Raw genomic sequence first — 57,809 nt, 5'->3', positions numbered from 1 at the left:
TGTTTTCGTTGTTTTTTTTTCAATTTTCTACTATTGTTCAAACTATTATCATAAATATTATTATGCAAAAGAAAAAGTATTACAGTTTTAACTCTTACCTTAGTCTAGATCCAAACTATACCAAACATTGAAAAGTCTTGCTTTTTAATCCATGCTTTGATTATGACCGAAGGGACAACTTATCTAATCCCACTCAAAATTAAGGCAAAAGAATAGTTAATAAAAATTAAGTACAATGCAAACTTCACTAACAAATGAGGTTTCATGCAACACTTAGAATTCTCTATCACTATGTTTTGAGTTTGTGATAATTTGCACCCAATAATCGATTCTTAATTCATTTATTTGGAGCAAACAAGTGTTCATATGCTCAGATATGCTTCTGTGCTTCGTCATATGTTATTTATTTGTGCACATGCGTGCGTTGTTGAAGCAGGAAGGTGAAGAGGTGAAGGAGTTAAATAGGAAGAAACTATAATTCAATGTGAAAACCCTAAAATAAATAAAAGAAGAGGTCTCTATCAACTTTAAAACAAGTTGCACTGGTGAAAAAGACACGAGGGGTCCTTGTGAAGGAAACGCAAGTGGGCAGTGTTCATGAATTCATGGCAACAAGGGAGACGAGGACAGAGGTTAGGGACCCCCTCCCGGCAATGCATGCCTCTATGGACGTGGCCTTTTCAAAAATGCAACACAAAACCATCTCCATTGGGTAAAATCCGCCCGTGAGCCGTAAGAGGTCTAAATTCACGGGCAACTTAGGCCATGCATATGAGATTATTATGTGTCCAAATATCATTGGCTAACTAACTATTCCTTTTTGACACATATTCAAGCTCAAATGGGACTGAGCCCATCTGATCACAGTCGTAATTGAAAATCATGGGGCTCGTTTGCCTTGCCTCGGCCTCCTCCCTTAAAAAATACTCAAAAGACTTCGTTGTGTATCTTGCTTGGAAGTCCTGCCAGTGCGGAACCTTCATGCTTAAACAATATTCATGTCTTTCTGTCACCGGACAAATATATACAAAAACAAATAGCGAGGGAGAGAGAGAGAGAGAGGGGGGAGAGGAACGAGGAAAGGAAAGGCTCATGCTCATGCCTAAACATAAAGGTCAGCAAGAAAATATATACTCGAATATTATATTACATAATTCTATATGGTCCTATTTAATAACTCCACCCTTCAATGATTTGCGCTTTATTAATTGTTTTTTACTTACACAACCTGGAAGGCAGTTCATATATTGTAATATGATTGGAAAGGAATAAATCACCTCTTCTGTTCATGGAGAACAACTGTAGAATGTGGGAATTGGGAGTATTAATTAATTTTCAATTCTTTTTTCCTAATTAAATGGTGGCTTTTGTCCATGCATTGTCATTTCTTTTAGCACACATGATTTATTTATTTTTTTGAATGGTACATTTTCATTTGTTGAGATAATGTTTGATAATTTTACTAATTAATTGGTTCCCATATACAATTACTCGGCTTCTTAACTAAGTAGTGGCAAAAGGTTGATGTGGCAATTATCAATCTCCTCCCCCTGGAGATCGAGACATTTTATCTAGAAAAGTATTCGGGATACGTTCTTTAATGTCGCAATTCTTGTTTAATCTATCCCTTTCCACATAATAAGAATAATAATTAATTATTATTATTATTATTACTATGAGAAAAAAAAAAAAGAAATTAGATTATTGAGCTGCGAAAACAAGTAATAAAAAAATGTTAATATCTATACCGGTATTTGCATTCGAATTCAAAGAAAAAGGTTTCAAAAAGAGAAGAAAAAACTATCCTAATTTAAAGTTCAAAATATAAATCTATCTAAAACCTTTCAATGAACACCTTAATTTTTTTTTTAAAAAAATAGTTTTTATTTAATCATCTATCTTAAGATATTACGGTAGTAATTTATTTTTTAAAATATTTTTTATTTAAAAATATATTAAAATAATTTTTATTTATTTTTTAAAATTTATTTTTTACATTTAAATATCAAAACAATTCAAAAACATAATAAAATAATTTTTTAAAAAAAATCAAAAACATGGTTTGACTGCCACCGCATGCACCTACCTGACATTTTCACGAGAAGATATGAAATTAGTATCGTCAAACTATCAAATCTTAGAAGCTAGCATCAGGAAATAATCAAGTTAATAAACGTGATTATTGGCGCAAACACCGGATATGGGCCCTCGCGGTTCTTATAGGGAATGTGTATGCTTACAAAGCTGACTTTGGTCTAATCTAGTTTATGTTCAAGCTTCTCTGTTTTCCAACAACACCCAAAATAAAATAACATTTTCCTCCCTCAAAAGTCAAAACTATTCCTGAAAGAAATTAATCTTAAATATTAAATATTATTTTGCAAATATGAAAACGCTGATAAAATGCAATGTGCAAACTATTTAATGTTTGTTATTCCATTTTGAAATTATCTTGAAACAATATTCTTCCAAGAACTTGCACATAATTATCATGATGGATGGATTCTAATTTTATGGGCAGAAAATAATGTTTATATTGATTTTTTTTTTTTTGATTTCTAATAGTATCTCTTGCTTGTTAGCAAGATTATGAAGCTGCTCCTCGATGGTCTTTATTAATTAGAATGGTTTTCATCACAACATTTATTTTATGATATGTTTTGCTCATATCCAAAATCTTTAAAAATTACTTTTCTCCAGAGGAAACTGATGTAAAGAAAAAAAAACTTGGAGCAAATATGTACCAGGTGACATTGTTTACATGATAACTAGTTATGTAACTCGTGCTTCATCGCGAATTAGATATTTTTATATTTTATAAAAATATTATTTATGTAGATTCAACGCATTTCTGTAATTTAAAAAAGCATTATAAAAAAAATATGTAGCAGGTGACATTCTTTACATAATAACTAGCGTCGCGAATTAGATATTTTTATTTTAAAAAAAATTATATATACAAGTTTTTCTGACGCATTTCTATAATTTTAAAAAAAATCTAAGATCAAATAAAATTTTTTATACATATATGCAATCAAATAAATCAAGAACTATGTGTGCGAATAAATAGATTAAAAATCATTAACGATACTTGAAAATAAAACTTGAAAAATCAAGAAACAGTTGTAGATCAAGATATTTAATCTCAAAAGATGAGATATTTACCTTATTGTATTTGCTAAATTTATTTATTAAAAAAAATTTAATTTAAGTAAGCAATAATAGAAATAGAAACACAAATTAAATTAATCGAATAAAATAAAAGGAGGGAAAATCATGCAATGCTACACATATTAGAAATACTATCTAATTTTTTTTTCAAAAATAAAATTCATCCATGCAAAAGATAAAAAAGAAATTATAGATGAATCAGAAAAATTCTTTAAATTTCATTGCATAACTAAAAAATAATTATCATTTAAAAAATACTCTCGAAACAAAATGAAAGAGAAAATTAATACTAATTTAAATATAAATTTAAAAAATAGAGAAAAAACCAAAAATAATAATCATTAATTTATTTTTTTTATTAGAGCCCAGGTGCGGACCTGCCCTAGCAGGCTTGCGTGATTGAGCCCTTAATTTTTTTTTGTTTGCAATAAGGGCAGACAACATGTTGTCCAGCCCAAATTTTTTTGAAAGAAAAAATCAGACAACGCCTCATTTGATTTGCCTAAATTCTAGTTACGGTGGTCAGAAAATCGAGGTTTATATTTTTTTACCTAAAAACCTATTTTTCAACTCGTTTTTTACTCGAAACACCTATAAAAACATCGTAAGAATCGTGACAAACCATTTATGGTCTCAAAAAACCCAAAAACCTAAATCAACCCAAGCTCATATCTATTTTTTCATGAACTTAAAGGTAAAACACTTCTATTATGAACTCCTCTCATCAAATTGAATCATTTGATACAAATATTGTTTGTTTGGGTGGTCTAAATCGATGTCAACGATACTTTTCTCTTTCTACCACCGGGATCCGTTGACCTCTCTTTCTCTTTTCTCAACTAGGGACTAAAAAAATAACAAAAATAAACTTTTGTTCCAAAATTTAATTGGAAAAATATTGAGATACTAAAATTATATAATTTGCATGATTTTTAAAACTCAAGGATCAAAGTACACTTTTTACGAAACTTATAGTTGCTATCCATGTTTGTCATCCTTTTCATTTCATTCTTTTTTTTTTTCAGTCCTACATTTTTATTAGAAATTAAAATCAATTAATCTTTGGTTATGACTAAATCGTCAAAAAAAAATTTAAAAATTAAATTGAAAAAATATAAAATTTTACACAACTCATCAATGATAATATATGAAAAATTTAACAATAAAACCTCGAAAAAAAAAAAGTCTTTACTTAATAATAGCAGGTGGGATTCTTGAACCAAGATTCAAAAGCAACAGATAAAAAATATAAATCCAGCGTACCAAGGAACATTGAAAAAACACGCAAGTTGCTTTATATATATATATATATATATATATATAATAATCGAGTGATTCGCAAGTTGGTTTTTAGAATCTAAACAATTTTCCCTTTGAAACATAATGGCAATAATTCTGTTTTTTCGAGAACACGTTGTAGCCACAACATCATAAACAATAGTTAAAGAGTTGTTCGGGCTCATAGAAATTTTACGACGATAATAGAATAATTAGGTAATTAATGGTATTTTATTAATTAATTTTTGAATTCATTTTAAAAAAATATAATTCTAAATAAAGATATTTTTATCATTTTTTATGGTCACGAGTTTTATTTTTTTTAATTGTTTTTTTAGATATACCCAGAAAAAAACTAATATAATACTACTGATTACTTCATGATTACCGTTTTATGATACATAATGTATTTAATTTTTTTATTTTTGAAAAAAATGTTTTCATTTTCAATAAATGAACACCCTTTTCAGTTTTTCATTAAAAATAGAAAAGGAAAATGGAAATGGAAAAGGCTAAACAGTCCTAAAATTCTCCAGTTCTCACTTCATCAGAGCCGTTGATCAGTAATAGTCCGTGGTTTTACACATCAATAAACTCTCCAAAGCTTCAATTTATCATCTGACGAACGAGAAATCATATTCATTTCCACAAATCACCCCGCTAATGCAATTATTAACACTAATGGCATCAGAACTTCCACTAACATTTTTTATAAAATGGGGCCCACAGCTCAGTTCATAAATTAAGAAAATTTAAATTTAAATCCCCTCCATCATTACCTACCGCTTCTTGATTATGAACCGTTGGATTTTTATCCAGCAACCGGGAATTTAGATCACAAAGTGCCGTGAGAGTACACATAAAAAATTACAGAATAAAAGACCGCCATTTAATTTTAATTTTAATTTTAAAGACAAAACAACATTCATTCTCTTTATTAAAAAAAAATCAAAACTTTCTCTTGGTTTCTTTTAATTTATCTACAGTTAACAGGATAAAAAGTTCTATTTGATTTATGTTTTTCAAAAATTTTAAGTTTTTTTTTAATTGTTTTAATTATAATTATATCAAAAATAAATTTTAAAAAATAAAATAAAATATTATTTTAAATAAAAAACACTTTAAAAATTAATATTTACCAAATATAACCATAACCTCTCTTTCAATCTAAGTTTCCATCTTCTTCTTTTTTGTCCGCCTCCTCTGTCTAACTTTAAACATTCATAGCTGAAGTAATTTTGCTATCATGGCCAGTTTCCAAATCTTATTAAACTGAGTGCTGGTTGTAGGAGTTGTTTCCTTAAACAAAGCTTTCACTGTATTTTAGTAGTGCATTACTGTGTCAAAGACTTTAACTTTCTTCTCTTTTGTAGTTTCTTAATAAAAAAACTCACATCTCCAATCAACTTGCTTCCTTTTCTTTTTCTTTTTTTCTTTTTTTGCTCTTTCTTGGTCACTGGGTTCATGAGTTCTTCTGGGTCTTTGTTTTTTTCTTCCAACAAAGAGAGAGGAGTAGAGATTTCTTGCAGAGTACAAATGAGATCATATGCTTCCCTTCAGCTTCTTTCTTTTGTTTCTCTAGTTCTTGTCGTAACCTGTGACTCCTTTGTCAGAGAAGAAGGTATGCATTTATCACTTTACTTCTTTTTTATAAATGCATTGTTTTTGCTGATAAAAAGAATATAAACTTGAATTATTATGGTTCCAAGAGTTGAGCTAGCTAGTTTCACATGGCTGAATTGAGTGGTGTTAGTTATTATGCAATCAATGCGAAAACTTCAAGTCTCAAACTTGGCCTCTTTCTGCTATCCTTTCTACATTTACTTTGTGACTTAATACCATCAGTGGCATTGGAAGTTATGTGATCTGAAATTAATGTACTGTGCGTAAATTTTGGTTTTCGGTAATCCTATAGTCTAGTACTTTTCACTAAATGGAATTTATGGACTTCTGGGCAGTTTGGGCACTTACAACATTCAAGGAAGCTATATACGAAGACCCACATATGGTTTTGTCCAATTGGAATGCCTTAGATGCAGATCCTTGTGGTTGGTCTGGCATTTCCTGCTCTTCTGCTCGAGACCATGTTGTAAAGATGTAAGATATGATCCATCAATTTTTATTTTTTTGGTTCAGGGTTAGATGCGTTATAGTTTCTTCTGAAGTTAGATCCTGATGTGTGGTATATGTGTAGGTGCCTTTTATCGTTGAATGAAGTTTTACCATTTTTCTGTTGGAATTCTGGTTTTGCAGAAACATAACTGGGTACTCTTTAAGGGGATTTCTTGCCCCAGAATTGGGTCGGATCAAATTTTTGCAACAACTGTATGTTTCTTTCTTCTTCGTCTTCATCTTTTTTCATCATACTGAAATAAATGCTTTTAGTTTATTTTATGCATTGTATTTAAGGCTTCTTTCTCTTTTGGTGCTTGTTTGATATTTTGTAGAATCTTGCACGGTAATAATCTGATTGGGGTTATACCAAAAGAATTGGGAATGTTGAAATACCTCCAGGTCTTGGATTTGGGAGCAAATCAATTAACGGGTCCTATTCCTCCAGAGATTGCAAATCTAACCAGTGTCAGGAAAATGTAAAAGAATCTTGTTATTGGGTTTTAACGATTGGACTGTAATGATTGGCAATATTGAGTTCTCTCTTACTTTCTCATTTTATGTTGTGATAGAAACCTTCAGTCCAATGGGTTAACAGGAAGCTTGCCTCCTGAACTTGGCAATTTGAAGTACCTTCAAGAACTTTGGTTGGATAGGAATAGGCTTCAAGGATCTGTTCCTGCTAGCAGTGGCTCAGATTTCACGTCTAGTGTGTATGGAATGTAAGTACAATTCTGAATGCACATCAGTTTTTGGTGCATTTTGCAAATTAACGGGTAGAATGAACAATACTATTCTTACTTAAGTAGGTTGTGCTAGAATGCTTGTGATTGTATAAGTTGAGAACAGTCACTAGGATGGGACGTAAACTCATCTTTGATCAGTTGAAACTCAGTTTTGATTCTTTAAATCTTTTACTTGAATTATTCTCTCCTGTTTTTGGGTACAATTATATAATTCACTCCTGCTTCAGCTATGCTTCAAACACAAACTTAACTGGCCTGTGTCGAGCATCTGGATTAAAAGTGGCTGATTTCTCATACAATTTCTTTACTGGGAGCATTCCCAAGTGCTTGGGGTATCTTCCAAGGTACACTCTTAGCCTTTCTACTACTGGCATTTGGATGTCACATAAACTTACATTATGCACAACATATGCTATGCAGCACGAGCTTCCAAGGGAACTGCCTTCAGAACAAAGATCCAAGACAGCGTTCTTCTTCTCTTTGTGGTACGTGTGACATGGTTATCTTTCAGCCTTCAGGCTTCCGTTGCTGTATTTGTGGACTGTTGTATTGTTGCAACATGTCTATGGACAATAATGTCTTGAAATGAAGAGCAATCCCCATGGATACGCAAAGTATGAGCATGTGGTTGTCTGTTTCAATGTGAATTGTTAATGATAGATACCTTGCCATGCTAAAATTGGGATGAGTTTGGTTTCTTGCAGTCCTCTTTCAGTCTGCTCCAAAATGAGCTTGATGCGTGACATTCGAATCTTTAAGAGATTTTTTTAACAATATTGCCCCTCTCAAAGGCCCCATCTTCCACAATTCTATTCTTTTTTTAAAAAAATAAAATCGAGGGGAGACCTTGAAGACCTAACCCAAATGTATGAGCTCTTAAGCTCTCCTTAGTAACTGTCATTTCTTACATAAGGCTTAAATTGGGATGGAGAGGGTATTGCTTTTGCCGTGTAATATGATTTACCAACCTATCATCCAACTGAACTTCGTAGTAACAGGTGTGCCTTTGGACAGTAATAAATTATGGTGATTATACTGACTGATTAATTCCTTGTACAGATCGTGCTCCACATGCCAGAACCCATCAAACAAGAAGCCCCAAGCACCAGCCTGCTGAAGATGTATCCAAGCAGCACCAGAGGGCATCAAAACCTGCCTGGCTTTTGGCTCTGGAAATAGTGACAGGAACCATGGTGGGCTGTCTCTTTCTAATTGCCTTCCTAACTGCTCTTCAGAGATGCAATAACAAATCTTCTCTCATAATCCCTTTGAAGAAATTATCGAGTCAGAAGGACCATGTGACTGTATACATAGGTTTGCTTCCATATTTCCAGACCTTTAGTTTATTCAGTGTTGTTTAACAGTGTTTTAATAAGTTATTTGTGTTATCTTACTGTGTATATTTTTGCACAGATTCTGAGATGTTGAAAGATGTAGTGAGATTCAGCAGGCAGGAGCTTGAAGTGGCCTGTGAAGACTTCAGTAACATCATTGGCTCTTCTCCAGATAGTTTGGTTTACAAGGGCATCATGAAAGGTGGGCCTGAGATTGCAGTCATATCTCTCTGCATCAAAGAACAACAATGGACAGGCTATCTTGAACTCTATTTCCAAAGAGAGGTGAAGACTTGTTCCTTCTCACTGCAAATTTTATTGAAACAGACACTGAACAACTACAAATGTAGAAGCTGAGGATTTTGGGATAGCCTTTCTGAGATCTTTCTTTATTAAATTTTAATCCAATTTAGGTGGCAGATTTGGCAAGATTAAATAACGAGAATGCAGGAAAGTTACTGGGCTATTGTAAAGAGAGCACTCCGTTTACAAGGATGTTAGTTATTGAATATGCATCGAATGGGACCCTGTATGAGCACCTTCACTGTAAGTCGAGTTTCTTGCTTGGGATAATCAAACATTTTTAAGACGTTATATACTTGCTCAGGGCTGATCAAACAACCTGTATCAATGCAGATGGAGATGGATGCCAATTATCTTGGACACGCCGGATGAAAATTGTCACAGGCGTTGCTCGTGGATTGAAGTACCTTCATACTGAACTTGAGCCACCATTTACTATATCCGAGTTAAATTCCAGTTCCGTATATCTCACAGAGGAATTTTCCCCAAAGGTACTCACTGATGCCTTTCTCTATTCTTCTAAAGAAATGTTAAAAACTTACACTCTTGACACAATAAAAAAAAAAGAGTTCCTAAGTCTGTCAGCACTTCCTTTTTTGTATCATAGAAAAAATAGAATTCTTCATGAGGTTGAATTCACCTCAGATTAAATAAATTGTTTTAGCTATGGTCACTGCTAGCTTATGCAACCCAAAAGAATCATATCAAACATTCTATCAATGTACTGTTAACTGAGAGGACTGGAAGATTTAAAGTAGCTCTGGTAGCTTGGAAATCTGTGAACAGGATCAGTGACCTTAGCCACACTTCATTCCGGTGTTTATTCATTGTTTTAAGCTTGTAAAATCTTTCAATATGTGTCTGAAACTGTCTTCTGTAACCTGATATCTAGTAAATGCCATTCGTGATTCTCTTTCTAGTTAATTTTGGTTCTCAAAACCAGTAACAAGTAACAATTTGTTATGATGGATGTCAAACCCCTATAAAATTGTGGTCCTCAGAATTTCTTTTTGATTGTCCCTGCAGTTGGTTGATTTTGAAAGTTGGAAGAGTATTCTTGCAAGATCAGAGAAGAACTCAGGCTCCATAGGCAGCCAAGGTGCTATCTGTGTGCTTCCACATTCTCTGGAGGGACGCCATCTTGATGTCCAAGGGAACATTTATGCTTTTGGTGTTCTTTTACTGGAAATAATCAGTGGAAGACCTCCATACTGCAAGGACAAGGGGCGCTTGGTAGATTGGGTAAGAAATCTCTTGTAGTTTTAACATTTGCAAATTTACGTTCTGGGTAATCTCAAAGAAACAGTTATCTGGAAAAATCTTTGCCCATATAAGTGATAAAAAAAACTTGATAACTTCTGTGTTCTATAGGCCAAGGACTTCTTAGAACTGCCAGAAGCAATGGCTTATGTGGTGGATCCCGAGTTGAAGCATTTCAGATTCGAAGACCTCAAAGTTATATGTGAAGTGGTAAAACTTTGCATCCATCCAGACCCCACCAAGCAGCCTTCCATGCAGGAGTTAAGTGCCATTCTAGAGAGCGGAATTGATACAACTATATCTGCTGACCTCAAGGCATCTTCTTTGGCATGGGCAGAGCTTGCGCTGGCATCATAATTGGGTTGAAGGCTTGAAGCTAACACACAGTAAATCAGATTCATACAATTGCAATAGTCTTTTCTTTCCTTTACTTTTTTCTCACTTCATTTTCATCTGAGGTCCTTGTAAATGTGTGCGTGCTAAAAAAACAAAGAGCTTCCTTTATGACAATAGCCTCATTGTATACCATTGGATGATGAGTAAAGTTGACCATAGCAAACTTTTAGTTCAAGCTGCATCGACCATTTCTTTTCACCTGATTGTGTTCTCTGGTTATCATTTATTTTCATAAAACTCTGAAAATGAGTCAGATATGACTATCGAAGGAATGTTTCAATATACAAATGCACATATTAATGTGTAACATGCTGTATGTAGCATGATCAAAAGCAATTCCCAGAGAAAAACCATTTATATGGTATGTTCTGTAGTGCAAGATTCCTAAGCAATAAGGTGCTGGAGCCATAGGAAATGGCTCCTAGCCCTACTCATTGTTTTGTATCCTTTTCAGAGATTTGGAGACAATAAGAGGCAAATACAGGGATGCTTGTTTGTTTAACATCAATGACTCCAGGTATGAAAAGGATATGCATTTGCCTTCCACTATTCTTATTAAATTTTCCCAGCAACTCAGATAAATGGTTGATTATGATTACTTTAGACATGGCAAACAAGTTGTTTCACTTGATCTTGCTGTCTTAAAACCTTGTTACAGACATCAAGCAAATGACAAACATCGGCATGCATTGAAATAAAAGAAATATATTGGCAATTGACTTTAATGAAGGATTTATATAAAAAAAAAGATGAAACAGAAATTTTACCTGGCGAAAGATTCGATTGACCAGGCTGAAGAATTTATTAGCTGATCAATATAAATTTCTTTGAAGACCTAGAGTTCTTGCAAATCTATCTAATTCTTTGCTTCTTCGTGGGTCAACTTGGGTTCCAACCTTCTTGCCCTTTCAGAAATCAATTTTAATTTACAGTTACATGAACAAGAGAGGAACGACTCAACCATTCAAGCAATGTCTTTTAGGCAATTCTGAAAGCAAAACAGGTTGTCATCTTGGGTTGGTGAGGAAGATCGTTGTAGATGGGAAGCTATTGAATGTGATACCATAATTGGGCATGCTATCATGCTTGACCTCCAAAATCTGGCGTTTTGAAACACTTTATGTATATATATAAATTATGAGAATATATTATAGCTGGTGACCTAAATCCTTCTGTCGAGTTGAAGCATCTGGATTGCTTGGATCTTAGCTGGAATAACCATACAAGTGTCCCATATTTTTTTGGTTTAGTGAGAAGTTCAAGATACCATATCCTTCCTAGCTCGAGAGTTGCAGAATGGATCCTCATCGGCTTGGAAACCTCACAAACTTGCCTATCAATGAACTATCTGTGCATGACTGATCTACAGTGGCTTTATAGCATTTCTTCCTTGAAATATATCGATACGAGGTCAAGCATGATAGAGCTTTCCTCTTAAGGTCCAGAGCTTGCCAAACTCAGCTACACAGGCAACTCTGAACTTTGTGGCACTATACTTTTAAAAGCTCGCGGAGAGAATGGCATGTCACGTATGATTAATATTGGAATTGCATCTGGATTTGTCACAGGTTTCTCCGGAGTTTGGGGCGTTTGGTGTGCAAGAAATGTTGGCACTATTTAAATACATGGATTTTTAGCTAACTTGTCTTCTATAATAATAACAAACCAGGTACAAATCCAAGGTTAAAAGAAACAGGTTACTAATTTCATCAGTAGAAGCAATACACCAGATATTGCTGGAACAAATGCAGCTCGAGTATCATTTCAATCGCACAAAACTACCAAAACCGTGCTCTTTCGGAGCACAAACTTTCAGTACATGACAATTATTAACTTCTCACTAGACTCAAACATAAATGTTGATAATCATTTCGCAAGCAGCAACTTTAAATAAACCAGAGTAGACAACAATTCCAAGTCAAATTAAAAAAAAAAAGACAATCAAAAGCTAACATCAGTGCTTAGGACGAGCATAGTGATTGTCATTTGGATTCCTTTTCCCACTAAAAACTGCTAATGCTTGCCTTATGGGAGGCCGGAAAGGAGTTTTTTTATCATTATGGTGGCCAAAGATGTCATCCCGAACCGAGAAGATGTCATCTCCCTACATGGTTAGATTTATATAAATTAGTCTGGAATTAATTAAACACAAGCAAGAAGATATATGCAAACAACAAAGAAGCCAACCTCCTTATTCACTTTCTTCTTCGTCTTAGGGTAGAGGAACTTTTGTGGTAGCTGATCCTCGCGCAGAATGAGATTCTTAGTGATGGCATCCCTCCCACCTTGTGGTGAAGGCAGTGAAAACTGCAAGGGGCAAAATGTCAGAGCATATATGGGCAGAAGGACTTCAAACAAATTAGTGGCAAAAAAGAACATCCAACATGTCCAGTCCATGTACTTCTTACACACACACAACAGACACTGAACAACATAAGGCATAATGGGCGGCTCTCATGCAAGCTTTCTAAGGTTCATGAAAAATCAATTAACACTCCTTGCACTATCACTGGAGAAGAATGTTGTGTGTGTGTCAGTGTTGTGGGGAAGGAGCATGGATGCTAGCATGGTACAGATTTTCCAACATGATGTAAAGGATAAGAAGCCTTCCATGCATGGCCATGGAAAACCATCCCCAAGTAGAAATCACAGTCAGCTAAGTAATAGAACCCACAGGACAAGAAAGTACTATAAACCAATGGTCAGAAGCACAGACCAGAATAAGCTAAGCAATAAATGCAAGATGGAAACAACTGCATAAATGTATTATACATGTCTCCCCAGAATTAAACCACGGTACGAAGAGAATCTAAGATTTTCTGCTGGTTGCTTGAATAGATTTCTTTATTTCCTTCCCTAGGAATATACTTACTTTTGTACCACGCAGAGTAATCCGTGGCCTATGATCAGCCAAAACAATTCCATTCTCACCAACTGTTACAGCAACCTTTCTTAAAGTGCCGCCATTTCCACACTTAGGACAAAATATCCTCCCAATTTCAGCTGTGACAGTATAGCAGGCATGGCATTTCAGTATCCACCTGCAAGTGCAGATGTCTTTAAAGATAGGAATATAACCACAATGATCCAGTCAAGAAAGTAAAAGATAATTGGGAAACCAATACAAACATGAACAACAATTGCATACCTATGCAGCTGGCGGATTTGATTTCCTCCAGGTGCCAGCAGTCGTAAGCCCATTTGCAGAAGTACATTCTGCATTGCAAAGTCACTAGTTACACAAGCTACACTAGACTCAGATAAGGATCTGACCATCCAGCTTTGCTCGCTATCATTACCATCTGAATATGATGCATCAACACTTTCGTGAATCTGGCTTGAGATCTCCAAGTGATCTGATTCTGCACTGGCAATATCAACTCTTCTCGTCTCAACATCAATGTTTTCAATGTGATCTAAGGAAGCTTCCATGTCCCTAGAATCGTTAATCTCTGTCTCTGCAGAGGTACTGTTCTCTCCTTTCTCACCTTGAGCAGCCTCCAGTGAACCTTCTTCCAGTCTCATTTGTTTTAAAATCAAGGAAACATCACCATCACAGTTCTTCACCTCTGTCAACATACTCTCCTCAGATATCAAACTTTGATGTAACACTTGATCTGGGACACTAGCTACCTCAATAGTGCTGTCATCCATACTTTTCTCTAGATCTTGCTGGCTATCTTTCTCTAATAATGCTTCATTAAATTCACGCCTACCTTTTCTTCTAAGATATCTTCTATGAGTACTTCGACTAACAGCAGGCATCCAATCACCAGCATTATCATCAAATTGTCCCTGCGATGCATCAATTCCGCCAGCAACCATCTTTTTCCCTTCAAGATTTATGTCTTTTTTCTTGGGTGGAAATCTCCTGGGCTTCCTCGAACCATGTTCAACATCTTCAAAATTCTCAGAATTTGCTTCCCCTCCAATCCCCGTCGAACCATCTTCAGATTGGTCATCAGCAGGCATAACGTTCAAGCTTATGTCTTTTAAAGGAAGAATTTTCGAGCTGGGATCTATCCCATCTCCAGTTTCTTGTTCCAAAGCTTCCCATTCTTCCAAATTAGGAACATTAGAACCCCACCCTGGCATGTCCTTTTCGGGCAGCCTCTTCACATTGACTGTATGGACAGGGGGTGGCGCATCCCTAATATGTTTAGTCCCGTGAAGTTGTGTCTCCAATGTATATGTCAATGCAATGAGTTTAAGATCAACATCAGATAGGGTCTGTAAATCTCCTGTTGCTCTCGCAAACTTGATAACTGTCAAAAGCATATAAAACACATGAGACTAAACCCCAAGTTCGCTCCGTGACATATTTTCTTATAATTCAGCTACTCCCCTTTTCATTGCAAATTAATAGCAAATAACTGCAGAAGCAATCTAAACAGAAATCGATCTAATCATCCACTACTTTTCAAAATTGAAGGGGTTTTTTTTTACCTTTATTGAGGGAATCAGGGGAGGGTTCCCTGCAATCAATTGAGAAAGGAATGAAAGCAAGTCGATGGCGAGAAACAGGATCGCGAATCTCAGCGAGGACTTCAGGGACGGTGACGAACTTGTCGGCGAAGTTGTTGAGCTTCTCTCCGCCCTGTATGATGGCGTTTGCATCAATAACCGCCACTGATATGCCGTGTGTCGACTTGCAACTCTCCACATACAACTGGTCTTGCTGTTGCTGTGATGGTGCTGGCGGTGGTGATGGTTGGTGGTTCTTTACTATGTTACTCCAGCATTGAGTAGTTGATGGAGGTGCGGGTGAGGGATTCTCCATGGTTACAGAGCTGAGGGAGGGAGAAGGGGATGCGATAAACCCTAGTAAGAGAGATTTTCAAGAATTTATAGAGAGGCAAACTACATCTTAGTTCTTCAAATATTATAATGGTTAAATCAGCTCCCTAATCTAATAGAAGTTTCAATTAAACCATTAATTCGTTTTTTTTATATTATTATTTTATTCGCAGCTAAGGATGTGATATTTAATGAAATTTCTGGTAATTATAAAAGGAGAGTAGAAGCAGGCCTAAAAATAGCGGTGGATTTTTTAAGTTAATATAATACAAGTACAATGTACAGGTCTGGGTCTACTAGAGCAATACTCCCCTTATAAATTTATAAAATGGAATTTTTTTTTTATTCATTTAGTTTTTGTTTTTTAAGTTGTTAAAGGGTGATTTGAGGTTGAAAATAGGTTTTTATAATATTTGTTAGGTATTTTTAAATAAAAATAAGATAAAAATAAGTTTTTAAAACCTAAAAACAAGGATTTTAATTTTAATTTTTTTTTAATCAGGTACCGAACAGCAAATCATATATTACAGTGGATGACGTGTAGCTCCCTTTTTTCAAAATTTAAAAAAAAAAAAAAGAACTAGGCGCTTGGGCCTGATGTTCTAGCCCAGACGTGCTTAAGCTTTCTCATTCTACATCCTAATAGAAACTGGAACAAGTTCTCTCAATCTTTTAGTTATTTTTTGCAGGTTTGATTTTGCATTTTAAAAAGTTTTTTAAAAAAAATTATTTTATTTTTTAAAATTAATATATTTTTAAATTATTTTAATATACCATATCAAAAATAATTTAAAAAATAAAAAAATTCATTTCAAATACAACCGCACTAACACAATTATTACAAAAGGCAAGCATTTCCAGCGTAACAGGAACAACAGTGATCACCAAGGGAGCAATGAAAAGAATATATTAATGAACAAACGTCACAACAACATGACAAGCTTTCAGAAAATTACAAAAAAGAACAAAATCATCTGGACACCTAATTAAAAATGGCTTCCCTACACTCGGGATTTTTTTGTACTTTCGTATTACTTTGTACAGATTGATTATTCATTCTTCCAAAGGAAACAACACTACATTCTCCTTGCAGCACATCCCACTGCACAACTATACACAGTATATATAGGTTCTGTATAAGATAATATCAAGAAAAAAATATTAGCTCTTTCTGGCATTCTTAAGATTCCGTAGTGTCATCACAAGCTGTTGTCTTTCTCCTTCTACCTCTGCAAACTTGAGACTTATTTCCGAATATCTCTCTTGCATCTCCTTCAGTTCATTTTCCATCGTTTTGTTTCTCTCCTTCAATGTCACTAGTTCACTCAACAACTTATCAGCATTGTGGTCTGTGTTATTGATACAGGAGGCTTTTGGTTCTTGCTCTGATGCAGTGGAATGATCGCTGGAATGAAACAGGAAAAGAATTCAATCACAATGTAGAAGAACAAGCTAGGAGCAAAGCTAGAGCACAGAACCATCTCAAATAGAACTACTGCTTCTTCCAAATCATACCTCTTGATTAACAATCTCGAATTCCCATTTTCTTTGCACGTCCCATATGAACTGCTTGGATTTTCATCCGTGTTTCTATAATCTTCAGCTACATCACCATTTGAATTAACTCCAATGTCGTCTTCAGATAACTGCATTGAAGGATAAACATTTAAGATTAAGAAACAGTATTACGTTGCACATTTAATGAATTTAAAAGAAAAATATAGCAGTACCGTCTAGATGGACAACTGGTTAAAAAAAGATCATACATCACAAAAGGAACTTCATCTATCTCTTATGTGGTTTAGAACTCATGTATGCCTAGATGTTTGAGTAACACAAACAGAACACAAAAACATATAATTCCCGATGCACATTATATTGACATATAATTGCTAACCTTTTGAGGTTGGTTATAGCAGAAAATTGCACTATTCTGGTTGAGTTCTTCCAATCTGCTAACCAACTCTTCAATTTTGTTTTGAAGATCCCTTTCCTTCTCTGCAAACGAGCTTGCAGAGGCTTCTAAAGCAGTCTCCTTTAACTTAATTTGTCCCTGTCATACAAAATCAAGAAAGGGAGTATTCTCAAGTCTACCGCAATTGAACCAAATGAAGGACAAAATCATAAATCAGAGTGAACTTGAAATTGCCAAACCAAAAACTACGAGGGGAAGATCATAAACGAGCTTGTCCATCTTGACACACCAGCGCCCGTTGTTGTTATCACCAATACTTAATAATTTGGCCTTGCATATTCTTGTTAAGACTATAAATTTACTGGAAAACTCCGAAACGAACATTTACCTCAAGCAATTTTATTTTCTCCCTCAGATTTGCCACCTCTTTAGAGCCATAAGGAACTGGAGCAGACTTGTTGTTTCTCAGATTAGTCTTTGTTCCTTCAGAAACTGCTGAGCGTTTGCTGCTTTCCTTGATTTTCTTCTCCATGCTGTTCAAAGCATCTTCCTTCTTCTTCAGCTCACTTTTTAATTGGACTAACTGCTTTCTAAGTTTTTCCTTTTCCAACTCATCCTCAAACACAGAATGTTTCAAGTTATCACACTGAGCTTTAAGCATTCCCACCTCTGATTGCAAGACATTCATTGCTGCTTCCTTCTCATCCTTGAGACATCTCATCCTATTTAACTCCACCAGCGACTTCTCCGCTTCCTTCTTCAACAAAGAAATTGTACCCACCAGTTCATCCCGTTCCATATCTCCCTTTTGTACCAGTGCTTCAGTGTGCTTAATTGATGTCTTTATTTGTTCCAGCTCTAAACTCATACTTTCTTTATGTTCTGCTTGCTTCAAAAGGTTATTGTTTTCTATTGTGAGCATTTCAAGCTCAGTTTTTAAGCCTTGGATTTCCTGGGATGAAGCCCCGCCATGTTCTTCATCCAGCTTCTTTAGCTGTTCAAGCAGTCTGGATTTATCATCAATTTCCATCATCATCTGTTCTATCTGATGCATTTTCAATTTCAGTTGGTTGGAAAGATCATGCAGTTTTGACTCATAACCATCCGTAATTGATTGGAGCTCCTCATTAGCTTTCTGAAGCATTTCTTCCAGTTGAACTTTCTGCATACGATGTTCACTAGCTTCTGCAAGAGCTTTCATAGCTACCTTCTCGTTTGCGTCAAAAGTCGATGCCATTTGCATGGACAGCCTTCTAAATTCTTCCTGCAGCTTCTCAGCTGCAGTAGCATTTTTCAATCTTGTCTTTCGCAAGGCTTCCTCTGCTTGAATGGCTCTCTGCTCCTGCTCAACTCTTGCACGTGTTACAGCCTCCAGATCAGCTTCAAACTCTTGGGCCTGCTTTTCCAATTCTTCCTCCAAGCTCTTGATATGGGTTTCTAGTTCCTTTATGGTGGCCAAAGAATCAAAGTTTTCCTCTGACTGCATCTTCAGTTCATTTTCTAAGCTCTCAATCTGAGCTTCTTGTTCGTTAATGTTGGGAAAGAAAGGGGAGCATTCATACTGCATCTTCAGCTGTTCTTGCAGCTGACTTTGTTCTAATTTATATGACATGTCATGGTTCTCCTGCTTCAATATCTCATAATCAAGTGCAAGCTGCTCCATTTGCATCTCCAGCTCATCTCTATCTCTCCTGTAGATTTCTATTTCACTGCAGAGGTCCATAATCTTTTGCTCCAACAGATAAGTTTCTTTAGCATCCTTATGCTCCTTAACAAGTACTTCCAGTGCCTTTTGCTCTTCATCATCATCAGTCTCACTTCTTGAGATAGCATTCTCATAGGATCTTGCTTTGTTGGAAAGGTCAGATGTTCCCTTACTTTTCTGCTCTAACATTTCATCAAGGTCTTTCACAGCAAGTATCAACTCAGCATTTGATTCCTGCGTTTTCTGCAGCTGTAGCCGGAGGTTGGAATTTAGGTCCTTCTCATAATTTAGTTCTTGTCGAACTTCTTCAAGAAGAACCCATGGATCGCCACCTTCAAACTGCGATTTGTTTTTGCTTCTTGCCTCCTCCATGCGTTTCTGAAATGCCTTGAGTTTCTCACACTCTGACTTGAGCATGTCTCGCTCCCCTTTTAATCCCAAGATTTCTCTAGAGAGATCCTGCCCCCTTTTGCTCTCTTTTACAATTTGCTTTCGCAGAGTTTGTATTTCCATCTCTGACACATCTGCCTGTCTTGACAACATAACGAGTTCAGCCTTCAGCTTTTCCATATCCATATCTGACACCTGTTGAGATCTCTCTCTTATAAGGTTGCCTTGAGAACTGTTTGTCGAGTCATCAGTACTTGTCCCATGATCAGAATCTGCTGATAACTCCCATTGCTGTTGCCGATGCTCTCCATAGTTTGCTGCAGAAGCATTTGCTTTTGACAGGTGAGATGCTGAAGTCTGGGTTTGAGACGAAAGAAAGCTAATAGGGTCCTGTAGCATGTTGTTTCTCAATCCAAGTTCTCGTGGGGTATTGAGCCCAGAGCTACTTTCAGAACTTGACAATGTAATGTCAGATCCACTAGAAGTTCTGTCATTGACATTTAAATCAGCAGTGTGGGCACCATTAATAAGTGGTCCATCCTGTAGAACAATGAAAAGTGAACCCATCATATTTTCATCAACCATCTATAAAATTAGAGAAGTAGAAAACTAAAAAGGGGTTCAAAAGTTGCTATTAAAACTTAAAACTAAAATTTAGTGATGCGCTTTCTAATTAAAAATTGTAAGAACTACAGAGATGATTTCTGGCACTAAACTTAAAACTTACTTCGCTGGAATGACTATCAATACCCTCATCTATGTTACTATTGCTTAATAGGGTGTTCAATGTTCTGCTCTGGGATTTTACATTTGCATCTTCACCTTCCATCACCTCACTGCAAAAGATTTTAGAAAAGAAAGAAAAATCAAAATTCATTAACCCTTCAAAGAAAAATAAAGAAATTTGAAATATTTAATAATAACAAGTGATATTTCTTCTTTACCTTTGCTCAACATTTTCTTGCAGCCTCTGAATTGAAACCTATTGAAAACCAACAACTGAAGTTAAATTCTGAACTTCAATTACAACGTGAAAGTTCTCATCAATCCTATTGGCAAGGAAGGACTTATCACTTGTGGGAACTAAGAATTATATTGGTGACAGATATAAACAAACAAGACAGAGAGACAAGAGAACTCACATGCAATACCCCATTAGATTTTGAATTCTTGAAAGGAAGAGAAACTGTGGAAGCTTTAGTCGCCTCTGCATAATCGGCAAAATCTATTGAAACCTCCCCTACCAGACTATTTTTTGACGATCCCTACAAATATCCAAAAAGTCCGATCACATTGCAAACATTGAATAAGAAGTTGATCAATAAAAGTAAAATTTTTTTGTAAAATTCCTTACAGTGGAGACCACAAAATGGTATATTCTCTCATTGATCTTCCCTGTTTTCACATCACGAATGTATTTCACTGTTTCGTGAACCGGATAGTCCCATCGACAACTTCCTTGTCTGAGTATACCCTTCTCTAAACTCACTGTTGGCTTCCCCGCATCTCCAGGAACCACAGATACAACCAATGCATTCACATTCAGTTGCGGCAGCTGCATTCACAGATCACCCACAAATTAAGAATCCTTACTTCATCCAATTAATCAATCATATTTGACAGCAATATTTCAGGACTCAAATTCTCCAATTAACTCAACATTGAATGAACTAAAATACATAAGGCTCAACTTGTTGAAATTTTCTGGTTTCTATATCAGGTTTTTCTTGATGCAGACTCTACCTTTCAAATTTCTCATTTTTTCTTTCTCGAACTGAACCCATCACCAACATTTCATTATAAAAAAAAAAAAAGCTCAAATCTTTCACCAGAACAGCAGTTATCTATAAAGTTAGAACTGAAACAGTAAAAATATGAGCTTCAATTCAAAATATTATGTGTCGGAGATTGAAAAACAAAAGACAGTTACAAGTACAAAGTTAAACAAAAGTAGTATGTTTGCCGGCGGAAGTACCTGAGTTGCATGAAACTGCAACTTGAAGACAGTTTTGATCTTGTTCTTCTCGCCCCTCCATCTCGCCGACCTGAACATTTTCTCCACCGGAAAATCCAGTCACTCAACGGGATTCCGGCCAAACTCGCCGGCACATCACCAATGCGACCAAAATTTATAATATAATATGCAGAGTCACGGTCAGTCAGTGTGAGCGTATAGGTGGGTAATGGTGCTGGTTTGTGAGTCCAATTCGAGACGGAAACGGAGCCCAAAGAGATCGGGTTGAGAAGCAAATGCAGAGAGAGTGGAGTTGGAAAACAGGGGAGACAGATAAAGAGGAAGAGAAAGAGGTGGCAGATCTACGAAGGAGGAGGCATGTGAGGTTTCTCTTTTTCTTTCAAGGATCCCTCTCTTTTGTAAGAACTGACAGTCTTTTAGAAAGTCTTGACACTTGTTTTTTTTTATCTTTAAAGTGCCAGAAAAAATAAATAAATTAAATTAAAAATTGAAAGAGAAGCTTCTTGTAATTGGTTAATTACAGTATTAATTATCGTAGCTGGTGAAGCTATGTTTTGGGGTGAGGGAACAGTACACATAGTCAAAGCAGCTTTAAGTTTTTCAAATGTAAGAAATAATAACATGCATGTCGTTGTACTTAAAATAATAATAATAATAATAATAGTAGTATTAATAATAAATTCTTGCATGGAATTACACCATGGTTTTGATTTAGCTGGTCAAGCTTTAGCTTTTAATGCGTGAGTATTTCATTATAGGAGAACTTAATGCAAGATTTTCATAAAAGGGCTGATCGAGGGCAGGAAAGAACACATGTCGATGGGTAAAAAAGGGGGGAGCTGTAGGCTGTAATTGCCGCAAATACAGTAGCAAAGAGGCCTTTTCATGGAGAAAATGACAACATGGTTTTGATTTCAGACTTGTAATCTAACATTCTTGCTTTGCTTCTGTGGGTTTGCCTTTGCTGATGAATTATTGATTAATGCAGCTAACGTATTAATACTGTCAATTGTTCACCTAATTTACCTAGTGGACTTCACATTATTGTCATTGCGCTTTATCGTCGATGCGGTCAAAAAAATATTTTTGAATTTTTTATTTTAAGTTGATTTTTTTATGTTTTTAGATCGTTTTAACTTATTAATATCAAAAATTAATTTTAAAAACTAAAAAATAATTTTTTAATACATTTCCGATGAAAAAACCACAATTGTTACATCAAATCTAAAAAAGGGATAATAAAAAAACAGTATTTTGTTGAGTGTGAATGAGGTGGTGCGATATAATCTTGCATAATGGATTCTCTTGGATTGATTTGGTGGTGTCATCGTCAATGGGATGGAATGTCCTAATGCCAGCACACGCAATGCAAGAAAGGAAAAAAGCCCTTGATTTTGAACTAAATTATCTGACCTCAAGGATTGGCCATCTTGGACCGGCATGCTATTTATAATTTTCCAAGAATTAAATTAATCTTGTTCTGGTATGGAATGACATAAACACCCCCCAGCTAGGACCTTTACAGCGTAGATATTTCTCTCCACCCCTGATGTCGAGGACCACTACATGATAACATGTAAGCATGAGCAGGATCACATGGTTTTTGTTGGCATTTTTATACATGACAAGAATCAAGATCACCAAGGTTCATGGAGCCATAGATTTTTATTTTTATTTTTATTTTTATTTTTCATGTTTTTTAACAATAGAGCATTAAACTTCTGGCACGCAAGTAGATGGGTATGTTGTTATCCTTGATATTGCCATGGTGTTTAAGGGTATTGCAGTAATCTTGTTACAGCCTTTTCTGATCCGCTTTGGATTCGGAGTGTAGGTGCGGCCGAGTGAGAGTAGAAAGAGGAGCGATGTGGGAAGCAACGCCAACGGTCAACTCTGACTGATTAACGTTCGTTTTACAATTAATATTTTTTAATAATTAATTTTAATCCTAAGAAAATGACTTATTAACCCTAAAAAAATAAAAAACAAAAACTTTCTCCTTGGCGTACAGGAGGAGTAACTTTGTTTTCCGAATAACGTAACCTTCAATTACGGCCATCTTCTTGTTTTTTGAGTATGTCACTGTCAAACCACCACCGATTGTCCTTCGGTAGGCCACCAGGCGCAGGGATGCTGAGCTTCTGATTGATTTTATGAAAATGTTTTTTAAGAGGTTTCTTGGTAACGTTTTCGGAACAGCATTTTTTAAAGATTTGTAAATTTTTTTAAAAAAAATAATATTTTTATGTTCTTTTGAATCTTTACAGTGTGTTAATTTTAAAAATAAAAAATATTATTATTTTAATATATTTTTTAACAAAAATAAATTTAAAAAAACGATCACGCTCAGTAATTAATAATAACTATCAATATTTATTCTTTCTGCCTGGCAAAATGAGGCCATAAAGATTTCTTAATTTCAGTAAGAGCATCATGGAATCCAAGGAACCTCCATGATTGAAAGTTCTTAATTTCAGTAAGAGCATCATGGATTCGAGGAGCCTCCATGATTAAGATTTCTTTGATTAAAAATGGATGAAAATGAGATGCATGCTCATGGCAGCGTTAATTAGGTTTATCTGGGGATTAATTTTCTTCCGTTAAATTATATGAAGTTTTTTTTCTCATAGCCTCCAGCTTCTAGATTTAACTCAAATGATAAGCATGGAAGTGTATGAATAAGCACTTTATCAATTCACCTGAGATTTACCTACACAGTTTTCCCTTTTTTTTAAAAAAAAGAAAAAGATATCAAGTATTGCAACTGGTGTCGGTGTTCGTGATAAGGATCTAAGCAGTTTCTTTACTCATAAATTACAGGTGTTATATATATATATAGACCCATAAAACACAAATATACCTGCCGTTTGGTAACGCCCGCAAGGTTGAATTGGAAATTAATAAATTATAAGCGAGACAGGTGTTTATTATTAATAAATGGAAATTAAGACACGTCGTTTTTGCTCGGTATCATCTTGACTTGGAATACGAAACTGAAAGATATTCTCGCTTGTATTGAATAATAGCTCCCGGAATGGAAAGCTGGAAAGGAAAATTGAAGAAGAAAGAAAGAACAGGCAGAGTAGTTCTTGTTATGGTGTCTCAGGCCTTACGTGGCAAGTAAAGGAAGGGAAGCCCATGCGAGAAAATGAATGGAAGTTGTTGCTTTCCGTCTCTTGCTGCCTCCATTTATTTTCCAGCCTTACTTGGCTTTAAAGATGCTCATGGGTTGGACGTGAGTCTGCTTTTAACCCCCCGCACTTCCGCCAACAAGAGCCCACGTGAGTCAAAGCGTGCGTGAGCAGCCTCGTTACAATTTAATCCGAACCATATATATCAACCCGCACCTACTTTAAGAGGTAGTTATTTTTTAGATAATTAATTTACAAGGAACGAATATTATCAAAATTAAGCTAAACTTTACCTGAAATATAATATAAATATATATTTAAAATATTTAAATTTATTTCAATACAATATGATGTATACAAATCTTTTTTTTTAGTTTAACGTGAGTGTCCGGATCAGCTTACGCGCACCTCGACTAATTATTATATATACATAATATTAACATAAAACACACATATATGTACATAATATTTATCATTCTATCATTTAATATGCATATACTTCATATATATACTAATTATTATGCTTTTTATTTAATAGTAAATAATAACATATAATGATACCCATTAAATATTTAAAATCTGATGAATAATTTTTAAAATTTTTATTCAATAAATACAAAGACACCTATAGTCTTCCCTGATTATTATCCTCTCCGGTCACCACCATCACCATCAAACTGTGCCGTATCCGCACCAGTATACTATTTATTTCCATTTCCTAACGTCCGTAAGCAGCATTTATCTAAATTATTAGAGGAGAGTCACAAGAATTCACAACTGCCGCCTCAGCTACCCTTTCCCCATGAGGTCCACATCATGTACTAACCATATATATATATATATATATATATGCATGCGTGGCTACATTTGGTGTTTTCTTTTTTTAAGGATCCAGTCCCTTTATCTTAATGGATAGTTGTTAAAAAAGCAAAGAAAACCAGTGATTATAGTTCCACTATGGAGTGTGATTCTCCCCTCTTTTTTTCCATTTATTTTTTTTATTTTTAATCTTATCCTTTATTTTTTTAATTATGATTTAAAGTTGATAATTTATTTTGGTTTTTATATTTTAATTTGAATTTAAAATTCATAATTTATTTTTGTTTTTTTTTTATTGGTTACTGTGATACCAAAAAAACATCTTAGTATCAAGTTTGTGCTTAACTTTATAAAAAAGAAATTGATTTTATTGTTTGTAGGAAATTTAAAATGAGAGTACTAGAATTGAAACAAAGAAAAAAGTATATGCTTTTCTTAAAAAATGTGATGGCCACTCTAGTCCTCTTTTTTATTTTGTTTTTTTTCTTTAATTATCATTTTTTTTCAATTTGATCCTTTAATGTTGTGCTGATTGAGATTTGAGATTTGTTAGTTTGTTTCAATTTATTTTTTATATAGTTATCTCAATTTCAAGAAAATATTGCGCCTTTGGGTTGGTGTTTCATGAAGAAAAAAAAATTTATTGTTTGAGAAAGATTGAAATGAAGGGACCAAAATTAAAACAAATATAAAAAATAAGAGGCCTTATATAAAAAAAATTATGTCAACGCTTTTTTGCTTATTTTTGTCTTTGATTTTTATTAAATTTCCTTTTTGGTCCTTTTAGTTTGGAAATTTAACCGTTTGGTTTAAAATTTATTTTGATTATATTTTAATCTTTAATTTTGTTGGAGAGAGAAAGAGAGATTAAAAAACAAAAAAATAAAAGAGAAAGTTGATGAATGACCACTTTTCAACAACGAAACTCATTGTTTTTAGTGTTAATAAGTTTCATTTAACGAGGAAAGTTCTCTTTAGATCTTTTTTTCCCTTTATCTTGCCAAAAAAAATCTATTTGGGCTCATAATGTTTTTTGAATTCAAGTTGATTTTTTATTTTTCAAACTATTAAATACCAAAAAATGAGTTTATTGAGTATCTAGGATATTTCTTGCGTGTTTTTAGCTTGAAAAAAAGAGCAACAATAGCAATTCTAAACTAATCAAATATTAAATGATGAAATTAAAAAAATAATTTTAACTATACAAAAGGATCCAAAACAAAAAAAATAGCAATTAAAAAAATAAGGATAAAAAAATAAAAAATAAAATCGATTTTTTTATGGAAAAGTGAAATTGAAGTGAAAAGTCAATTTAACAAAAGGACCTAAAAGAAAATAAAAAAAAATTAAAAGAATAAGGATCAAATTAAAAAAATAATATATCACATATTGAGATTGAAAAATAAAATTGAAAGCAAATCAAAACTTCATATAAGAGCCAAGAATAAAAATAAAAAATCAAAAGAATAAAGACTGAAATTGAAATCTCCATAAATAAAAGAAAAACTCTGAAATTTCTCATGATCAGCGTGAATTTCAAAGGAACGAGAGAGAGAAGATGGAAAAAAATAAGAAAGTATTGCCGACAACAAATCGCATCAGCATCGACCATACGCACCACTCCAAAAACAGAGGAAGTCGCGAAGATTCTGGCAACATGATAAAATGACATTTCTGACAGTTAGAAAGTGTCGCTCGAAGAATACAGACTCCTATCACGTGCCATCTATCTTTTATTTTTAATTATATTTTATATTTATAAAAATACAAAATTAATCACCCTTATCCAACATATGATTACAACATTATTATGCTATTAGTCCCAATAGCAGGTTCAAAGATTTTTGCTGGGAATGATAAAACTATTATTACGCTGTTTCAGGGAATAGTAAACACGAGTCTAGGTTAACAGTGTTTTCCATGGGGATTTAGCTTTTGTTAATTAATAATTAATTTCTGCACTTCTATGTGAAAGTAAGTCCATGCGATGTGCATTAACATCTGCCTACGTTATCCGATGAAATAAAGGACCAATTCCTATTCCTCAGATGTCAGATCAAATCAAGTATAACAAATTTACTATGCTACTGTATAAGAAATTAATATTTTCTATAACTTCAATTTTTTTTTTGTTGCAATAATATTGTCACTTGATGTTTCACTGTCTACCCCACCTGAAATTAAGATCTTCCACTGTCTGTCCTCCTTGTCACCTGTACGAGGAGGTGAGAATTTTAGATGCAGTGATCATGAATTAATTAATTGAAATTGTATTTTTGGCTAGGAAGTCTAATCATACCATGCTTGGTTATCGTGTCCACAAGATTTCTGGCCCTTCCGGCCCGTGTGGAAGTTCCAAAGCTCTAATCAAAGAATTAAAGTACAATCTTTATTATTATCGATGTTTTTTTTAAAAAAAAATCCATAGAGTGAAAATGATCTCTTCTCGGAAGAGGGAAAAAAAGAGTCGGAGACAGGCATCCATCTCGAGAGAAGTTTAAGTGGGAACTACAGAGACGTCGATGCCCGTGACAATACGTGTAGGGAAGATGGTGATAATCAATAGATGGTCACCTTCAACCTTTCCACCATACATTGTCTTGAGAAGGACCATTAACCCTCTTCTTCTTCATCATTGCTTCCCACTTTCATGTTTTCCCTAAGTTACATAGCCTTGCGATTTATGGGTCCAAATCCTTAGTACATTTAATTATAAACATCATGTTGTAAGCAACAAAGACCTTTCTTAGGCTATCATCAACAGAATCTCACATGAAAGTTAATTTGTGCCATTAAGAACCTAAAAGGACGTAAAAGGAAAGATTATCCATCAAATCAAGCACGAGAAGTATAGTCCTCCTAACTATCGTGGAGCGATGGACACAATCAAGTTTGTGATCGCATAGTCCCGCCTACCCCCCCATTTTACTTTGCTTTTTGTGGTGTTAAGAGCTCAGCATAATTTCTTTTTTGTTGCTTTCGAGTAAGCCATTATTTCTTAATCTGTGTTACCTTGGATTCGGAAATGAAGAGGAACAAACACAACTGGCGTTTAATCCTCTCGATATTTTGAGAAAACAGGATTCATGTTCACAAAAGGTAGGCTGAAGGAGACAAAAGCAGGGATCAAAAGCTGACTCACGAGGCATGCAGTTGCAGGCCCTGTATTGTTCATTTAGGAAATGACGCGGTACCAGAATCTTATTCCAAGCAAACCTGCAAAACGAAACAGTTCTATTCCAGAGAAAAATGTTAAGGCTATTCTACTAATTGCTCCATTTAAAAGATATAAGAAACGACCAAATGTCGATGAAGTTCAAATCTTATCGCACATAATTTCTTTGATGGACAGACCTAAGTAACATAAATGAAAAACTATATATATGAGCTAGATATGTGAAGAACTTCACACAAAGAATTGAGTATTTCAGGGCTACGTACTTTCTTATCTTAGGCTGGTAGGTGAGTTTTTTAACAAAACAAGTCTCATATGGGTACATTGAATACAATGGGGTTTGAATTAAGAAAATGTAGGAGAAAAAAATATGCACGGTAAATAAAAAATAGTAAGGAAATGTAAGAGAAATTGTATGTTGTAAGAATTTTTTGCTTGATTGTTTATGGTCCTAAGACTTGTTGGGTGGTTGTTTGTGGTTTTAGGAGTTGGTGAATTGTTGTTGGTGATTCAAGTAATTATTGGATGGTAAATATTGGTGGTTTATGGAATTATTGGTTATATATTAGATTGCATGGCCTAGCCTTTAATGGCTATATATTGAGTCAAAGACCTATCTTCTCTTTTCTTACATTTAGGTGGATATATTTAGACACTTGGTTTCTTTAACTTATATTACGGAGAAGAAAATTAATTTTCTGGAAAATTAAATCATTAGGTGTGAAGTCAGGAAATGTTGGTGACAATATTGTCCTATAAAATTAAGGATTTTTGTACCATGGGTGTTATCGGTAGAAATATTGATCAATTACAGTATTATAAATAATCAATGGTTAATAAAATAGTGTTTTTACTTCATAGAAAAGATATTGCATGCATAGAACAAGATATGTGGAAAGCTTGTGCGTGATTTATGAGAACTTAAAAAAAATATATTGAGGTGTGTGTAAGGGTAAGATTTGACAAACCAAACTAGTGACTCGGGATTGAATATCAATGTAGATTTCTAACCATTTAAGCATGACCCCAAACAACTAAAAAACCGCTTGATCTAGGGATGCTTAGTCATTTTATGCATGCAATACACGAACCAAATTTATTTATTTTTACACTTGTACCATCAATATCAATATGTATAATTAAGGTTATTTTAGGAAACATTCATTCATGAAAACTTATCAAAATAATTTATTTAACAAGGAGGATTTAGTTCAATGGATATGTAAGTTCACTTTACTTAATTTATCAACCTGAACCTCTCATTTGTTAAAGAACAAAAAACAAACAAAGAGAGGGATCGAAGCGTGAAAAAGATCAAATAGAATGTGATTATGGTATTAAAGTTACTTGAGATTTTTCACTTTAGCTTTTTAACACGATAGGATAACACATAAATTGGTAGCGTCGCTATGCTCTGCAAAAAGAAAATTAAAGATACGAAGACCAGGAATTAGAAATTAAAATAAGATGTGTATCCAAATCAAGAGAGGAGATCGAGAAAGAGAGAAAGGAAGGAAGAAATCATGAGGGAGCGTCTGCACACACATGAGAGACAACAGAAGGTGCTCACGTGAAGGTGGTCGACCCCATTAGAGAGACACTACCAGGGAGGTCCAAAAGAGGCCAGGCCTTTCTCGAGGATGGCTATCATCACATCTCATGATTTGCTTTGCCCCATTTTTCTCCCCTCGAGGCAGCGCGCTATCATCTGTTAGTTAATGAGAGAAGGCTGGCAAGCACAGATGCAAAGGTATGTTCTGTGTGCAAGTGTCACGAAATCACGTGCAAAGACAACCTAAAAGCCTACAGATCTCACTTGATTAAAGACATCCTGTGTTTCTGTCTTAATTGTGAGCTGAAATTGGTTGTGGGGCATGGTTAATAGTAAAGAGTCATGATTAAGAGCAGAAGATTTTGTATCGAATTCGCCGGCATCATCAACTATTTTCTAATTAATTTTGCCTAGCTTTCTGCGTTGGTTAATTAGTTTTTTTTTTCTCTCTTGAGATATAGATTTCTTTCAAAAAAAAAAAAAGGAGAAAGAGATCCGTTGCCATGCAAGTTGATTGAAATTGAATTTTACTCGCACAAAAGATATGACCCCAAAAAATGAAAGGAAATTCAAGCTTGGGCCTTGGAGTTGTATGTTGTTTATATAATCCAGCAAGCGAGAAATCTAGTAATCGAACCAACTTAAAGAATTAAGCATTTAGGAAAAGCTAAGTACAATCGGTGCCGTCTAGCTCAAGAAAGATGACGGGAAAGTGAAAATAGTTGCTATGGGCCTACAGACAATCCCGAATTGCACGGTAAAGATTGGGACAGCCCCGGAGAGATAAGATAAAGGGCAAAAGATGTTAGGACAAGACCTGGGCTCAGGTCATGTCTTATGAAGCCCTTATAGGCCCATTTCATTTGGATGAGATTAGGTGTGCTCCTGCGCTACGCCGGGAGGCCAGATATATATATTTTTTTTGCGTAAAAAATAATATTGATAAGAAAAAAAATATGTGAGTTGGGTCGAACAAGTTAAATAAATTTGTTTTATTTTCATTAAACCATAAAAAATGATCATAATAACTTGAAATTTTTATTTTTTGAAAAGGGACAAACAATGCAACACAATTCTCAACTCATTAAATATATAATGACAAAAATGATTGAAAAAAGATATTAAAAAAATCAGCTCAAGTCGGCATGACAAACCTATAACCTGGATAATAAGAGGGTAATTAATCAGGTTATCCCACTAGAACCACATGCAAGGTCATAAGATCGGGCTAATCTGATAGAAAAAAAAATAAAAAAAATCATAAAGCCCATTAAAAAAAACACGATATCAACTCATGATCCAAGTCATTAGATCAGAAACATCATATTTGAAAAAATCATGAAACCTAATTATAAACCAATCAAATATTCAAGATGAAATTGGAATTTTTTTTTCAAATACACAGAATTCAAAACAAAAAAATATCAATGAAAATAATAAGGATCAAAATTGGCATACAAAATAAATGCCATTTTTTATTGAATGGTCAAACTAAAAGAAATAATTTAACAAAAGGAAATAAAAAATAATTAAAATAACGAGGATCAAAATTGAAATAAAAAATAAAGCCAAATTTTTTTTATTAAATGGTGAATTTGAAAAGAAGAATTAATTTTTAAAAAAATGAGGACCAAATTAGAAAAAAAATATCACAAATTAGGATTGGATAAATCAAAATTTTACAAAAGAATCAAGAACAAAAATTATAAATCAAAAGAATAAGGACTGAAGTGAAAATTTTCATAAATCAGAGGATAATTTTAAAATTGCGCATGACCAAGTATATTTCAAGTGAAGGAAAGAGAAAAGAAGGAAAGCGTCACTGAAGACAAATTGTGTCGCCATCAGCCACACGAGTTGCCACAAAAAAGAGAGAACGGAGCAATGCTTATTTTAGTTGCTGAGAGACACCACAAGTGTTGCTCAAAAGACGGAGGTGTTTTCCATAAGTTGTATATATGAGTCATCTTTGATTTTTATTATTTTTTATTTATTAAAATACCAAATTGCTTCTTAATTAATATGATAATAATAAAAAGTCATTATAAAAATAAAATTTTTTTTATTAATCGTTTCATTGTGCTTTTAAAATTGTGAAAAAAATTAATGGTTTGAGTTGCAGTCGATAGATATCCTTGTACCAAAAGACCCTAAATAAATCAGGCCCGCATGAGTACGCGTTGTGCCACCAGGCCTAACCTTGCCAGGAAATAAAAAGGGAAATAGAAAGCCTTGGATATGGTGTGTCATCATGTACATAACACTTCGTCCACTGATTCATCTTCCTCATTATCGAAATCAGGCTGCGTTGCAAGAACCTGACAAAATTGCTCCGACCACCACCAAAATCAATTTTTATGGTTTTATTATTCTACAAAAAATATACATCCATGCTTACCTCAGACGCTAAACTCAAATCTAACCCAAAAAATTATTTATAAACAACTATTTTAGATTAAAATCTAACTTTGTTTTTGACCGGTATCACGCTCGAATTCCACCAGCCATCGCCGGATTCCAGTGACATTTTCTCTCTGTTTTTTTTTTAAGAAAATAAAAGCCGTATAGTAATTGACTTTGAAGAATAAATATTTTTGTGCTGTGGGGCATATTATAATACAAAGCTTCTGGACCCTTCATAATTAATTTATACACGTGTCATGATTGCATTTATGACCAAGGCACCGCGGAAGTCACCAACAGTTATATAATTGACCAGTGGACTCCGCGGCCGTAGTTGGAAAAATCATGTAAAGTTAATAAAATAATTACGAGGTTATTGAGAATTTTCTTTTAAATCTTAATTAAGAAAAGATATAGTTTATATTTAAAAGAAAAACCTTACTTTTCTTTCCCCCAATTTTCAAACATTTATCGCATAAAGCTTTCACAATACATTAAAACGAAATTATTCATTGCATCAATGGGTGGATCAAATTTCCAACCAACCCTAATAATACTTCATAGGATCTGGGCATACCCTAATTCTAAACATTTATCGCATAAACATTTATCGCAACCAACCAACCCTAATTCTAAACGTCTCAACTATATTTTATTTATATGACTGTAGCCGGCCTAGGCAAGCTGGCCGGCCGGCCTGTACACCTATTTCTTTACTCGTCCCTCTCTTATAAGTTGAATATCAATCTCTTCATGCAATCACAGCAATCTTTCACCATATTTCTCTGAACTGTAACTGCACTCCCTCTCACATTATTATCATTACCTCGACGCTACCTGGATTCAAGGAACCCGACATAAGAACAATATGAGGCAAGCTGGGACATACTCAGGAATACTTTCTGGTGGTTTATCTGGAAAAACTGGGCCTCACTCATTGCCATTGGCAAGAATCAAGAAGATCATGAAGAAATCCGGTGATGATGTGAAGATGATATCTGGTGAGGCCCCAATTGTGTTCTCAAAAGCATGTGAACTCTTCATCGAGGAGTTAACACAAAGGTCTTGGATGATCACCATCCAAGGCAAGAGGAGGACACTTCACAAAGAGGATGTGGCCTCTGCTGTTACAGCAACAGATATCTTTGACTTTCTTGTCAACTTGGTGTCTAATTCCAGCCACTCCATGGATATTAATCCTGTGGAAATCGAAAACAACTAGCAAATAACAAGACCTTCACCCCCTCCCAACCTAAGTACGAACTTCCATAATTAAACTGTACGATCTCCTAAATTTAGTCGATGTTTTCCTTCCTCTACTTGATCTACCCGAAGTGACATAATGCACTCCTTTTCTGGTAAGATTATTTTAATATACATAACGCACAAAACAAATTAGCAATGGTGGGTGAGTGTAGATCCCCCAGCTATCTCTGTATGCTTGGATCATTTGATCATTACCAAATTGCAAACTCTAAATTTGAGCACACACATTGATGTCTGATTTCATTTCATTTCATTCTATTTATTTAACCACACGATGTCCAAATTAAATGAATAGTTTCTTTTCTGTTATTATTTCTTTTCCTCCTCTTTTTTATCGTGAAAAACAATGCAGGATCACCCACAGATCGAATACCTCCCATGATGTAGACCAAATACATGCCAAAGACTACCATTGTCTTTTCCTGGGGTTACTAGCAATAGTATTTAGATGTAGTTAATTAGATGGCCTATTTTAACCAAATTCTATGGAAGTAAAAGCTGAGTTGGTGATGGTTCCTGATAAAAAAAACAAACCGGTGGTCAACCGTCCAGCACAATCCCAGTGATCCTTTACCTATTGTCGTACGTACGTGATCTCTCTCACACACCTAGTAAGAAATTGAATCAATGCAAGAAACAAAGTCGTTCACCTTCGTAAGAGTCGTGTGTGCGTGTGTGTATGACCTTAAGCTTAATGCAAAACGTGATTAATTTAATTAGATGTTATTAGTTATCGTGCCCGCATTATACTGTGAGCAAAATCTAGAAGAGGTGGTGCATTATTGTCCACCGATTTAAAAAAAAAAACTATTAATTGCAATATATTTTTTTATTTTTTTATATAAAAATATGTTTTTTTTAATTTATTTCATCCTTTAACATTTTATTTATTAAATATTAGTTTTTATGATTTGTTGTTGTTTGCTTTCCATGTGACTATTTTAGTCACATGATATTTCGTGAGTTTGGTAAATTAATTTAGTTGACTTGAGTTTTATTTTTCTATTTTTAATTGGTATTTTTTTTTTAATTTCATCTTTCAATATTGAATTGATTAGGAATTAGAGTTTATGATCTATTTTGATTTGCTTTCTAAGATGTTATCCTAATCTCATGACTTGAGTTATGGATTTTGCAAGTTAACCCGCGCAGACACATGTCGTTTTATTGTGTTATTTTTTATATTGATTTTTTTTTTCAAATTTTATCATTCAAAAATAGGTTTATTAGAAATTGAATTTCATAATTCATTTACGCTTATTTTCTATGAGGTTATTATAGTTTTATGATCTAAGTTGCAGGTTTGGTGAGTTAACTCGGACTATTTTTTGATTTACTTTTTATGAGATTTTCCCGGTCTCATAACCTAGTTTATGGGTTTGGCGAGTTAATCCGACTTCACTCGATTGGTTCTTTTGTGTTTTTTTTTTAATTGATTTTTTTTAATTTCATCATTTAACATTTGATTGATTGGAAAATAGGCTTCATAATTTATTTCAATTTACTTTATATGGAATTATTCTAGTTTCATGGTCCGAGTTATGGATTTGATAGGTTAACTAGGGTTAAGTTTTCTTCTTCTTTTTTTAATTGATTTTTTTTCAATTTCATTCTTCAAGATTGAGTTGATTAGAAATTAAACTTCATAATTTGTTTCAATTTGTTTTATATGAGGTTATCACGGTCTCAAAACTAAAATCATGGATTTGATAAGTTATCCTGTGTTGATCCAGGTCAATCTAATATGTTATTGTTTTAATATTTTTTTAAAAATAATATTGTTTTGAATTTTTTTAATCAAATTAGATTTTTACTTATTGTTATTATCTTTGAACCCATCAATTTAACTGAGCTACTTCAAACCAATCCTCCCACAATTTATTTTTTCTACTTAAAAAAAACATTAACAATACTTGAACATTTCCTTTTATATTAAAAAAAAAATGATGGAACCGGAGCAAAACTAAAGGAAATTGGGCCAGGAGCTTCTAAAAATGATTAGTGAATTCTGTGAATGAGAATTGTCCAAAAAGGGCTCGACACTCGCTCAATCGAATTTCTAAAATTTAAAATTAAATAAACAAGGAAAAATTGTCAGAAGTGGGATTTGAACCCACGCCCTCTCACGAGGACCAGAACTTGAGTCTGGCGCCTTAGACCACTCGGCCATCCTGACACTATACGACAATCTGGAGACTATTGGTTATATTAATAATAATATTCGTAAAAACTAACTTCCTCATAATAATCACACATGGTCCCTCAAGAAGTTGCATTTGGTCGAATCTATATTAAAAAACATTTAACCCAACCCACCGAATAGCAAAAAACACCAATCTATAAGAGCATGCTTTCTCAATTCCAAGCCCGAAGGAGATAGAAGACAGCCTCCCTCTGCCAAGCCCGAGTACATGAATGACCAATGGGGCATAAATCTTTAAAGACGGCCCAATTCAACATAAGAAATGCAGATGACGCGTACTGATCTTCGACCTGATGATGACCATTGCGAACTCACTCCCTCGCTTGCTGCAGACATTAAAACACAGAAAATTCATGCAAGCCTGGTTAATAATTATTTTTATCATGGAGTGGTAATATGCTAAAGTTAATAAATAACGCACCCATTACTGGCGATTTGGCATACGCTTCCATGTATTTTACTCATGCTCTACATCTGGATAATTGTTATAACTAAACTAAACCCACAGAGACTGTTTGATTAACACTACATTATATAGTACGACAATGCCTATGCTGAGAAGCAGATGAAGAGTACACTTTCACTAAGGCCACTGGCAACCAAGAACTCATTCTCTAGCCGAAATGGTGATGGATGGACTCTCTTGATCTCTTCTGCATTTCTCTTGCTTGATTCCTCTGTCCTTTTTTCGGCAATTGCAGCTCCCCTTTTTTCTCTTCTTCTCCGCATAACATACTCTTCAGGAATAAACACATCCATTAATTATATAAAAGGATGATAAATGAGTTTAATTAGTTGTAGCAAAGTGTTACAGTACTTGAGCATGTATGTGGCGAGAGGAGTGAGATGTATTTATAGGAAAACAGAAGTGGGGAGGGATACCATGGACGTTGACGCCCATGTATTTTATTCAAACAAGCAAACACTCGTTAATTTTATGAAGTTGCCAAGATGCAAAGATACATACCAGTTTTGAGGAAGTTTTTGGCCTTGTTGCATGCGTGTAACACATTGAGGAGAGTAGGGAAAACAACAGTATGTGAAAAGGCAGCCATAAGTCTTAGAGACAACTATATAGATTCTTTGTACACGCTACGCAAATGGTTATGTTATTTTTTTTTAATTTTTTTAAAAATATAAAGATATTAGAAAGTAAAAGATTTGATGTTTACGAGAAAAAAATATATTAAATAATATTTTATTTTAAAAATATTAAGATAACGACACATTAAATTGACTTAGATCAACTATAGTTAACCCATGAAACCTGCAATCCAGGACATGAGACATTGATAATCTCATGACCCAAATCGAAACAAAATAGAGAGCTCAATTCTAATCAACCAATATTGAAGGCCAAAATGATAAAAAAAAAATAGTCAATAAAAAAAAGATAAAAAAATAACTAAAATAAACCTAGATTGGTGGCCAGCACCACGTTATGGATACTGACCCACTACTAGAAAGAGCTCACCGAGACGGTTGTAATGTCATTGTGAAAGGCTGCATGATGACACTAAAAGAGATCACATGAGTCGCTTGAGTAAGGACCCCAAATTAAAGCAAAATATCATGAAATGAGCACACAATACTTATATTTAAGAAATTAATTTAATTTAATTAAAAAATTCTTTTCTAAAAGCTAAATTTAACAAAGAATAACAAATAAAAGGGTCTGAGATAACTCAAGTTATTTTTAAAATTAGTTGAAAATCCTATAGAAAGCAAATAAAAACTAACGGGGCTTAATCCCAATTAAATCAAATGTTAAAGGATAAAATTGAAAAAACATGAACTTGAAAACAAGAAAAAAAAAACAAATGAACCCTGACGTATCTCTTAAACCTACGTTAATCTTTCAAATTCATAACCTGTTAAATCCTAGACCCGAGCTCAATCAAGAAGCCCAATTAAATGATGAAGGATGGAATCGGAAAAATAAAATAAATTTAAAAAATCTATCAAAGTAAAAACAATAGCAATAAAAAATGAAGGATGAGAAATTGGAATCTTAAATAAAATAAATAGCAATTAAAAGGATGAAAACCAAATCTGATAGATTAAAAAAAATAAAGGGGGTTGAAATTGAAAAAAACATTTCAATTATATAAAATAATTCAAATAAAAAATTATCAATTGAAAGAATAGAGACTAAATTTAAAGAAAAAATAAATTGAAGGGTTGTTCTGAAATTTTGGATGGTGAGACACGAAAAACAAGGAAGAGAGAGAAAAAAAAATCAATCAGTGCCAAGCCAGGAAAAATTATGCCACACTTGCCATCCAAGGAGAATATGGATCCCGCCTTGACAAATTGAAAAACACCAAGAAAATCTAATTTTTGTTGTCATAATGTGTAACTTAAATATGATAGGTGACTTACTTGCTGGCGCGTTCAATACACATGCCAACCATTATTTTTAAATATATTTATTAAAATACTAAATTGCTACTTATAAAAAAGCATGATAATAACAAAACAAAAAAAAAATCCAAAATGAAAGTATGAACAAGCCCTTGGAGGCAAGATAATTTTTTTTTTAATTTTAAGAGCAAGAAAGTTATTTTATTACGCTATGAAAAGTAAAATATAAAAAAGCCACTAGACTCAAGCTAAAATATTATTTTTGCTTTCCATTATAATTAAGTAATTATATTGTGCAAAATAATTTGAAAGACCTAGTTTCTCGATTAATTTTATAATATCAAAAGTACTCTGCCACTCTTATAAAGAGTGGGAATGTATAATTTTTTTAAGGGTTTATGTCGAAGAAAAACAAATTCTAAAAAAATGAGCTATTACACATTCTTTCAAGATGACTGCTTCTATGTGGTTGCTCATATGATGGCCACTGGAGGCTTACATAGTCGTTAACTTCAGGGCCCGTGGGATTAGTCGAAGTGCGCGCAAGCTAGCCCGGACACCCACGTTAAACTAAAAAAAAAAAGGATGACTGCTCCTGGAAAAACCACTTGGTTGTTTCTGCACCACTACCTCTTTTATGAAAAAAAAGAATTAGGAAGATGAGTTCTTCTTTCTTTTATCACTTAGGAGCCGTGCGAGATAAAAATCTCATGCACAGTTATGGTTTAAGAGGTTTACGTAAAAGAGTGGCGATGTAACTAGGAATACTGGGTTTGCTTATTATCCTCAAAATACTCATCATTCGAGAGCCTGTCAATTATTGGTACCATATGAAAAAAAAAAAAAATTTCTCTACTCTAATTCAATTTAATTATATTTTTAAATTTAGATTTAATTAATAAATAAGTTGAATTTACATACATAAAAAATAAAAAATTCAATTTATTTTATTTTCTACATTACCGTCCTACGTCACCTTCATCTTATTCCTTCAAATATTTCTAAAAGTAATGTTGAGTAGATGCTTATCTTTTTAAAAAATATTAATTATTTATTTTATATGTAGTAAATTTAAGGGTTAACATCTAGTTTATTTTTATTATTTTTAGAGTTTGAATTTCATTTAAAATTCAATTCTTAAACTTCAAAATGATTGAAAATGTAAATCTCATTTAAATTTTTTATATATATTCCAAACAATGTTAGTGAAAGCTGAATCCGCAAACCACGTGTCTGACAACGATTCTCTTAGAGTGTTTGGTATTGCATGTGGTTATATTATTGTTTTTAAAAAATTTGAATTTGTTTTTTTTAAATTATTATTTTTTTGTATTTTTAAGTCGTTTTGATAGGGTAATGTTAAAAATAAATTTTTAGAAATAAAAAAATTATTTTAATATATTCATAAATAAAAAATACTTTGAAAATTAGTTAAACAGTCTCCTGATACCATTAGTTCATAATTCATGCGCTGAGACGGTAAGAAACCTGTTCCCTTGACAAGGATCTTGACGTATTTTAATTAATCAAGTCACAACACTTCTCAGTGTGCAAGAAAAGAAATAAGAAAAGATTACACTGCTTAAATGAGTGTTGAATCACAGGGCTCCGGACCCTTCTGTGTCTGAACTTTCAAGTCAAAAGCATTCCATGGTCGGTTTTGTTAGGTTAGCTGTCCTAATGTGTATGAGATAGTGTATATAATTGCCTCGAGACATCATGAAAGGTGATTTCCACAGCAAATTTAGTGTACAGATGAATCATAAATGTATGACATTGTGTGAATTTTTTCTTTAATTTGAATTATGTTTTTATGACATGATGGGTTAAAGTTTAATAAAATTACTTAAATCATAATTAATGTTAGGTCCCATCGATCTCCTTGCACGGGGCATCAGACAAGCTTCGACTCTTGATAATTTTTTCTTTTAGGAAAATTAATTGTGGCCTGAATTATTTTGAAGCTTTTCAAACTTCCAAATTTCTCAAGAACATTAGCCCTCTCCATCGATTATTTATCGTGTAACTCATGATAGGTGCAGATGTTTTTTGGTATCTTCCCTCTGAAGAATTTAACTTTAAAATGGAATAATTCATTGACATATATTACTTATTTATTTTCCTTAAATATTATCTCTGTGAGATCTTAAAGCAGTGCAGGCTTTAATTTTTCTGGATCTTATCCGTTAGGCTTTAAGACAGTTCTACAGTATTGGTTTTTATAAAGCTATTGGATGAACTCGAAGGAATTAATTTTAGAAATACCATTTCCTTGATGTTAAGTGATTTTCAGGATAGTTTCTGTGATTATTTTGAGCAGCCATATAGTTTTTTTAGTAGACATTCAACTCAACATCGATGGATCATAACCAAGATTAATTTATCTTTCATCTAGTTATATTTTGTTGGATGGTTCTTGTTTCAATTCAATTATCACCATGTTTAGATATTTGATCAATTAATTGATCTTCACCCAAACACGCCTCAGCTCATAGAAAATGAGTGGTTTTTGTCCATGAGAGTGGGATTTGATATCCTATATGCATGGAAAGTGCAGGTGAAGATAAAATCCAAAAAATGAAGAAGAAAAGATTCAGAAGATTTCAGCATCATTAACTCAAGGAGATGTTCACTTCTCACCTACTACTTATCACGAGGGATTTCATAATTCGTTCAGCTCGAAATCTTTGTAGACCCAACTAGTTTGACGCTTCTTTATGGTTGTAAAGCTACCTTCAAGGATGTAAGCAGCTTACCTGCGTCCTAGTTCCTACCATACCTCCTAACCAGTCCTTTATTATCAAGGGTAAACCTCTTTTTTGCCCCTGCCCTTCGTTTGGTATCAAACAATCTTTAGAGAGAGAGAGAGAGAGATTTGAGAGGAAACAAAAGAGGAAAAGCAATGAAAGTTAAAATGAAATATGAAAAGAGGCGGTCTTTATTTAGTAGTGGAGGATAAACTAAAACTGTAAGAATAATATTGGAAAATTATAAATTATGTGGGTAGAGGTGGAATATTTATGAATCGATTGTTTATTAAAATTTCTATTTGAAAAGGATTCATCCCCGAAATGACTGCCAATGCTTCATTACCCTTAATTCTATATGTAGAATTTATATTCGTTGAAGAAAATATATAAATGCAGAGATTCTCAGGAAACATAGGCGTTAAAGTTAAGGTTGTTGCCAAGTGGCCCAAGTCGGCTATCCAACCTGTTTTGTCTTTCTTTTCCTTTTTTTTTGTTCCTTAACAGTCAAACAATTTCCATAATGACTGATTCCGATTAATTTTAGGGTATATCCTAAAAATAACACGTTTTCAAGCTTTTCCTCTCATTTGCTCTTGGTGTTCTTTCTTTATTTTCGTCCGAAGATTGCACCTCTGTTAGCAAGGGACATCCTCCTGTCTGTGGAACACTCTTCTCGTTTCAGGTATGAACATAACGTTAATAATCTCAAAGCAAAACCCTTTCCATTGGATGCTAACAGCTCATTGTTTTATAAGACTCACCTCTCCTGATGATTCAATACATGAAATGCTTGAAAGTTGAGAATAATATAAATTAAGTAAATCGCTTTCTTATGATATTGAAAAATAGCTAGTCTATATCTACATGTCTTGAATGTCACACATGGACTACCATATTGTAATGATTTGGCAGTTGCTCGATGTAGATTGGATGAACTTTTGGATCCATAAATATGTTAACCAAAAGAAGACAAAAGCATAGCTTTTTCCTTCCTGAGAAAGTTCAAAGAACCCCACAAATAAATTTGCTTTTTTGTCCATACCCAACTTCCATTTGTACCTACCACAATCCAGCGATATTTACAACAGTTTCTTTCTTTCTCTGTTAGATGGTAATCTTTATAGGATTTTTCGTTTAGTATTTGGTGATAGTTATTGTTGTAAATTGTTTTTTGGGTCTCTGTGGTGAAATTCAAAATAGTACTTTATGGGGGAGGAGGAGCACGAGAAAGCTGAATCTAAGGCAGTCTCTCTGCCTACACCAGCTAAAGAGCATGGACCTGTTAAAGAAGAGAAAGAAGCCTCTTTAAATGATGCTGCTAATGAGAAGAACTTGGTCCCAGTTTCTGAAAGTATGTTCTCTTTTTATTCTTCTCCTGAGAAATTAACATAGAAAGAGAGGAAAGGGGAAGTTTAATAGTTTAATTATTGAGGTTTTTTTATATTTTATTTTTGTGCATGTTACTATAAGTTCCCTAGTTATATGATTGAATCTTCAATGTATCAGATGCTGCAGATACAACTGCTGCTGAAAACGTTTCAGGGGGATCGAATAACAGAGGTGTGTGCAGGATATCATTTGAAGTTACTGCTCTCAAATTTGATATTTTTCTTTTTGACAGAACATATTGATTTATATCTATCTTCAGATATAATCCTTTCAAGGGTTGAAACGGAGAAAAGATATGCTCTAATTAAAGCATGGGTAGAAAATGAGAAGGCTAAAGTGGAGAACAAGTAAGAGACTGTTTCTAAAGCTTTGAACTATCCATCTTTCAGTATTGACATAAAGCAGGCCTCCCCACACCCAGGTTATCAAATCAAGCATAAAAGCATGCTTGAAATGACTCGGGTTCAATCGATTTATCAAACTACTTGCACTATGTACATCTTTGCTAGGGTCTGAAGTTCTCCAGAATTAGAATTTTACTGCATGGAAAGTACATTCAAGCCAATAATTGGCCAGCTTTTTTGTCATCCAACATCAAATAATGTATTTGAAAGTCCCTGGGATTGGGTCTAGGAATCCAAACATATTAGGCTATAAAAATGCATCATTAGAAGAAATTTTCTGAACCAGATCACACACTGTTAAGCTATAAAATCACCAAGAGAGAAACTCCATTACTATTGCCATAGAAGTAAAGTTCATTGTCGTCAGCACATGCTTCAGATATGTAAATGCGAAGACGCTCAATAAATATCTATGTGTGTGTGATACTTGATAGTTTGGTTAGAATTTCCATTTTCAAATGTCTATAGAATTCATCTATACTCTCCAAAGGTGAAAGGTCCATCTTAGATGATTCACGATGTCCTCTTTAAACAAGGATTTTTGCATTTGATTCAGTCTGCAAGTAGGACGTAAATCTTGGCTTCATAAAGCTTTCAATTCCTACTCAATGATGACTTTCAGAGCTTGGTTCTGAGCTAGTTATACACACTGAATTTTCAAATAGGGCTCACAAAAAACTCTCTGCCATTGGATCATGGGAGACAACCAAGAAAGTATCGGTGGAGGCAAAAATAATGAAGTTTGAGGTAATAAACTTATGAACTGAAGTATCGTTCGCGTAATATCGCATCTTCATTTTCTTTACCACTTAATAAACTGCATAGACGTTCAAAGTTCTTGTGTAACATACTGTTGCGATGAACTATTGATTTAAAAGTGTCTCGATTAATTTGTGGCATGATAGGAAAAACTGGAAAGGAAGAAGGCTGAATATGAAGAGAAAATGAAGAACAAAGCAGCCGAACTCCACAAGGCAGCTGAAGAGAAGAAAGCAATGATTGAAGCGAAAAAAAGCGAAGAATGTCTCAAGGTAGAGGAAACCGCGGCGAAATTCCGAGCAACCGGGTATACACCAAAGAAGTTTCTTGGATGCTTTAGTAGCTAAGTTGTTCTGGAAAATCCTGAAGAACGTGGGGGGGGGGGGGGGGGGGGATTGCCAGAAAGGATTTTAAAATTGAGTTTGCTTCGATTTTGGCTTGTTTGTTGGTCAATTCTCTAATTGTCTTCTGATATTGTAAAATTTGGTAACTGGGTGTGCGTGCAAGTACTGTTACATCACCCAAGTTATGTCATGAACCAAGCTTGGGTTTTGATATTTCCTTTTGTGTGAGTAGACGTTTCTCCAGTCGAGGAAAACAAAAATGAATTAAACTATGTTATCCATAATCCAATTTAACTTCTTAAGCTAACGTTCTCAACCCCAGAAGAATATTTGGTAGAGAATAAGAAAATTTCAAATCAATTGAAATTATCAAAATTCTCACAGTTCCAGTTCCAGTTCCCATGGAACTCTTTTACAGGTCATTTATCATTTTCTCTCCTCTCAAGAAACCACCAGTTCACTCTCACTACTCCCGACATCCAAGAAACAAAAGAGAACCCAATTACGAGAACCAGATTCTAAGCCGACCCATGAAGACAGAGACGACGAACTCGCAATCGACTCAGTGAGTTGAAACGGGTTTATTCTCATCTTGACTCTTTCAAAACCACATTCAGAATGAGCTCTTCAACGTTTGAATGGTTGTCTAGCTTGCTCAAACCATTGCTAGGGTGCTGACCCAATTTGAGATAAGTGTCACTTATTTTTCATTCTTCCAAGCATTTTTGGGGTCTGAGCTGAGTTTTTGGGGTCTGGTGAGAGGCAAAGGGAGGGCTGGTACTGGGTAGACAAAGTGATGCGGATGTAACATAAAATAGCATCCAAAAGTGGGACACGATCAGTGAAAGGTTAAGAGAAATATGAATGATGGACCCCAAGAACATATAATAGTCAGAAACTCCATATTTTCTCTGCATTAGCAACCTTTTCTTTCCATTTGTTTTTCTGATTTTGTAAATCTCGGTCATTTACTATAATTGCCTAGGCATGCATGGCCCACTAACCTTGTCTCTTTTTCAACCATTCCAATTAGTAGGCAGGACCCAATCTGAGTTAGATCTCTCTTGTTGTAGTTAGGACATGGGTGAGCATTCTGTTAATTCAAAAACAAGTTCCATTTCAACATGAAGCCGTTTGGCTTGGTATGTGGTTTGTTAGGGGCTCTGAGATTTGCTTTGTGAATTTTACGGAATGGAAGTGCTTGCTGCTAATTTGGCAGAACGAAGATGACCTGTTAGATGTTTGTAGGCAAGTTTATGCGATCTCCTCGTATCTTTTTTATAATGGCAACTGAGCAGTTAAAGAATTTATGACAGTAATTTTCAGGGACATTAAATGATTTTTCTTTATTTTTTTTTAACACCATGTAAAGTATTTTGAACTTATAAAGTATTGGAATAATTTTTCACAAACTTTTCAAGAAATATTGAAGTTTTTTTTTCTCTATTTCGAGGTATAAGTAGCGTCAGTGTATTGCAACCTATCCATTTATGAATATACATCATGTCCGTGAACAATGTTTGCATCTTTTATGTAGGATATAAGCAAAGACTCCTGAGTGGTTGGCCGATCAATTTTGGAATCAAATGGATGCTAATATAGTGCTTTATTGTCATGCCCACACACGAACTCTGAAGTTACAGATTGGTTGCTAGATATAGTAAAAATTCTATATGGAGATAACTGATTTGTATACCACATAATAGGAGGATTCTAGTTGTAATTGTTGCCTCCTGTCAGGACTATCTTTAAAAGACTTGGTCAGGAAATGCTTCATGTCTATCTTTATATCCCCACTATTTTAGAACTGTACTTTACATTTTCCAAGAGACATGAACCCTAGGTTACAATAGCTTAAATAAGCGATTCATGTCCTTTTCTCCATCCATTGAACATTCATTTTATTGATCTGGGTCACATATTCTGGGAATTCCATCTATCTTAACTTCTGAGATAGAGTGGAACGGAACTTTCAGAATTTGTTGTTGAACTTTACTGTTAAAGCTTTTCCAAGCATCCCTTCTGATATCAGATTTTATACTGCTGGTTTTAGATTCACCAGGACCAACATAATGGGTTTCACTGGGACCTTAGAGAAATGCAAGGCCTGTGATAAAACTGTTTATTTCATTGAATTGGTGTCAGCTGATGGAGTTCCTTATCATAAGAAGTGCTTCAAATGCAGCCACTGCAATGGACTTCTTGTGGTGCGAGTTCTATTCATTTATCCTTCTCCCCCCCCCCCCCCCTCGCATGCCTTCTCTTTTGTAGCTGTTGTCCATGTAAGAATTAATGAATATGATCTTTTACCAGGATTAACGAATTTGACCCGCCATGAAATTTTTCTTATAGATGAGCAGCTATTCCTCAATCGATGGAGTTTTATATTGCAGACCTCATTACGACCAGCTCTTCAAGGAGACTGGCAATTTTACCAAGAAACTCCAATCCTGTGAGATCCCCCTCTTTGTTTTCCTTATGTTCAATTCTTTTACATACTTTTGGAATTGGTTTTCCACGGAGAAGGATGTAGTCCTCCCTATTTTACCTTTCCTTTGAGCGCTAACAATGTGTTTCTGCATTCTGGCTGTTAGCGGGAGAGAAGAAAAATGGCCTGGTACTAAAATTGCTCACAACTGATTCTTTTTCATTACCCTACTTTTGTTTCTGATGGAAATCTCTAGGTTGTTCGCTGAAGTTTGATGTATGTTTTCCCAATTACGCAGACCAAGGCCCCAAGCAAACTCTCTTCCATGTTCTCTGGCACCCAGGACAAATGTGCATCCTGTAAAAAAACTGTATACCCACTAGAGAAGGTTTCTTATCCAATTCCCTTTCTCTCTCTCTCACAATTCTTATTTCCCCAATTATTAACATTCATTCCTAATCCATTATATGTATATATTTGCACAAACTCAAATGGAAATGCAAAAGTCAGAATAACTCTCATTGATATATTTGTTGTACCATAACCTGGAATCAATATAATTTCATGCAGCAAGTAAGAATTATTTCAATTTAATAATTATTTAATAGTTTAAATTATTAAGTTAAGATAAAAAAATTTATATAATATTAGAGTCTTGTCAATCAAGTGATTACATGTTTGAAATTCAATACTTTCCTTCTAATTATAAAAACTAAACATGAGATAGTGTGAATATATACAAATTTCAAATTTAAATAATTTGTGTTTGAAAAAATATGTTAAATAACAATATAAAATTATTCTTGACACCTCATCTAACAACTTAAGTTTTTAAGTTAAAATATTTTTTGATATAGTATTATAATTTTATTGATTAATTGACTATAAATTTAAATTTCATCATATTCATTCTATTTTATTAAGTTCAGATGGTTCAATACATTGAGATAGAAATAATATGATCAAGTGAGAGTAAAAAGGCTTATCGCTGTAACCAAAATATTCTTGACAGGTGACTGTGGAGGGAGAATTCTTTCACAAGTCATGCTTCAGGTGCTCTCATGGAGGTTGCTTTATCACACCATCATCCTACGCTGCTCTTGACGGTATACTATACTGCAAGGCCCACTTCTCGCAATTGTTTAAGCAGAAGGGAAGCTACAGTTATCTCACCAAAACTTCCACGATGAAGAAAAACACAGTAAATTCGCCAGAAGAAAAATCTGAAGCAGAACAAAACCATTTAACAGTACCAGAAGCTAGCTCTGACTTAGCCATTGCACATGAGAATGTGCAGAACTAGTTATCAATGCTGTATTGTTCCTTTCACATGCCTCTCAAGGGGACATTGAGGTTACAGAAGTGGTTGCTCTCCTTGTTCCTTGGAAGGCATGTGTCAATAGAGAATGGGAACCTGTTAAACAAAATAAATGGTAAAAAGAAAGTCTTTTTATTAATTTTTTCTTGGCCATTCTCTCTCTAATTAGTGGTTTCAACAACAAAAATAGGATCTCACTTGCTATCAATATAAACTTCTTCCCACATGAAGGATTTTAACCTGTTAGACGACAGTATCTACGTTGTAATTCTATAAGATGTGAATTTTACATTAATATAAAACCAAATCAGTTCGTGTAGGCGTTAATTGATAATTAATCATATTCCAAACAAGCATAGTTTATGTTGGACATATAATATTATGTTGATATTAAACTATAACATCCAAACAAGCAATAAATGACAATTTTTACTTGAATAACTAGCCATTGCCTTGCTGTTGCACCGGGTGGTTTTTTTTCTTTTTTTATAGTTTAAAAAAATTATATCTTTTTATGTTTTAAAATTTGATTTATTTTAATTTGTTTCTTAATCCTTTTATAAAAATTATTTTTTTTAATTTTACCCTTCAATCAAGAATTTATTTTTAGATTTTTATGTTAACGTTGATTCTCTTTTTATTTTTTATTTTTTTTGTCCTTTTACTAAATTGATTTTTTTTAATTCTATCCTTCGATCAAATATAAAATTTATTATATATTTTAATTTTGATCCTTATTCTTTTAATTGTTATTTTTAATCCTTTTATATAATTGAATTTTTTTTTTCTATTTTATTATTTTATTTTTGATTGATTGAGAATTGAACTCATGATTTTTCTAGATAGGGTGCTTCAAGTCTAATAAACTAGGTCACGAGTTTGAAAAGTTAATACGAATTAGTTTTTTTTAAAAAAGCTTTATAACTATCTTTTTTTTTTTTTGGACTAAGGGTTTAGTGAGATATCCCGAGTTGACTCGACCCTGATTATCAGGGTTACAAGTTTGACATGCTAATTCGATTTAACCATAACTACTTTTTTTATATCTTTTATAACTCTATTTTATTTTTCTGTATCTAATGAATTGTAAATTAAAATATATTATTTATCTCTTTTTTTAAATAAAAAATTTCCTCGAGTTATTCTGATTATATTTTTTTGAAATTTAATTCATTTATTATTATTTTTTATTTAATTAAAATAAAATTAACTTATTTTAACTAGTTGAATTTACTATTCAATTCACTTTTTTTTTTGTTTTAAAATTTGCTTGCGGTATTGAACTTTATTTTTTACTTAAAAAAATATAGCAGACTCCCGGTGAATTGCTGGCAGTAAGGCTAGTGACATGCTATAATACGGCTGGGGTGACAACGTGGCATATGCTGATACGACGTAAAAGTAAAGTAGCAAAACCATAAAACGCTATCAAGACTCAAGAGAACTAGATAAAGCTCTTCCCTTCCCTTCCTTTTTTCTGCTCGAAAAGTCTCTTTATTTTTTTTCTTAAGCACAGTCACTGGGTGCAAAACATTAAACAAAGTTTAATGCCATTCACCACCATCTGATGAGATTACTCTTTCCAATCCCCCAAAAAAAATGGACTGTCTTGCTCTTGCCACCACCTCAGCCACTTCATCTTCCTTCTCTGTGAGAAAAATACTGTTTCCTTCACCATCAGTTGCAGTAAGAGCAAGAAGTAGCAGAAAAGAAATATGGTTTCCTAGGAAAAATGGGTTCTTGGTTTTGGCTGCAAAAGAAGAAGGACAACCAAAGCTGGACCAGTGGGACCAAATGGAGCTCAAGTTTGGTCATTTACTTGGTGAAGACCCCAAACTTACTCTTGCTAAGGTAATTGCTGTGTTGTTTTTTCAAGGAATGGGAAATTATGCTTATTTTAGCTAAAGTTTTCATTTGTAGTTCAATACTTAAAGTGAAAGCATGTCTATTTTTTGTAGGAACCCTTCAAAGTTCATTTTTAAAAGGGTGTTTATAAATTGATGCTTTGAATTTGATTATATTGGTGATTTTAAATTTGTGGTTTTGTTGCTTAGATAATGGCTAGAAAAGAAAACCCGGATGTTTCATATCTTGAAGTTGAGAAATCATTTTACAAGAATAAGGGTAGAGCAGTAGAAATAAAGGAGGTTCCTTTTGATGTTTCAATGAAAAAGAAACCATCCAATACAATAAAGGAGGTTCCTTTTGATGTTTCAATGAAAAAGAAACCATCCAATGTATTGGATGGTTTGAATTTAGTTCGGCCGGTTCCGAAGGAAGGATTTAAATTTCAAGAAGAGGATAAGCCAGTAGCTCCTCCCAAGATAAAGAAATCAAACCAACCTGTTGAAAAAGCAATGGATAACGCAAAGCGTAGTGTTCCAAATGTTATTTTGAGAAAGCCATCTTTGTATGTAGAGGATGATGTGGAAGATAGGCCATCTAGGAATAGGGTGAATATTTTACCAAATTTAACATTGAAAATGGGAAATGATCAAAATAAGGAGAAGTTTAGTGATATGACACTATTGAGAAAGCCACGACCAATGAGTGTTGATGAGAAGCCAGATTCTGGCAATTTGGGAACTGAAGTTAATCATGATGGTGCTGGAATGAGGGTTGAAAAAGAAGAAGGTGAGAATAGATATAGTGGTTTTACGCTGTTAAAAAAACCCAAAACTATGAAGATTGAGTTCAAGGAGTCTTCAGAAACCGGGGATGCCTCATTTGTGGAGGAGCAAGAAGTAGAAGATAACTACATATCAGGTAATAAACTATGCTGCTTTGTAACAATCCTTTCAGTCAGAATTGAATCTTTTTGGTTTCGTGTTGCTATTTTGTGGGGCTTCTTTTATTCTTTCCATTTCCTTTTTAATGCACGGCAAGATTCAAATATATAAGTGATCCTATCTGAACCCACCTTTTAGGTTCTAAGCTAAAGTGCATATCAGTGGCTTTTTTGTTGGAACTAGAATTGTAAAAATTAAGCACATATTAGTGGCTTTTTTGTTGGAGCTAGAGTTGTAAAAAATAACGCCATGCTTGATTTTTAAGGAAGGCAGCCATCGGAGAAGAGCAATATTGAGTTCACTGAAGAGGAAGCTGCCCTAAACCAACAATCTGGTAACAATTTGGTTGATTCTGCTGTCAAGATCTCTATGGAAGCTGCATTGCAAGGGAAACCAAAGAGGTCTGCAGAGTCATACATCAGATTTATATTCTTAATGTTTACCTGCCAAAGCATTTGTACGCTTATCCTAGTTTTCTTGTTAGATTTTCCTTATTTAACGTGCTGCTTTTTATAGATTAGACCAATATGTTGAAGCGACATCAGCCTCTAGAGTAGAAGATTTGAATCTTGTAAATGCTGAAAATCTTGGAAATGCTAATGAGGATGTCACTTCCATATCACCACTGGAGGTGAGATCGATATGTCTTTATCAAATCTTGTAATGCTTGTGATTGGTAACTGTTGAGTATTAATTCTGGGCAGTTTATGGACTTGTAGGATGCTGATTGGAAAAGGGCAGATGATTTGCTTAGGACAGGAGATAGAGTAGAAGTTGAGTTAATTAGCTTCAGCGTAAGAGGTTTCATTGTAAGTCCAATTTGACAAAGTAGTAAATGGGCTTTGCTTGGATTTGTTTTCTCCTCTTGTACTATGTTATTTGCAGAACAACAAGTTCTTTTCCATGCAACCTCTCTGAATTCCATGCAACTATTTGCAGGTATCTTTTGGCTCTCTGGTAGGATTTTTGCCATACCGTAACCTAGCTGCAAGGTGGAAGTTCTTAGCTTTTGAGTCATGGTTGAAACAGAAAGGCTTGGATCCATCACTCTACAAGAAAAACTTAGGAATAATTGGAAGCTACAATGTCCCAGAAAAGAACAGTTCTCTTGATTCAAGCATTGTTCCAAATATGGATAGAAAAATTGAGGTAGAAAATAAGCCGGATATGAAGTTAGAGGATCTTCTTATGCTATATGACCAAGAAAAACTGAAGTTCCTGTCTTCTTTTGTTGGTCAGGTTTGGAAATATTAACTTGGTATTTTAATCATAAACATTTCTCTTTCAAGTTTTCATGGACTTCTATTTGCAGAAAATCAAAGTGAACGTGGTTATTGCTGATAGAAAATTGAGGAAACTTGTAGTTTCTCTGAGGCCAAAAGAGAAGGAAGAGTTGGTTGAGAAAAAGAGACATCTCATGGTAAGGAGCATGTCCAGATGCACTAATTCTTGATGCTTATTGTTCACTATTTGTTTTATATGCAAGCTTTAAGTTCCTGAAAACATTTGTAACAGTTTGACAGCGAAAATTATTCTCACAATTTATGCAGTTTCATATTCAAGTTACTTCGATTTTCAGAACTGAAACTTGGATTTGCTTGTTGGGTTAATTGTGAGCTGACCCTTTTGTGGTTGAAGCAGTGTTGATAGAAAGAAAATGCACCATAACAATCAAAATGTTACATAATTGACATGAAGAAGCAAGCTTGTTGTTTGTTAGATTATCAGATGAATTTCAGGCCAAACTTTATCTCCTATACATCTGGATTTTGTGTTGTCCAAAAGCTTGTTGTTCATTAGCTTATCAAGCAAGCTTCTGGTCTTGATGTTCTCGTGCCATTTGTTTTTCCAGGCTACACTTCAAATTGGGGATGTTGTGAAATGCTGCATCAAGAAAGTAACTTATTTTGGCATTTTTGTTGAGGTAAATCAATAATTTTGCTACATTCATCAAAGTGAATTAAAGTTATGTATGCTGATAATTCTTCAAGCAAGAAATCATTGCATAGTAGGGAAATTTGAATATTTTTAGAGAAGATATGCAGAAAAAAGGGTTCAAGAGATACCATATTGACTGGTGGAGGGCTGAGTGGTTTGATTTGTGTCAATATCTTGAGAATAATTCCTTAAAATAGAGTCAAAAGTTTAGAGTTATGAGATCTTAGAATACTTGCACAAAATATTTAACCTAACTATACTCATTTAGGTTGAAGGTGTGCCTGCGTTAATTCATGCATCGGAGGTCTCATGGGATGCCACTCTGAACCCTGCATCCTGTTTTAAAGTTGGTCAGGTATGTTACCTGTTTTATGATTAAATTTTCAGACAATTAAATATCTCCATTGACTGTGTACATGTGCTGGATCCATAACGCACCATAAAAGATTGTCTATAGGCTCATCAATACGTGGATCTTCCAGAAAAATTCTGTCCTTATTCTGTGTGCTGTCTGGCATGAGTACTTTGCCTACAACCAAACCTTACTGAAAACTGGCTATGAAAAAAACTGATCAAATACTTCGCTTGTTGTAATGCTTCTTTTGCTGCCAATTCTTTCATGCCATTTCAATTTTGAAGAAAGCTATTCTTGTTGCAGATTGTGGAGGCAAAAGTTCACCAATTGGACTTTACCCTTCAACGTATTTTCTTATCATTGAAGGAGATTACAGTAAGTTATATTTAACTTGTTTATTCGATGCTGAATTTCTATCCTAGGCCAAGGCAATTCAACAATATGTCCATTGTACAATGTGTTGTTTCTCTTTCCCTTGGCAGCCTGATCCTCTGATTGAGACCCTGGAATCTGTCTTTGGTGGTCGTGCTCCCCTGGATGGGAGATTACAAGCAGCAGAAGCAGATTCTGAGGTTTTATTCTCATCCTTTGAGTAACACCTTTAGTCATCAACTCCTCTTGTCACTTTGACTTGCCAAATAAAAGGCTTTCTACTTTTTATTTATTTTTAATTAAGAAAAGACTGCAGTTCAATGTGATTATACAAAGACAATATGTGGATAGAGTAAGAGTTGCTGAACAAGAATATCTGCATCATTATGATTTTTGAATAAAAAAGAACAAGGAAATAAGGCCCGGACTAACCAAACTTGCTTCATAATATTCAAGCAAGATTCTCCAAATAAACTTATTCATGAAAAAAATTGATGATTGTGCTGATTCCAATATGACAAATTGATTCTGGTGATGTCTAATTTTAGAGCTAAGCTTTTACTGGTGCTGTGCCCTGCCATCTGTTAAATAATATTTTCAGTAAAATCCCCAAATTGTGAAAAGTAGGCTTTGAAGGTGGACGAAAGAAATAGGAGTGAAATTTATGGGATTTAATGATTGAAAGGTTTTAAGATCAGTTACAGGGGTTTTCGTAATGATTCATATGTTGACAGCCATGTCAGGCTGGCGATGGAAACACTAGCATTGTTATGTTTTCTCCATTTCATTACATGACGTTTATTTTTTGCTTCAAAGTTTGATTTGACAATTGTAATCGCACAATTACAATGCAATTCTGCTGCAGTTTAGGAAGATTGAGCAAGTTTGCCTTCCATTTCTCAGTTACTTACGGGGTACTTCCTATGATGCATGTATTTATGGAAGCAAGTATCAATAGTTAGTTGAATGATGCTCTATGTATTCCCTGCACCTCGTACATTGTGTTGCAGTAGCTATTCTTGAATTTTCTGACTTGGAATTCTGCAGTGGGCTGATGTTGAAACACTTGTCAAAGAGTTGCAACAAATTGAAGGGATCCAGTCTGTATCTAGAGGCCGCTTCTTTTTGAGTCCAGGTTTAGCTCCCGCATTTCAGGTACAAGGACTTATTAACTAGATATTGCACCAGAAGTTACAAATTAAAGGTGCAACTCACCCCTATAATCATGGTCATGATTTTGCAGGGTGTTAATAGCTGTAGCCAATGTACCATTTGTTAGTGTAGCCTTTGTTTCTTAACTCTGAAAGAAAGCACTGGTTTCTCACCTTCTGTATATTATTTATCCTCGACTCGAATCATGCTAGCTAATCCGATTCTCATCTATCTTCTGCTTCAGGTTTATATGGCGTCCATGTTTGAGAATCAATACAAATTGCTTGCTCGATCTGGAAACAAAGTACAAGAGGTAAAATTTTTGGAGTTTGCAGGTGTTTGTGTTATTGGATTCCTGATGGTCCCATTGATCTTCTTGATCAAGAGATTCACTTTTTGCAAATTGAAAAATGCATCCGTATGAAAGTTTCTTGCATGCATAAATAGTTGAAAGTTTGATCCTATTCTCGTATTAAAAGTATATTACCTTGAAGATTCTGCACTTCTTAAATCAGCATGTTTGAGCCCTGAACTTTTGCCTCGTACAAATAGCTTCATGAACTTGCTGAAGGTATTACAAGACTTCCTTCCTGACACTGCTTATAGTACCCTTACCCTCTTTCAAGTGAAAACAGGTCAAATGCATGAAAATATAAGCCACCCGAACAATCAATTTCAGTTGTTTTCATTTGAAGAGTTTGTTATCCGAGTTCGCCATCTTTACACTTCATAAAGTAATAACTTGAAATTGGCCATAAAGCAGTATAGCTTGAGAACAGGTATTCTGAATTCTTTCCAATAATAAAAATTGCAATCTCTTCAAGAAATTAAAAGAACAAAAAGATGAAATATGCTGGCTGAACAAGGTGAAAGTTAACGACTATGTTGTGACTGTATGAAGGGAAACTGATACTTGATAAGAAACAAACAGTCACGATCTTTCTTTTTAAACACCTTAAACAATTTTATTTATTTTTTGTGTGATTAAACCTCTATTTTGTATCAGGTGATAGTTCAGGCATCATTGAGCAAAGAAGAAATGAAATCTACGATTTTGTCTTGCACTAACAGAGTGGAATAGTTTTGTGCTGAACTGTAAATTCCTCTGACCTCCTACCCAGTCTACAAGTTGCCATATTTCAGACTGCGACGCTGGACTTTGCCACCATTAGCAAAAAAAAGAAAAAAAAGGGGTTCTGTTCAACATATTTTTATTCTTTACTACTTATTTTCTGTTTCTTCTTTGTGTGGATTTGGTTGGGCGAAGATTTTGCGGTATTACACAATCTCTGTTTTGCTGTCACAGGTTGTATTAGCGTAACTGTTGTACAAAGATATTCAATTATGGTATTTTATTAATTTTTATAGAAAAGATTTAGAAGCTGGCTCCGTTATCGCTTGTATAAAACACACTAGCTAGAGAGGACAGTTCAAATCACCATTGCTCTCACGTTTTACCTGATCCTCACAACTGGCATAGCTGCCATGCCTTCACTACATTAGCTCTCGTCTGTGCTGTGCCAGTCCCCACTGTCATGATCTGACAAATTAAACCCAAGATTTATTTCCCCTTTTCTGAACCGTTAGAAATAACCCTTGGAGTGACAAATATTTTCTTTTATATGAATGAAGGTATCGTGCATAACAAATTAACTGAGCAGCTTGTCTCAATCTTGCAACATCAAATCTGAAAAAGCAACCTATCTGGGATCATCCTCCTCCAGACCCCGTACCCTAGATGCAGGCTGCACTGCTGCTGCTGGGGATTATGCAGGTTATGTTAACATTGCAATACAGGGGGATCCATTTCACGTTATCCATTTGTTAGAAAAATAAGATTCCTTTGGTTAGCCTTGGTGGATACTTGATTTTTAGGTTGAAGCTCAAGATCCTTGAATTAACTACTTGCCGGCTCATCTCCCCTGGTCTGACTTGTTGAAATGGCCAGATCTTGATGCAGCTGCTAACACCGGCAAAAACTAAGTAAGGTTGTCAAAATCCGTAAGCAGTATCATGTAGATAAGATAATTCAATAGAAAGAGAAACATAAAAAAAACAAAGTTTAATTTTAAAAAGAATTGAATTTTGAACGAAAAAAAAAAGATAAAAAAAAAAAAGCAATTTCTAAAAAACCCGGGTCACCCGAATAAACCCCTCACTTAGACCATGAGATAGGGATAGCCTGATTGAAAAGAAAACTGAAGAACTTAACGAAGTTTATTTTTTAAAATGAACAACTTCGAAGTATATAATTGGAAAAAAAAAATGACGTCAACCCGTGTTAACTTTTCAAACGAATGACCTCAGGTGGTGACTAAACTGGAAGCACTGTATCTGAAAAGCAACTATTTAAAAACTTGGTTCAGTCCGATAGGTGACCCATGTTCCAAGTGACCCTTGATTTAGACTGGCCTGAGTTTCAAAAGAAATTGGTCAAAAATCTGGATTGGCTAATGTTTTGGTTAACCAAAGAAAAATTCAGTCAAAACAAGGTCAAAACCCATTAAGTATTTTCCTTTTAAAAAAAAAGGGTATCATTTTGACTTCTTTATAAAACAAAAGGATCTGATTGACTTGGATTAACTTAAGTCAACCCACTCAATTTGTGACCCGATAATTATTTCGGATTAACTCTTGGGAAAGGCCTAGAAAGAATAGGAAAAACTAAGGAGATCAAATCCCAATAAATAAAATATCGAATGATGAAATAAATAAAATTGAAGGATAAAAAAATAGCAATTAAGAAAATAGGAACCTCATTTGAAAAAAAAAATTGAGGATAAACTAAAATTTGGAATTAAAGGGCAAAATTGAAAAAAAATCAAATTAATAAATGAATCAAAAATAAAGAGAATTAGGACCAAATTTTTTAAAAATAAAAAAATCAAGATTATGGATCTAAGGATGAAATTGAAAATAAATTAAAAATCGATTAGAGGCTAAAAATCAAAATTAAAAATCAAAACATTGAGGATCAAACGTTAAATATATAAAAAAATATTGAACTGAATGACAAAATCGAAAAGAAAAATCAAATTTAGAAAAGAATAATAAAAAAAACAAAGAGAACCAATTTTCAACGAACTCAATGATGATGAATGAAAATTTTAAAAATAATTAAAGCTAACCCGGTCCAACCTTTAGAATTTATAACACAAATCATGAGGCTGGATCATAACGTAAAAGGCAAATCTAAAAAAATAATGATGTAAAATTCTTAACCAACTAAAATAATCAGGGATAAACTTGAAAAAACAAATAAAAAAATTTTTGAATTAAAAAATGTAGATTTGAAAAGAAAAGGAACCAAATTTGAGACAACAAGAAAATAAAACCAAATTATAAGATATGAAATTAAAAAACAATTTCAATTAAGAAAATAATAAGAACAACTAAAAATAACAATCAAAAGAATAAATACTATATTTTATATAAAAATAAAATGTCAAGAGATGAAATCTAGAGATAAATTAATTCAATAAAGTATTCAAGACAAAAAACATCACAATTAAAAAA

At 34.0% G+C, this 57,809-nt stretch overlaps 7 protein-coding genes and 1 non-coding gene across 10 annotated transcripts; 5 read left to right on the top strand and 3 right to left on the bottom strand.

The window, feature by feature from the left end:
• The first annotated feature begins 5,628 nt into the window (after window positions 1-5,628).
• On the top strand, window positions 5,629-10,775 carry LOC7465849 (probable LRR receptor-like serine/threonine-protein kinase At1g63430). Its single transcript, XM_002304450.4, has 13 exons — window positions 5,629-6,070; window positions 6,408-6,546; window positions 6,703-6,774; window positions 6,897-7,040; window positions 7,134-7,283; window positions 7,535-7,651; window positions 7,728-7,792; window positions 8,367-8,621; window positions 8,721-8,926; window positions 9,055-9,187; window positions 9,278-9,435; window positions 9,971-10,186; window positions 10,316-10,775. The coding sequence occupies exons 1-13, from the start codon at window positions 5,914-5,916 to the stop codon at window positions 10,559-10,561; spliced, it is 2,058 nt and encodes a 685-aa protein (XP_002304486.3). The 5' UTR covers window positions 5,629-5,913; the 3' UTR covers window positions 10,562-10,775.
• Window positions 10,776-12,333: 1,558 nt separating this feature from the next.
• On the bottom strand, window positions 12,334-15,428 carry LOC7465848 (RNA-binding NOB1-like protein). Its single transcript, XM_024597170.2, has 5 exons — window positions 15,047-15,428; window positions 13,749-14,865; window positions 13,473-13,641; window positions 12,788-12,907; window positions 12,334-12,704 (listed from the first exon to the last, which is right to left on the bottom strand). Exons 1-5 carry the CDS (start codon window positions 15,378-15,380, stop codon window positions 12,555-12,557), a joined length of 1,890 nt encoding a protein of 629 aa, XP_024452938.1. The 5' UTR covers window positions 15,381-15,428; the 3' UTR covers window positions 12,334-12,554.
• An 847-nt stretch (window positions 15,429-16,275) lies between these two features.
• On the bottom strand, window positions 16,276-22,339 carry LOC7458163 (uncharacterized). The gene is made up of 9 exons (XM_002303538.4): window positions 21,383-22,339; window positions 20,762-20,962; window positions 20,550-20,672; window positions 20,352-20,389; window positions 20,135-20,243; window positions 17,701-19,947; window positions 17,295-17,450; window positions 16,913-17,043; window positions 16,276-16,802 (listed from the first exon to the last, which is right to left on the bottom strand). Exons 1-9 carry the CDS (start codon window positions 21,458-21,460, stop codon window positions 16,559-16,561), a joined length of 3,327 nt encoding a protein of 1,108 aa, XP_002303574.2. The 5' UTR covers window positions 21,461-22,339; the 3' UTR covers window positions 16,276-16,558.
• A 10,749-nt stretch (window positions 22,340-33,088) lies between these two features.
• Window positions 33,089-33,951, top strand: LOC7458162 (nuclear transcription factor Y subunit C-3). Its single transcript, XM_002304449.4, has one exon. It carries the CDS (start codon window positions 33,331-33,333, stop codon window positions 33,682-33,684), a length of 354 nt encoding a protein of 117 aa, XP_002304485.2. The 5' UTR covers window positions 33,089-33,330; the 3' UTR covers window positions 33,685-33,951.
• Window positions 33,952-35,820: 1,869 nt separating this feature from the next.
• TRNAL-CAA (transfer RNA leucine (anticodon CAA)) lies at window positions 35,821-35,904 on the bottom strand. Its single transcript has one exon. It is a non-coding gene; the product is annotated as a tRNA-Leu (tRNA).
• Window positions 35,905-41,430: 5,526 nt separating this feature from the next.
• On the top strand, window positions 41,431-44,225 carry LOC7458161 (remorin 1.4). Of its 2 annotated transcripts, XM_002304448.4 has the most exons (6): window positions 41,431-41,727; window positions 42,246-42,396; window positions 42,552-42,605; window positions 42,694-42,781; window positions 43,504-43,585; window positions 43,744-44,225. In XM_002304448.4, exons 2-6 carry the CDS (start codon window positions 42,252-42,254, stop codon window positions 43,942-43,944), a joined length of 570 nt encoding a protein of 189 aa, XP_002304484.1. In that variant the 5' UTR covers window positions 41,431-41,727; window positions 42,246-42,251; the 3' UTR covers window positions 43,945-44,225. The 2 variants fall into 2 exon arrangements, with proteins under 2 accessions (XP_002304484.1, XP_024452854.1); XM_024597086.2 differs by lacking the exon at window positions 41,431-41,727 and having other exon boundaries at window positions 41,837-42,396.
• A 1,471-nt stretch (window positions 44,226-45,696) lies between these two features.
• Window positions 45,697-47,826, top strand: LOC7458160 (LIM domain-containing protein WLIM2b). Its single transcript, XM_024597085.2, has 5 exons — window positions 45,697-46,148; window positions 46,294-46,393; window positions 46,536-46,558; window positions 46,668-46,757; window positions 47,382-47,826. Exons 1-5 carry the CDS (start codon window positions 46,014-46,016, stop codon window positions 47,670-47,672), a joined length of 639 nt encoding a protein of 212 aa, XP_024452853.2. The 5' UTR covers window positions 45,697-46,013; the 3' UTR covers window positions 47,673-47,826.
• Window positions 47,827-49,124: 1,298 nt separating this feature from the next.
• Window positions 49,125-55,674, top strand: LOC7458159 (uncharacterized). Of its 2 annotated transcripts, XM_024598005.2 has the most exons (15): window positions 49,125-49,538; window positions 49,742-49,834; window positions 49,886-50,453; window positions 50,742-50,877; window positions 50,993-51,107; window positions 51,196-51,285; window positions 51,416-51,715; window positions 51,789-51,896; window positions 52,329-52,400; window positions 52,683-52,769; window positions 53,073-53,144; window positions 53,252-53,341; window positions 54,189-54,296; window positions 54,538-54,606; window positions 55,300-55,674. In XM_024598005.2, the coding sequence occupies exons 1-15, from the start codon at window positions 49,287-49,289 to the stop codon at window positions 55,372-55,374; spliced, it is 2,235 nt and encodes a 744-aa protein (XP_024453773.1). In that variant the 5' UTR covers window positions 49,125-49,286; the 3' UTR covers window positions 55,375-55,674. The 2 variants fall into 2 exon arrangements, with proteins under 2 accessions (XP_024453773.1, XP_024453772.1); XM_024598004.2 differs by having other exon boundaries at window positions 49,742-50,453.
• Window positions 55,675-57,809: the final 2,135 nt, after the last annotated feature.

This window comes from Populus trichocarpa, chromosome 3 (assembly GCF_000002775.5).
Source record: "Populus trichocarpa isolate Nisqually-1 chromosome 3, P.trichocarpa_v4.1, whole genome shotgun sequence".
In the NCBI taxonomy this organism is placed as follows: Eukaryota; Viridiplantae; Streptophyta; class Magnoliopsida; order Malpighiales; family Salicaceae; genus Populus; species Populus trichocarpa.
This window is presented reverse-complemented; position numbering and strand designations above follow the sequence as displayed.

Coding starts and splice junctions, on each gene's coding strand:
- LOC7465849 (XM_002304450.4), top strand. CDS start 5,914: ATGAGTTCTTCTGGGTCTTTGTTTTTTTCTTCCAACAAAGAGAGAGGA. Junction 6,071..6,407: donor CTCCTTTGTCAGAGAAGAAG/GTATGCATTTAT, acceptor ACTTCTGGGCAG/TTTGGGCACTTACAACATTC. Junction 9,436..9,970: donor CAGAGGAATTTTCCCCAAAG/GTACTCACTGAT, acceptor TTGTCCCTGCAG/TTGGTTGATTTTGAAAGTTG.
- LOC7465848 (XM_024597170.2), bottom strand. CDS start 15,380: ATGGAGAATCCCTCACCCGCACCTCCATCAACTACTCAATGCTGGAGT. Junction 13,642..13,748: donor CAAATCCGCCAGCTGCATAG/GTATGCAATTGT, acceptor CTGCACTTGCAG/GTGGATACTGAAATGCCATG. Junction 12,705..12,787: donor AGAAGAAAGTGAATAAGGAG/GTTGGCTTCTTT, acceptor CTAACCATGTAG/GGAGATGACATCTTCTCGGT.
- LOC7458163 (XM_002303538.4), bottom strand. CDS start 21,460: ATGTTCAGGTCGGCGAGATGGAGGGGCGAGAAGAACAAGATCAAAACT. Junction 20,673..20,761: donor ACCATTTTGTGGTCTCCACT/GTAAGGAATTTT, acceptor GGATATTTGTAG/GGATCGTCAAAAAATAGTCT. Junction 20,244..20,351: donor CAAGAAAATGTTGAGCAAAG/GTAAAGAAGAAA, acceptor AATCTTTTGCAG/TGAGGTGATGGAAGGTGAAG.
- LOC7458162 (XM_002304449.4), top strand. CDS start 33,331: ATGAGGCAAGCTGGGACATACTCAGGAATACTTTCTGGTGGTTTATCT.
- LOC7458161 (XM_002304448.4), top strand. CDS start 42,252: ATGGGGGAGGAGGAGCACGAGAAAGCTGAATCTAAGGCAGTCTCTCTG. Junction 42,606..42,693: donor AGGGGGATCGAATAACAGAG/GTGTGTGCAGGA, acceptor ATCTATCTTCAG/ATATAATCCTTTCAAGGGTT. Junction 42,782..43,503: donor AAGGCTAAAGTGGAGAACAA/GTAAGAGACTGT, acceptor ATTTTCAAATAG/GGCTCACAAAAAACTCTCTG.
- LOC7458160 (XM_024597085.2), top strand. CDS start 46,014: ATGGGTTTCACTGGGACCTTAGAGAAATGCAAGGCCTGTGATAAAACT. Junction 46,149..46,293: donor ACTGCAATGGACTTCTTGTG/GTGCGAGTTCTA, acceptor TTTTTCTTATAG/ATGAGCAGCTATTCCTCAAT. Junction 46,394..46,535: donor TACCAAGAAACTCCAATCCT/GTGAGATCCCCC, acceptor TCTGGCTGTTAG/CGGGAGAGAAGAAAAATGGC.
- LOC7458159 (XM_024598004.2), top strand. CDS start 49,287: ATGGACTGTCTTGCTCTTGCCACCACCTCAGCCACTTCATCTTCCTTC. Junction 50,878..50,992: donor TTGCAAGGGAAACCAAAGAG/GTCTGCAGAGTC, acceptor TGCTTTTTATAG/ATTAGACCAATATGTTGAAG. Junction 53,145..53,251: donor TATCATTGAAGGAGATTACA/GTAAGTTATATT, acceptor TTCCCTTGGCAG/CCTGATCCTCTGATTGAGAC.